This window comes from Vigna umbellata, chromosome 6, assembly GCF_029865625.1.
Source record: "Vigna umbellata cultivar VRB3 chromosome 6, Vumbellata_1.0, whole genome shotgun sequence".
In the NCBI taxonomy this organism is placed as follows: domain Eukaryota; kingdom Viridiplantae; phylum Streptophyta; class Magnoliopsida; order Fabales; family Fabaceae; genus Vigna; species Vigna umbellata.
This window is the reverse complement of record NC_142170.1, coordinates 5,856,318-5,928,406: the sequence shown is the minus strand read 5'-3', so window position 1 is coordinate 5,928,406 and position 72,089 is coordinate 5,856,318. Positions and strand designations below refer to the sequence as shown.

At 32.2% G+C, this 72,089-nt stretch overlaps 4 protein-coding genes across 4 annotated transcripts; all 4 read right to left on the bottom strand.

Annotated features, from left to right (window-relative positions):
* Positions 1-11,974: 11,974 nt before the first annotated feature.
* SPL (sporocyteless (SPL)) lies at positions 11,975-13,717 on the bottom strand. Its single transcript, XM_047310781.2, has 3 exons — positions 12,994-13,717; positions 12,556-12,762; positions 11,975-12,393 (listed from the first exon to the last, which is right to left on the bottom strand). Exons 1-3 carry the CDS (start codon positions 13,474-13,476, stop codon positions 12,160-12,162), a joined length of 924 nt encoding a protein of 307 aa, XP_047166737.2. The 5' UTR covers positions 13,477-13,717; the 3' UTR covers positions 11,975-12,159.
* Positions 13,718-18,622: 4,905 nt separating this feature from the next.
* LOC124835783 (Met-10+ like family protein) lies at positions 18,623-31,970 on the bottom strand. Its single transcript, XM_047310774.2, has 9 exons — positions 31,076-31,970; positions 29,683-29,781; positions 28,987-29,106; positions 28,713-28,879; positions 25,672-25,742; positions 20,795-20,937; positions 20,154-20,265; positions 19,209-19,321; positions 18,623-19,065 (listed from the first exon to the last, which is right to left on the bottom strand). The coding sequence occupies exons 1-9, from the start codon at positions 31,919-31,921 to the stop codon at positions 18,922-18,924; spliced, it is 1,815 nt and encodes a 604-aa protein (XP_047166730.1). The 5' UTR covers positions 31,922-31,970; the 3' UTR covers positions 18,623-18,921.
* Positions 31,971-51,180: 19,210 nt separating this feature from the next.
* On the bottom strand, positions 51,181-52,596 carry LOC124835786 (uncharacterized). The gene is made up of 2 exons (XM_047310782.2): positions 52,206-52,596; positions 51,181-51,926 (listed from the first exon to the last, which is right to left on the bottom strand). Exons 1-2 carry the CDS (start codon positions 52,464-52,466, stop codon positions 51,426-51,428), a joined length of 762 nt encoding a protein of 253 aa, XP_047166738.1. The 5' UTR covers positions 52,467-52,596; the 3' UTR covers positions 51,181-51,425.
* Positions 52,597-68,042: 15,446 nt separating this feature from the next.
* LOC124835787 (uncharacterized) lies at positions 68,043-69,605 on the bottom strand. The gene is made up of 3 exons (XM_047310783.2): positions 69,423-69,605; positions 69,226-69,341; positions 68,043-69,111 (listed from the first exon to the last, which is right to left on the bottom strand). The coding sequence occupies exons 1-3, from the start codon at positions 69,574-69,576 to the stop codon at positions 68,287-68,289; spliced, it is 1,095 nt and encodes a 364-aa protein (XP_047166739.2). The 5' UTR covers positions 69,577-69,605; the 3' UTR covers positions 68,043-68,286.
* Positions 69,606-72,089: the final 2,484 nt, after the last annotated feature.

Below are 72,089 nucleotides of genomic sequence, written 5' to 3'. Positions count from 1 at the left end.
TTGGAAATATAAAATATTTGTTCAAAATGAATATTTTGGAAGAATTTTTTGAATTCAAAATTACTTTTCAGAATACTTAATTCCAAATATTTTTTTCTGTCGTTGCCATTTCTTCTTCTTCATCGGTCAAGTTTCTCATTGTATACAAGCTTCTCCTCTTCCTCCAAATTTTTCTTCATCAACATTAGAATGGCCCGTCAGAAAGGAGGAAATGGTGGAGGGAGGTGCAGCTAGCTGAAGAAGGACAAAGGAAGAGAAAATGGGAATAAAAAGTAAATTTTTAATTTTTAATATATTTTATTCAAGAGTAAAATTGGGATATTACATTTTATGGGTGTGGAGGAAAAAAATGGGAGATGCAGGAAGAAAGGGTTCAGAATAAGTCCTTGAACTTTAGAGCAGCCCAAAGAGGGAAACTGATCGTGAGACTTGGGTCATAAAAGTTAAGGCCTGGGAGGCCCAAAAAGAATGACAAAATACAAGATATTTCTTTTAGCACTTCTGTATCTTCTTTCTTCGCCAATGTAACTGGAAAAAGTCCAAATTATTTATGGGGGTTGGAAACATTTTAATTGTACAATCTAGAATTAAAATATGTACCTCAGATTTTAATATTTAAATTGTTTTATTATGAATTATATAATTTAAAATACATTTTTCAATTATCCAATTTGAAAAAATCTATTATAGTTTCTTCAATCTACAATACATTTCTCAATTTAAAAATATAGTTTAAATTGCACAATGGAAATGCTTTCAAACCGTACAATCCTAAACATATTTCAAGATTGAGTCATTGAGAAATGCATTTCAAATCATAAATTTCATAATACGTTTAGAAATACAATTTAGAATATGTTTCTTGATTACTAATTCAAAAATACATTCTAAAATACATTTTAGAATTACGTAATATAGAAATATATTTCATATTTATTTATGAAATCTAAAACTGTATTCTACATTATAATCTAGAAGTATATTTAGGAATACATAATTAAAAAAACATAAATGTATTCTAAATTAAATAATGGAAGTGTATGGAATATTAATTTTAGAAATATAATTTGGATATATAAATTAAGTAATGAAAGTATACGGAATATTAATTTTAGAAATATATTTTAGATTATGTAATACAAAATAATTCAAAAGCATATCATGAAATACACACATTTTAAATAAATGGGATTGGAAAACGAAATTGATAACTAATAATGTAATTTTAGATTAATTTATGATACAATATTATTTAATGAAAATGTTGAGTCGCTTCATTTTTCCTAATTCATTTGATAAACATATTTATGTGCAGAGATTGAGTAACAATCACCATGTTGAGTTTGTTGAAAGCTAAATAAAATAAAATTAACAAAAGACAAAAAAAATTATCAACTTTTGTTTTCCACAAAAGTTGGTATAGGAGTGTAATTTAACAATTTTCAATAGCAAACCAATAAGCTTGTGTGGGTTCATTTTACTTTAATATACAACTACGAAAACCTTTCAATACACTTAAGAATGATAAAATATTTTATTAAATTTTTAAAAACATTTAAAATCTGGAAATATGAAAGAAATCGTTCAACCTTTTACGAAAATATATTTATATTTATTTTATTAAAGATGATTAATCTTTTATGTAAAAAATGTAAATTTAATTGATTGTCTAACATTAACCCAAGATGAGCTTATAACGTGATTCATCTAAGAGTGACGCTCCCTTCACCACCTCATCTTCTCCCTCTATCTCCCCAATTTTTTTTAAATTCTAAATTTATTTTTTTTATTTTTTACTTTTATCAATTTTACTTTTTATATTTTAAAACCCTAATCTCAATCCCCTCTCACTTTCACTCTCAGCAGCAAGTCCTCACTCCCTACTATCACTTTCTCTCTTTCTCTTAATTTTTACTCCCGTTAACACAAAATTTGACAGAAAAAGCAAATTCTACATAGTATAAATTTAAAACATTTACAACTTCTGATGAGTTTTGAAGTATCATGATTCCATAATATAATCTGCTAAAAATTTCTTCCCCACTTCCTTGTCTTTAAATAACCAAACTTGAAAATCTATGCTTAAAATTACATCCGTGCTTACAATGATGCAATGAAATAAAAGTATGTTTGTTGAGTACAAAATAAAAAGTGAATAAAAGAAAAAATAGTTAGTTCAATTTATCTTCTTCTTTTTCGATCAAATTTTGTGTTAACGAAAGTGAAAATTAAGAGAAAGAGAGAAAGTGACAGTTGGGGATGGATGCTTGTTGTTGAGAGTGAAAGGAAAAGTAAAAGTGAGAGGAGATTGAGATTAGGGTTTTAAAAATTAAAAAGTAAAATTAGTAAAAGTAAAAAGTAAAAAGAGTAAATTTAGAATTTAAAAAAAAATGGCGAGGTGTAGAGAAAAGATGGGGTGGTGGAGGGAACATCACTCTTCATTTAAAGTTAGTTTGAAAAAAAAACTCAACATAAAAATGGCTAGTAGCGTTTTTGTAATTTAAACACTAAAATTGATTTTGGTTATGTGTATAATAGTCGTCTTTGTTAAAATTGATATCGGTCTCCTTTAAATTTGACGAGAAAGAATGTTGGAATCTGTAAATTATCCTCATAGGATAAATTTAAATTTTACGATTTTATTAATAATTTTTGTTTAAATTTTATTCTATTAGTTTTGGATTTAGTAATATTTTATTTTATTTGATAGAGAGAAAATAGGGATATGTAGTTATGATTTTTTGTTTATCTAGGTACAATATTATTTTATGATAGATTAAACCGATTTTATTTTTAAGATAGTTGATATTTTATTTTTAGATTTTTTGTTTATTTTCGTAATATTGTAAGGATCACAGCTATTTAAAGCCCTTCAATTATCAATGAATAACAGACTTAAGTTTAGGAAAATATCAAAGTGTGTGTATAATGAGATTTTCTCAACAGTGGTATCAGAGTTTTATGCTCTACGTACCGAGAGAGAAAAAGAGAGAGAGGAGAGAGTCAAACATCGTGCTTGATTTTTTTTTGTGAGAGAGATGGTAAAGGTAATCAACGGAATGAGTGTGCCACAATTGTTAGAAAAGACCAATTACGACAATGGGTCTTTGCATATGAAGGTTCTTCTTGGATCCCAAGATCTATGGGACATAGTGTAAGACGGGTACAATAAACTCGTAGATGATGAGCATTAGACAGTGAACCAAATTGTTGCATTGAACAAGACACGAGTGAAAGACAGATCGACTTTGTACTTTCTGTATAATGCAGTGGACGAATTTGGATTCGAAAAAATAGCGAATGTCAAATCGGCAAAGGAAGCATGGGAGATATTGGAGGTTGCGTATAAAGGTGCAATCACGTTAGACAAGTCCGATTACAAGCTCTTAGAGGAGAGTTTGAACAGTTGAAGATGGAGCCCAAAGAGCGTATAATCGAGTACATAACTCGAGTGGAGAAGGTGACCAACCAACTCGGCAGGAATGGAGAACAAATGCCATCTAGTCGGGTTATGGGAAAAATTTTGAGATCTCTTACAAAAGATTTCGAAAGTATGGTGTGCGCCATTGAAGAATCGAAAGACTTTTCAATTCTCACAATGGATGAACTTGTTGGGTCATTAGAAGCCCACGAACAAAGGAGAAGGAGTTGGAATGATTAGGTTGAACCCGACGATCAGTATAGGTACAGTTTGACCCAAATAAAACTCGGATTACTAAAAGCCGGGGTCCTTGCAGTAGAGGGCGAGGAAGCAGAGGACGAGGTGGACACGACCGAGGTAATTTTGAGAATGATAATGAAGAGCAAATCGGTCAGTAGAATTGGCGTGACTGAGGACAAGGAAAAGGCCGAGGAGATCTGTCAGGAGTTGAGTGTTTTAAATGTGGCAAGTATGGCCACTATGCAAACGAGTGTAAATCAAGCAAGTGCTACAATTGTGGTAAGGCATGCCATATTGCAAAGTATTGCACGACCAAGACAAAGGGGGAGACTAACCTCCTTATTGAAGATGCGAAAGAAGAGTGTGGAATTCTGTTGATGGCTAAGAGCTTGGATGCAGTGGACATGGAGAGCCCGATCCTAACAATGGATGAAGTGATCTCAGTAAAGGATGCAACAATTGTGGAGAAGGAAAACCTGGAGAAAGAACTCAAACAAAAAGATGAAGAGATTCAGCAGATAAGGAGACTTCTAGATTAAGCTAATGAAATTATGAATAAAAAGAAGCTTGAGGAGCTAAAGAAGGCGACTCTTGAAAAAGAAGATAAAACATCTAATGTTCTTGAACCAGACAAAGAGGAAGATGAAGATGTTGAGAAGAACCCGATGAAGATGTCAGCCAAGATTGTTGAGAAATCACCTAAGGTCAGAAACGAGTTGGTCAATGTTATTGAGAAGTTGGGCATAACAAAGTCAGTCAAAGCATTAAAGAGGTCAACCAAGGTAAAAGACAGGAGGGCCATAAGGAAAAAGAAGAAGTCAAATCTGATGGAAAGAAGCAAGCTCGGTGTGGGATGATGCACATGGAAAGTCGAATGAAGGAATGAAGAATTGAAGTTTATGAGAGAGTTTGTTGGGATAAACTTAAATTTTAGGGCTTTATTAATGATTTTTTTTAAAATCTTATTTTATTAGTTTTGGGTCTAGTAATATTTAGTTTGATTTTATAAAGATAAAGTAGGGATAGGTAGTTATGATTTTCTGTGTACCTGGGTACAATATTATTTTATAATAGATTAAGCAGATTTTATTTTTAAGATAGTTGATATTTTATTTTCAGATTTTATTTTTATTTTTGTAATATTGTAAGTATCACGACTATTTAAAGCCCTTCAATTATCATTGAATAGCAGACTCAATTTTAAGAAAATATCAGAGCTTGTGTACGTGAGATTTTCTCAACACATACGCTAAAGGACATCAACCCCAAATATCCAACGTTAAGTGTCTTTAAAAAAAACATAGCACGAACTGATTTCCTGTTTCTTTTTGCTCTTTCTTCCTAGGTGAAACAATAGCAACAGTATCGTGTGCCACCCCCACCAAAGGTGACTTTTCGTTCGTTGATTGACTACCTTAGTTTGGATTTTTAAGCATTTTCATCGATTATTTTCATGCAGTGATTGTATTCTAAATGTTTTGGCGATGAGTCCTCCTTTTTCTATGCTGGCTACGATTCCTCCACTTTATAGCGAAAGCGACAAAGCTTGAATTTAGTTTATCCTCTAACTTCGTTCAAAGTATGGATATCTTGTTTGGTTTTCATGTATATGCGGGTTGTGACTTAATTGCATGTGATTTTGGTTATGTCTCTCATTGTTTTATTTATCTTGACCAAATTTTTTTAGAGATTTTGAGGTTTTCTTGAAAAATATTTTCTCATTATTTTTTTTTGTTTACTTGACATTTTTGTTTCATTTAAGTTTGTAGAATATTTTTTATTACATTGTTTATTTATTTTAAGATTTGTTAGGTGATTTATTAAATTGTATTCATATTAGATATTTGATTAATTTTAGAATCATTAGAATTATTAGATGTTGTATTAAAATAATGTTAGTTTTATTAAGATTTATTATAATTTTAATTAAACACTAAGTGAATTTTAGTTTCCATTTGAGATTTAGTATAAACGACTAAACTTTAATTATTTTTATTAAATCTTGAATTGTTTGATTGGATAGTTTCGAAAAATTATTCTTTTATAATTCGTTATAATGTGTAGATAGTTTATGCATAAATTTGATAAAATTTTGATTGAGAACATTTTTTTGTTGTTCTCGAGATGCATAATTGTGGTGGTGAGTGATCACTTTCATTTTTGTGTACTTCGAAAACCAATACAAAATTGTGTCAAAATTTTATCAAATCTATAATGTTAGATTTCTTCGTATACCTGTTAACAAATTATGTAAAACAAAATTGAATGGATAGGTTCTAACTTTGTGAGAGTTAAAAGTTTGAGATTGATAGAATTTATTACGAACATAGTATGGACCAAAGCTGAATGAATAAATGTTGCATAAGTGAAAAGTATGAAAATTGGGGTTTTTGAGTCCTTGCAATATGTTCAAGAACATGTAATCTTTGTGAATGAGACATATTTTTGTCTTTGTGTTTGTTGTTTTAATTAAATATGTCAGGACTTGGATATAAAGCATGATCAACTATTCATCTTTTGTATAGTTAGGAATTATATAGTTTGGATTTGGAGAAATATTAACATCACGAGGAACAAATTATGTGGACGAATGGATGAGTGATCATTTAGAGAACATGATATGTGATGTTGGTGAAGAAATTTTTTGAAGAGCTCTATATGATTCTCTTAAATTTTATTGAAAGGAAGAGATATACTCTGAATACGCTAAATTTATATGACTATCGAAAAATTTAAAATTGTTTAGTTTAAAAATAAGGAATGGAGAAACTAATAAAAGTTTCATAGAATTGTTAAAGTTGTTGAAGGAGATACTTCTAGAATTGTGGACTGAGGTCGGACTTTCATATATGAATTTACTAAACCTCAGACCATTCAATATTTTGAAAATACACTTGACCACAAACAAACTTATTTGTAATCATGGATGTCTAAGTCAAAACGAGAGATATACGTTGTGTCATACATTGATGGATAGGTGTTATTGAATTTAATATTTTATGAAGTATTGTAATTATTCGACTAACTATTTGTGATTCATGGTAAGGTCCATTAACAACTAATGCTCATCATTCCAAGACAATGCATAATTGTATGGTTTTGTTTCCTACATAGGAAGATGAAACTTGATTTGAAATCCATGTTACAAACGTAAGTGTTTCTTTTTTTCATATCATCTACTTAGTTATATTAATACTAACCTATGTTTCCAATTTAATTAGGATTGTGGATAATGAAATACTAGAAATGAGGGTTTGAATAGTGTTATAAACCTTTTTCGCAAATAGTGATTAAGTTACTTAGTAGTGATTAGACTATCTCTATAGTAATTTAACTCTTGGTTAAAGAAAGCGTTTGAATGAAAACCATTGTTTAAAAACAAATGTGATAAGGCATGCTTTAATTTTATACTAGTTCACTCAATTTGAGCTATGTCCAGTTCTCTCTCAACAACCTATTAAGAGATTCCACTAATAGAATTTTATCAACACTAGACAACTTGTCTAGAATGCTTAACTTCACCGAGTTAAACAATACAAGTGTTTAAATTCACTTATGAATCTAAACACAACAAGTGTTTTTAAGTTCTTAACAGGACAGAAGATTACTTTCGTAGAGCGGATGAATAAATAATACAATGAATTTATAAAAACTTGTAAAAAATCTATTCACAGACGAGTTTTAAAGAAAATAACTTAGAGAAAGATATAGACATCTTCAAAACATTTGTTACTCAGAGCTTTGACTTTCTTCTAGGTATGTAGCCTTTATGATAAAGTCAGAAGTTATGTTGCTTCCTTGTAAGCAATTGTGCTATGTACAGATGAGACAGACAAAAGGCATGTATGAAACATTCTTTGAATATCTTCATTTCTCTAAATGTTCTTTTGATTCTAAGCAGACTTTTGACTAAAGTTGATAATCTGCATAGAAAAAGAGAGCACAATACAACAGACACAAAGTACTTGAACATACATGCATTCAAACTATTAGACGATCTTAGGCATTTAATGTGTCAGATGACTTAAGTGTTTAAGCGTGATGCTTGGTATGATCGTTTGATGCTAGTATGTTTTGAGTAACTTGTAAAGACGTTTAGTTATGTAGCATTTAGCAAAACTTTTTGTTCATACGCTTTATCTTTTTGTTAGACGCTATGATGATTAGATGCTTTGTTAGGAGCTCTATAGTGTTTAACACTTTTTATGTATACGTTAGACACTCTTGTGATATCATACGTCTCATATTGTTTAGACATTTTTAAAGGTAGTGTTCAATGCATTTAAAGATATCATAGACGATTAAACATTATTTCGTTTAGATGTTATTTTAAACTTCAAAACAATGTTTGCTTAGACGATCTTGTCTTAACAGATAATACCATATCACAACAAATTCAAGTATTATATCAAAATATTGGAATTTATTCATCTTAAAGTCATTAATTTTTATATGTCAATTAATGACTTTGATATGTGATTATTTTATTTGTCATGTTTAATGTAATAAGCAACAAGATTCATGGGAATGTGACTATTACATCATGTCTTGGAGAAAAATCATCATTCGAGTTGTAATTAGATATGATTGGACAAAGGTAATTATATGTATATTTCACATATTAGAAATCACATCAAACTTTAAACATTAATATTCACACATAATGAAGTTGTATTATTTTTTCAACGTGTTTATTGGAACAATAAAATTAGGATCCAAAATAACATTAATATTTGTTTAATAGTTTTAGTATAACTTTAGTGTTAATAGTTATATTTTGGGTTAATAGTTTTAGTTTTGATATATAATATGTGCTGAAAATTTTGAATTCGGCTACAATATTATTTACTTTTCAAATTTAGGTAAATTGTATATATAAACATAACTTAAAAAAAACATGTATGTTAATATACTAACAAGACATCAAAGGATGTCCATTATGGTATAATTTGATGTTCTTTGACATTTGATAGTGCATTATCAGACACTAAATGCTACCTAATTTTAGTTTAAAATGATGCCAATTGGGCGTCTATGTTTTGTGGTATTTGTTGTTAAGAAACGTTAGATTTTAGTGTGACGAATGTTCTTGAACATCAATGTTATATTTTAACATCAATTTAACGTCACCGAATAAGATGTTGGACTTTCCTCCAACGTTAAAAACAGAAGATAAGAAATAAACGTGAAAACTATTTTTGTGGTAGCTAGTGTGAATAAATTCTTAGAAAATGAAGTTGATAAAATAAAAATTATAGGAAAATCATGAAAAATTAACAATAGATTAAAAATGATGTAAAAATGTTTAATCCTAAAACAAGAACTGTAAAATACATAAATAGAAAAAAAATCGAAACTTTAAATGGCACAAGAAATATAGAAGAAAAGTAGAAGCAGATTAATAAGAAAACACCATAATTTGTACAGAATATAAGAGACTGGTAAAAAAACAATAGAAGAATTGCGTGTACTTTCTCCATTTCTACTTTTCAGCTTTTATAGAATATAACTATTCGATGTTTATCACTCCAAGAAAAAGAAATAATCTTTTTGTTTATAAACTTCATTATAAATAATATTGAATAATTCCTTATTTCTTTCTTTCGACCTTGGTGATTTTCACGAGTATTGAAAATTTATAAATTACCTTTGAATTATGAACAAATATTTTAAATTGTATAAATTATAATACATTTTGGGTTGTATGCTCTAAAATTCGTAAATTTATTTTGGATTAAAATTTATTAGTGTTTTTTATTATGTGATTTAAAAGATATTTGTATATTCTTTATTAATTGGAATTCAAATTACAGTCTAAAATATTATTGTCCATCACATGAATAATTTAAATGTTTTTCACAATTTTTTACTTAACTCATGGTGAACATTTTGATATTTCAATTACGCTAACGTCCAAATTTGCTAGTTTATTTAGAAATACTAGTATTGTATTATTGGATAAAATATGTGCAATTCCAAACCACTTTATCACAAATTTGGGGAATTTCCAAAGTGGAATTTAGGTTTTGACAAACTGTAACATAAAACACGAAAAAGTAACATTAGGGTAAATTAGGGTAAGACATGTTCTTGCCAAATTTTGGCACCAAGTCAATTCTAATAATATGACGAATTTTCTTTGCATAAAATACTTTTCTTATCTATATATTTAAAAGTGTGTTATTGAATGTTTTCGTTATTTATTTTTTTTCACTTTTCACATAAGACAAAAAATAGTAGTTTTTCATTCTAAGAAAATAGATATAAGATCTTATTTTATTTTGTTTTATTTTCTAGTTTTTACTCAATTGAAAATTATTTAAAATAAAGTATGATTACAAATAATAATTCATGTTATCTTAATATTTATTTTCAGGATAACCTAAACTTTAAGACGCAATTGGACTAAAGATCCTGTCATCCAAATTTAGAGAGTTACAAGAAAACAAAATGATTGAGACAACCTTCTCAATTCATATATGCTCAAGATGTATATCATCATACATGTTAGAATGAAGTTGCAAAAAGAGTATAAATAGATAAGAAACAAATGTGTATATATGTAAGATAAGAAAGAAGAAATGAACAATATGAATAAAAAGTTAATGGTATTTATTTTAAATAGTAAATGCCTATAATTGATTAAAAAAAACCTAAAACAGATAACTGTTGAAGAGATAATATAATAAACTACATCTTATCGTTATAATATTCTTTCATACTAATTTCTTCCTCCCTTCAGTTCTGCTAAACAAAAATATTCATGAATCTTTGATATTTCTTCACCTTTTCATTCTTTCTTCCCTCTCCCCTTCTCTTCCACCTTATATGAACAAAATACATCAAAGTTCGATGAATTCTGAATCAAACCTTACTTCAGGTTTTCTCAATCATCATGCATGTTATGAAAAAGGGAGAAAAAGTACACACAACATATAATGAGCACTCGATTACATCCTTCAAGAAGATCATGATTGAGGGCTTGAGTACGTGCTTTATGTGTCAATTAAGAAAAAGCAAAACCCTTCTCTCTCTCAGTGGTTTAATAGTTTTTTATGATTCTGAAAGCTAGATCAAGCATGTCACTTTGACCAAAAAGAACATGTTACAAATCCCTACTCTCAGGTTTAGACCACAAACTCTTCACAGTAGGCATCAACTCTATGACATGTCTACAAAACTTTTCGCCCAAAGTTTTTGGAATGTCAAATATATTCTCATTTATCTAATGCCAGAGATTTTTTCAGAGTATTTCTGGGTGATAAGCTAATAACTAATCTCTTGAAGACACCCTTAAGTTGATCTCATTTTTTCTTTTCATGTATGGCAGAAATTAATTAAACCTTTGATGACATGCTTAAAGGATAGATTATCTATACATGTACACAATGCAACAACTGAATGGATAGGGGAGAGATCATGATTATGTGTGTTGTTGAGAGGAAGAGATGAACAGTGAGAAGCATTGCCAAATGTACAATAGCAAGCTAGAGAGAAAACAAAAGGAAAAAAGGTGAGCATAAGAAGGACAAGACGATAAAGGCACCCTATGAAAAAGAGGTGGAAAAAGCTTCCACATCCTTACTTCTACTGACACTCTCCTGCCTTATTGCCTGAACATATTTATACCCATCGCAGACTTGTCCTCAGCATGGCTTCAAAAACATAGCCATAGCCTGGTGAGGCATACAGTATATATATTACTCACTACTCAGTACTCACCAGCAGCAGCCACTCCTACTACTATGGAAAAAGAAACAAAAGGTGATTGTGCTCAGGTAGTAACAACTTGCATTGTTTTCACTTTTTTTCTTTGTATTTTCGTTTCATTTTTTGATTCATTTTCCTGCTTTTGTAGGTGCCAGATGAGAATGCCAGTGTAGGGTTGGCCCTTGGCATTTGCATCCATTCTGATGAACCCTTTTCACGTTTTTTGGAGCATTCTCTGAAGGCACTACTTAACTCCCATAAACGGCAAGACAGAGATGCCAGTCATGTGTTTCAGCACATAAAAGATGTAAATTAACTTTAAAACAGAAAGCCCTTGTAACATATAATAAAATAAAGAGATGCCTGCAAAAGTGTTGTATCATGTGGAACAGTTGCTAGGGTTTAGAGTCCAGAACAAAGAGAAAACTTTGCCTAACCCCGATAGAAAGTTGATCAATCCATGATGTTATTTCTGTTTGTTTTTTGTTTAGAGCATTTTGTCCTACATGAAAAACTATTATGAAGACTTCTCTTTTCTTACAACACAATAATATCATGTGAATATATATATATACCGAACATTAGTTATGAGTAGGGATCAAAATAGAGAAAAGAAATGGGAAAATATTAAATGACATAATCTTGTGTAGGATAGAGTCATAGAAGGGATTTTCCTAAGGAGGACATGCATGGAATTGCTCAGCTTGGTATTAGTTTAACAACAAAAGGAAATAAACATAAAAGCTGTACTTGAGCAAACACCAAAAAGGGGATCACTACATCTGCTTCTAGCGTGAGAGCTTCAGAGACAAATCAATATAATTAGAAGCAGAATCTCCATAGGCTGCAGCAGTGATAGAAGAAGCTTCACCACCACCTACACCAACTGAACCTATTGTGGGCAATTCCAGCTCCTTGGGAGTAGTGCCTCTGCCATCTTTTCCTGGGAAAAACTCATATTCCATGAAAACCCTGCCACTCGCTGAGTTTCCCCTCCTGTGAACCGCAACAACCTCTACATTCTAACATAACAAAAAACCAACCAATTTATAAGCCCATTTATTAAACAATCTTAATTTCAAAATGTACACAGTTTTCTAAAAAATTAGCTACACTAAAGAATAATGTTACATTAAACATGTAGCAACATCCATCATAAAATAAATCAATAGATGTGAATCTACCTCATCATTGGGAGTTGCACAAGCATAAGCACTAGCAGAATCATGCCTGGCCAGTTTGTCATAGAAATCACCGGTTTCCCCAACAAGGCTTGAGACAGAAGATTGGGGCATAAATCCTAGAAAATCATGGCCATTGGGCCATATCTCTAAAGTCCTCTCCCTCCTTGCATTTGATCCCTTTTCATTGTCTTCATTGAATCGTGTTTTCTGAGACAAATACAGCAATACACATACACACACAAAAATGCTCAACAAACAATGAACATAAAAATATTCAACACTAGGATTATCATCAACATTCAACAGAAATTAAACAAAAACATTCTTAATCACAAGCCGTTAATGAGAAGCATGATTGCTTGACATCCAAATTAATGACCTAACATATAATTTATTTATTCATACACATGCCATGGTGTTGAAGGGAGTGATGTATACCTTTAGGCAAAAATCAAAACATTCAGGTTGAGAATGGAGATTTGGAATTGAAGAGAGCTCTTTCGAGGTCTCGAGAGGGGTTCCAACCAAAAGTGGAGGACCAGATCCATAGGAACCATTACCAACAACCCTGTTAGGAACTATCCAGCTCCCACCAATAGTGCTGTTTCCACTGATCACATGTTGTTGAGGGCACTGAAACTGAAAGCCAAGGTTTGGTGATGGGTGGCGCTGAAAAAGTTGTTGTGGATGATGATGATGATGATCATGGAGGGTAGTTACTGGTGGTAGTACTCCAGAAGAGCCTTCACTCATCTTCTTCCAAGACTCTTGAATCCTCAACCTTTCTAACTGAGCCACACCCAAACCTCTCTGGGGTGGCTTCTTTGGACCCTTCCCATTTGTCCTCCTACTCCTGCTTCTGCTTCTTCCAGCTTCATCCTTTCCATCTTCTTCATGGAACATGTTGTGCTCAGAAGCCATGGTAACTGTTTGAAGAAAAAAGAAAACTCAATGCAACAGAAGAGAGAATGTGTTTGATAAATGCTATAGGCTTTAAGGAGGTGCGATATATATAGAGAGAGAGAGAAAAACAAAGAGAGAGAGAGAGTTCAGTGAAAACAAAGCAGAAACTGCCTGTGTGAAATGGTGAAAGGACAATGGTTATGCGCGTGTGTGTGTTTTGCTTTTGGGTCTTGTATTTGGTTTTGTTTTTGCTTTGTGTTTTTGCTAGTTCCACACTCCCAAATGTTTCTGCTTCTTCCAGATAACAATCTCCTTTTGCTTTTCTTTTTTCTGCTTTTGTCTTAATTAAGTAAGGATTTTGGGCACATCATCACGATGCTCATGTTATTATGAGTTTCTACGGGTCTAAGCGGTAATGCATTTAGAAAACGGTCTTTTGGCAATCATATGGAGTAAGATTTGATCATGAATTATGAGAATCTGCCTATGGAATAGGCTTGTAATGATGGTCTTTCTATTCTCATATTTGGAAACGAGAAAAAGTTGAACCCATGTGGTGCCTTCTAATGTGGGAAAATTTCTCTTCCTACACAGTTTCCACGCAAAGCCTATGCAATTCCCTGTGATTCCAAGATATAGTTAATGTGATCTTCTATTGTTGATTACTTACATGGAGAAATACTCCTACCCAAAAGAATGTTCTATTCATCCAAGTAATCGTTCTATTCAAAATATCCATGTCGTTAGTTATTTCAATATACACTTCAATCTATAATACTTCTTAAATGATCAAGGATCTCATGTACTTCTTACTTTGTTTAAAACCCTAATAAAGCAATACTAAACTTCTTATTAACTGTATCTTTAAGATTAAAGCCAGACTACAATATGACTATGAAGACATATTTGTAGATTAAATTATTATCCCCTTTTAGTTATTTGATTAGTTTGTTTCTTTCTTTTGATTATTTAATTAGTCAGTCCCAGCATTGTTCATGTGATTCAGACCAATAAAAGTAAGTTTTACCTCTTAGTTTTACCGATATTTTAAGTATGATTCTGTGATTATTTGTTCCATGCAATCTGGTATTTTCGTAGCCTCTGTTGCAATCTTTATCATGTAAAACAATCAATGACTGATCAGTGCTAGTTTAGTTGTTTAAGAGCATTATAAGTATCACTGCCATGAAATTTATATAACTTATCCTATGTTGCAACTTCCACTTATATCCATATACTTAACTACCTCAGAATTTTTTGTGTTGGTATTTTCTTTTGTTGGAATTTTACTATTCGATCAATATGGGTATTTTCCACCACCCACAACTTAGTTATGAAAGCCAAATCACGTGATATGTTGATTGAAATAGTGGGTCGCAATTAAAATGTTTCATTATTCACTGTCATTCTTTGAGGATAAAATCTTTCACCATCATTTCATCACCGCCTAATCCTAAACCAGTCAATATCTAATGTTCCTCATCAATTAATGCATTGCAACAAATTGGAGTATATTTTGCAACCCAAACTTAAGCAAATTAATGAAGTTACTGAATTCAAATCAAATATGAATATCAAATTAAAAAAATCTAAATCTTTCATCATTTCTCAAATAATAGGAAGGTTTATATACTCTCCTCTTTTATTTTCTTTAATATCTCCAAAATAGAGTGCACATTATTAATTAGTTCTAATTTATTCCTTATGATTATGCAAGGAGACTCTGCAACAATTGTTACTTAAAGGAAATTGAATTGGAGTACAGTACTATAGCTAACTAACTAAGTAGTATCTACAGTGTATGGCAATTAAATTTGACATGCACGCCAACAATGTTGTGGGGTATTCTACAAGATATTCGCAAAAGTGAAACACCAACACGCAAATCCTATGAGACCAAACCAGTATTGCAAATCTTAACTAAGAATTGGTTTGGAGGAGTGTGTGTGTGTGTTTGGGACATAAAACCCAAACCGCGTGACCAACCCAAGATTTTTTTATCTGATGTACATACATTAGAAGGTGGTCTAAGAGAGAAAAACTGTTTATTTATGCAGTAGGGCCCACTAGAAGGTGTGGTCCCATGCCACGTGGAGAGCTGGTGGGTACAGAATATAGGCGGCTGAGAGAAGAGGAGAGAGAATTGGCACGTGTGAGAGAGAGAGAGAGAGAGAGAGAGGGAAAGAGAGAGGGGGCATTGCTGGGATTGAGCAGACATAGGTGGATTCTTGGGTTCCTGGAAAGCAGATTGTGCCCTTCATTTGCATGGAAAAGAAAAATCATTGACATTTGTTTGTTTGGGATCACTCTCTCTTCTTGATGCTGTGGTGGGGCCTTCATTTGCATTTTCTAACTGGAGACCACTTCATACAAATATTGTTAATTAACCTTTAAATAATCTACTACTCTTTCTATTCCCAGTGTCTCTGGTATCACTATAATCACTAAGTTAGGTCAAATTATTATAAAAACAAAATAAACATAACCATGAACGGTTCGTTTTTTAACTACCATGCTATGGTATCTAAATTTTGGAAGGGTGTTTGATATTTAAGTATATGTGATTATAATATGGATGGAAAAGGTTAGACTGGACCAATTAGTGACTAGCTGAAAAATTAGATAAGTTGTTAGTCTGAATAACTAAAGAAATTTAGTAGTCAAAATTCAGTCAAAAGTCAGTGATATCTATCAAAACTTGGTCAAAGTTAGCATAAACCTGGTAGCAACAGAAGTGTTTTGAATTGATACTAGAAAAGTGTTTCTATAGTTTTCTTTTATTCAAAACATTATGAGATACATAAAGTTTTATATGTAATGTATTTATTATGCAGTTTTAATCTTGAAAGATGTATAATAATCATTTTATACAAATTTACCCTGCAGTTGTCCTCATTTCACGATTTTTTGCATAGGAAAAATTTATAATTCTTCACATACTTGAGTTAAAATTTTGGTTTAACTTTACTAACTTGGTTGATGGCGCTGCTTAAATTACTATTTTTTTTTTGTAAAATTGTTATAAAATCCCTGATAAGAAGCTACACTCTTTGTTGTTGAAAGAAATCTTTTACGGTTATACATCCGATAGAAATTACTGCAATAGTTTTATAGTGTCAGAAATATCGCATAACATTTTAACAATTCCGTCTATCAATGTTAACGACAATGATATGCATGTGTTAGAATTCTAAAAATGATAAACATTTATTTTAACGCATGTGCAAGAGTTGAAATTTAAAGTTTTTTCGTATAAGTTATGTAAACGAAACATCAATCAAATATTCATTATTAAAAAGTAAAGGAATAAAAACACCACTAATTTTATATTTATTTATCACTTGACAAATGATTCAATTAGTTCAACTATAATTGAATTAATGAGCATCTCCATTAATACTATACTAATATAAGATTGCCTAGAGTTTAAAAATAATTGCTTCATCAGTTTTAATGGAGATTTTCATAATTTAAAAATTTATGATCAAACCAATATGGGCATGTGTGGTGGTTAATCTGTCCAGAGTGGGTGGACAAATAAAGCTTGTGTTTGTGAATAAGGATGAAAAGAGGAGCGGGTGGCCATGAAGTGGTCTTATGACTGTGGTCTAGACATATAACCATACTTTATTTCATAAATATAGAGGAATCCAGCATCTGAAATGAGGCTTCCCGTTGTTGTTTTTTAGCTACAAAAAGGGGTGGTTTAACGAGGGAGAGGGAGAGAAGTGGAGGAGGTAAGCAACTAATACAGATTGTTTGTTTGTAGAGATTACCATAAAGGAATGGAGCAGTTAGAGTAACTGTTGGTTCTGGCTTTATGCAACTTGTGAAGGACCAATCCATTTTAGTACAAAATTGCAAGAGATCCCTCCCCTACAACTCCGATTCCCATTTCCCTCACATATCCATACCAATAAGACAATCACAAGGGAAGGACCACCCCACGGAGATCATTATTTAGATCTCAATCTGAACTGAGATTTGCTCTGCTTTCACCCTCCCATTTTACCATTCTGCCCTCACCTACCATCACAATGGACACTTTTCTCCTTCGCACAACCAACCGCATAGTGGGCAGGGAGTACAAACATAATGCATAGGGTTGGATATATATAGTACATGTATCACACAAGATTTTGATGAAAGGAACAGGATCGTAGAATAGCATTTGTGCTGCCTGGGCCGGCCGGCTAGTGTTATCCGGACCATCCAGGGATCACAGGATCAAAGAATTGAGTGAGTGCTTGAGAGAGCATTCATTGCAGAACAGAAAGGGCGTGTTTTTTGGATGCATGAAAATGTCACTGTCACCTGGTAGTTGTGCTGGACCTGCCTAAAGCAAAACAATTATAAAACAAAAGGCCCAGACATAAAAGCAATGTGTCTGGCAGATGCCCCAGACTCCCAGTAAATCAAACCCACACCCACAGATCCCTCAGCTGTCCTCCACCTGCGACCTATCACAGTTTTACAGATCATATACGTATATACGTACGTACATGTACATCAGGGTGGGGGATCGTCTAACAACAATAGAGTTAAGTCTAGCTCATTCATAGAGAGAACCTTCGGGTCGCAAAATTGAAACACACTCGTCCAAATATCATTTTGCTTTTCTCAATTTATGGTACAATATATTATACAAACAGTCTTGTTAGTTTATAATCATCTGAGCAAAAAGATAAAGCATTTCATAAATCATAAATAAAACTAAATGAGTACCAACCTGTACTTCAATTGAGGTCTGAGAGGAGACATGTCAAGCAGCATGGGGCCACACCCAAGATGAGAGAGAATAGAGATGCAGTGGACCCCGTTAGCTGTGCATGAACAAACTAAGCGTCAGCTGTACAAGAAGCTTCTGGGAGCAAATTCAAGAGCCACTATAAATGACATGAAAGGATCTTCCCATGCTGTGAAACTTCAAAATCAGATTTAGTTCAAGATATTTTGGTCTTGAAATTCAAATTTAATAACATGTTATTTTTGCTGAGATTGGTTGTTGAGACTCTGCGGTGTCTTCATTCTTCTAGAGGTACAAGGCACTGGGTCGCACTATTAGTAGGTCCATTCGATATTTCTAGAATAAACGTTCATCTCCCTTTGTGTTGTTCGTAAAAATTGAGGAACATTTACAAATAAAAGAATTTGCAAGTTTGAATGGTTATATGCCGAGATAGCATTAATAATATGAAATAATCATATATAGTATAACAATTTGTCCTATTTCAATAGGATAAAAGCAATTTAAACTAAACTCAGAACAAGCCGGTCGCAGCTCTAACAATTCAATATTAAGGACTTGTTATTTTTTTTATATCCACTAATTAGTAATGCTAGAGACCTAGAGGTTGGAAAAATAAACAAGTAAATACCTCATGTTACCAATATATACAATATCAATTTAGACGACTAGTGCAACGGAACAAAATTTACTTCGTGCAATGAATCAAATACTGCTTAGGTATCAACTGTGGTATTAGCAAATGCTACACTTTTAGGGAGAATAAATGATGCGCACAGCATCCATTTTCCAGGAGCAACAAGTCGTACCCGTCGCACGTCTACGTTGACTGCTACTTCTACCAGCGCAATTCTTATTCTCTGCACCGGAAGAGGTTTATTAAGATGTCTTTAGAATAAGGTTCAAGATATAACACTAGCCCAACAGCAAAGTAAAAAATAAAAGTGATTAGCGATGTCCAATCAAAGACCCTACATAAATATACACAATATCAGCAACCAACCTCGTGAAAATCAAATTCTGGATCTCGCGCTTTGGAGAATCCATACACATGGATCATAGGAAAAGTATATTCCCCATCCTTGGGTCTATTTTTGTATATTCCCCGAAATGCATCTGCAGAGGAAGCCAAATATATTCAGAAATTAAATATAGATATTATAGTTGTTTACTCCTACCGAAAGCAACTAAAAAAATTGTAGCAGACCGAGTACAGCAACTCCCAACTGGCCTAATCAGTGCACGTGTTCACTTCATAGGACAACTCTAGTGACTAATCTCATTCAGAGACAAACTAATTCTCCACTAACAGATAGACAAACAGCACATCAATGACCAAGCCATTAATTAAGCAATTATATGGTGAGATTTTCAAGACAAGAAAAGAGAGGGAGTATCTCGTTTGCATAAGCGTTAATGCTATTACTTTAACCCCCATTAGGTTTATAGAGTAAGATTATCTTATGACCAAAAAATTAAGACGAGAGTAGAATTATTGGCACGAGTGGTGATGCTTTTACTGTCTCCATCATAAGGAATATTTTGACCCAAGATCTGTAGTTAAATCGAGAACATCATATACAACTTCACGTTCTTTTGGGCAAGGCTTTAACTTATCTATACATACTGCTTTTTGCAGTTTCCAACTATTCCTCTCAATAAAGGAATATATTTATGTATGTATGCAGCAACAAAGAGTGAACAGACCATTGCAACCCTCACTCTACTCAGAACTACTTGAAACATAGTCCAGACAGTAAGGAAAAACAGTTTGCCCCGATTCACCCTACCCTCCAAAACTATCAACCATTGCTGGAGGAAAAATTAAGAGAAGTTCCACGTATTTATGAGTACCATTCAGAAGACAAGTGTGGGATGGATCAAAATTGGACAGTGCACAAAAAATATTGTACAATAAAGAAATAGTGGTCTTGTGAAGAGAGGCAACCTAGAAATTCTGCAGCTTCACTTGGCAAGTTCATAACCACTTGCGTGATGGACTGAGAAACATCACTGGCATAAAGAGACTTAATGAACCTTCTTCCATCCATGTTGAAGACCTAGAGAAACAAACAAATGACATTAGTGAGCAGAAAATTTCATCAAGAGAAGTAGTGCTGTCACATGCAGATTCAAATCCAACATCAGCCAGGGTTTTTCCATCAATTCATGAAAAACACTAAAATAATCAGCACGTCCTTTTTAACCATTAGTCACTCACATCCTATGAATCATGATCAATTCAAGAAAGGAGTGGTGCCCGAAGACACTGGTAACATACACGATGCAGTATTTCAAATCCTAATAGGACATTTTATATTTTAGTGTTTTCGTGTGTCTTTTGTGTCCATTCTTCTTAGCTTCACACTCTAAGATAATTCACAACAGTTTTATACTTAAAAAATCTACAGAAGTCCAAAAATGTTGAAGAAAAGACTAAGTTGCTGTGCTTTTAACATGAATGAACCAAGAAATAGCAAATCCAAATTTGGATTCCAATTCCAACATACTTATTTTCATTATTATCTCTTCATGTGCAAAAGTCCATAAAACATCTTAAAGAAAATACTCATTGAACATGGATCATACCTTAATCTTCTTCTCAAGTTTATTTAAAACACTATTTCTTTCCAGATACTCAACTGCATATGGATTTAAGTCATTAGCAAAAACACGCTTAACTATCCTCGCAGCAGATATGGCTAAGGGACCAACTCCCGAGAAAACATCACCTGTCAAATGATGATGCATGTGTAAGCAAGTCATGAATATTTTTTTCGTCATGATTAACATAAAGAACATTCCATATTAATGCAAGGGGGAAGGATGTGTTAATATTTCAAACCTCTGACAGCAATTTTTAGATGAAGTTAGTGCAGACTTGGTATTCATTACCTAAATTAAGAAAATTATTAGGGAATAATCATAAATCTTGAAAGCCTCCGGAATTATTTTTTTCCCTGGCCAGCCTTGTATATTTCAATGTCTAAGGGATTCCAAGTAGTTTCTCTAAAATATTATCCAACAGGTGATATGCACATGCATTAAAATCTTTGGAAAGCTACGAAAAGAATTACATCATTGATGACATACTTGCATCCAGATTCTGTATTTAGGAATTTGATGCTCTTACGTGTTAGAATAATTTATCTTGATTATCTAACTTGTTCAGATAGGTTAACAAGTCAGCTTTGCCTATTAACATCAATTACCTAGAGATAGCCTTTTCTTTGTACACTATTGGTATTTCAGATGTAATATTCTTCTATAAATAACCAGGAACAACAAAGAGATAATCAATCTTTGGAACCCTTTTCTATCATTTTTCTTTTCGTAATTTGCAGTTGTCCACCGCCATCAACCATCATCCTATGTTGCCGTCTCTCCATGGTCATTGTTAGAATAAGTATTAAAACTGGGTAGAAAATAGTTGTGTTGGGAACTACTACTATTGTAGCTAGTTCTGTACCTAGGTTTCTAGTTCAGTCTTTTGGTTTTTCATCTTCTCATTGTATCAAATTTCTACCAATATAAATGAGATCATAAGAGTGGTGTTTCAAGCCCTCAAAATATACTATCTCTTGTTAATCTCAAGATAGTATCAAAGCTAGTCAATCTTGCTCTACTGATCTCAGTCTTCTCCAACACAGTTTTTGCCACAGTTTGCCGTTCGCCCCCAACCACTGTCACAATTTTCTCCCAGGATCACTGGATCTAAACCATCTCCATGAGCAACTGTCACAACCTCTGTTGGTTTCCTCAAACTCTGACTAAAATGTCCACTGGACCTATTCTCTCCTCCTCTGGAACTCCTACCATTACCTCTAAAAAGTTCAATGAGAAAAATTATCTCTCGTGGTCTGCCTCAATTGAAATTTGGTTCCTACACCAAAGTTACCATGAACACCTTGAACAAGATGGAAGCAATGTACCTTTTGAGCAAGCTAAACAATGAAACGTATTGATTGTCAACTTTGTGCCTTACCGTGGCAATTTGTAGAACCCAAATTACTGGGTTCTGTTAGATCTTTTAAGACTCAACTCTTTTAGGAAAAAGACTCGGAATATTTTTATAAAAGATACTCAGCGCCTTTACAACTTTGCAAATAGGCTTACCACTATCAAACAAATTGCTCATGACATGGTTGGTGTCTTTCATGAGTGAAACTCAATTTGCCGATAGTAGATGGAACAATAGACCTAACAAACAACAAATTTATCTAAGATAGGCTCTAACCCATGACTCTGATACCATGTTAAGAAGTGAATTTTAAGCCTAACTCAACCCTACCAAACCAGCTTATAAGATGAAGTTTGCACCTAGTTATATACTACGAAATTACCATATCTCTAGTCAATGTGGGACTTCAAACAAACATGAATCTAAAGAGTTATAATATTTTGGATTTAGTCCGCATGTGTTCTGTTTTGTGTCCCCACCTATCAAAATTTAAAAAAAATGGTCCTTGAGGACAGTAAGCATAGTAGTATTTAGACATTAGAATGTGAGTGATGTCAACCAGGTAGACATGTTAGACCTTATTTTCCTAAAAGGTCAAAATCAATATGTAATTTTGTTTTTCTATTATCCATTCTCATATTTGGGGACCAAGTTAGGTCTCATCTTTTGGTTTTTAGATATTTTGTCACATTTATTGATAAATATTCTAGATGTACTTGGATTTATCTTATGAAAGATTGTTCTGAACTATTGAGTATCTTTACATCCTTTTTGAATGAAATCAAAAATCAACTTGGTCGGGTAATTAAAATTTTAAGCAATGACAATGCCAAAGAGTATTCCTCCTCTATTTTCTCTGCAGTTAAGTTCACATGACATTTTACATTAGTCTACTTGTCCTCACACACCTTAACAAAATGGTTATGCAAATAGGAAAAATAGACTTGGTTGAGACTACCCTATTGCTTGGTGCTAATATACAAAACCACCATTGAGGCAATGCTATCCTAACTGCTTGTTTTCTTATTAATAGGATATTGTCCTCTTCTCTTAGCAATAAGGTTCCTATTCCATTCTTTTTCCAAATTATCTTCTCTTTTATGTTTCTTTTTGTGTTTGGTTGTGTATGTTTTGTTCATGATTTGTCTCTAGAGTTAGATAAACTTTTTGTTTGTGCTATCAAATGTGTCTTCTTAGACTATTCTAGACTTCAAAAAGGGTATCAGTGTTATTCTCTTGAAACCAAAAAGTATAGTTGAGTCTATTGTTCCTAGTGCTTCTGTCAATCTCAATCTTGATCAAAATCCTTTTAAGCCATCCTCAAAATACTTACCACTTCAGTACCCAAATGACTAGACCAATTTTCCAAGATGAATCATCTACTTCAATTTCTTCTCAATCATCACTCAATACCACGACTCCTAGTGATGACGATTCAAGTTGGCTCATTGTTCTTCAAAAGATACTCGTTCTACTCAAAACCCACATCCTATTTATAACTTTCTTAGTTGTCACATGTCATATTCCTATTGTTCTTTCCTATACTCAATGTCTTCTATTACTTTTCCCAAAAATGTGAATGAAGCCCAGATGGCGACAAACCATGATTTTAGAAATGCAAACTCTTGACCAGAATAATACATGTGAGTTCCACCTAGAATAAAGGCAGTTGAATGTCAATGGGTTTATGCCATTAAAGTTGACCCTAATGGTGAAGCTAATAATCTCAAGCCATGATTAATTGCCAAAGGATACACTTAGACTTATGGCCTTGAGTATTCTGATGTTTTTTCTCCAGTGGCCAAAATGACCACTATATGACTTTTCTTTGCCATGATAGCTATTCGTCATTGGTCACTTTAATTGGATATTAAAAATGTCTTTCTTCATGGAGACAACAAGGAAATCAACATGGAGCAACCTCATGGGTTTATTGCTCAGGAGGGGTCTGGTTTGGTTTGCAAGTTGTGCCACTCTCTCTATGGCCTCAAGTAATCACCATGTGTTTGGTTGGGAAAATTGAACTTGATGATTCAAAATTTTAGGTTGAAGCATAGTGAAGCGATCATTTAACTTGTTATTGTCATACATATCTTAGGAAATGTGTTTACTTAATAGTATATATTGATGATATAGTTATTACATGAAATAATGTTGCTAGAATATCTCAACTAAATGAACACTTATGTGTAAACATTTTAAACCAAGGATCATGGAAACCTCAAAATATTTCTTGGGTATTGAAGTAAGCTCAATAAAAAAACATTGTAGTAATCCTTCAAAGGAAGTATGCTCTAGCATCTTAAAAGAGATAGATATGATTGGTTGTAAACTAGTAGATACTCTTATGGAATCAAATCAGAAGTTAATGATAGAAGGTGAATCATTCTTTGACCTATAAAAATATAGAAGACTAGTTGAAAAACTGATTTATCTTACAATTACTAGAATTGATCTATCTTTTGCAGTTGATGTTGTTAGTCAATTCATTAAGGCTCCATATATTGACCATTGGAATACTATCATTTGTATTCTAAGGTACCTCAAAAAATATCCAGGACAAGGTTTGCTATATAAAGATAAAGATAACATCTAAATCCCTAGGTACTACAATGCTGATTGGGCAAGATCCCCCTACTGATAGGCGTTCTACTATAGTCTATTGTGTTTTCCTTGAAAGAAATATTATTTCTTGGAAAAATAAGAAACCGAATGTAGTGTGGCAATCAACTGGTGAAGCTGAATATAGGGCAATGACGTCCCTTACTTCTGAATTTGTATGGGAGAAAAAAGTCTTTCAAGAACATAACTTTCGTGAAATCTAGACCATGAAGGTGTATTGTGATAACCAAGTTGCTCTCCACATTGCTTTCAATTCAGTTTTCCACTAGAGAACTAAGCATATAGAAATTGATTATCATTTTATTCAAAAAAATTGTTGTAAAAAAAATTGTATTGAGTTTGTAAGATCAACTTGCAAATGTGTTAACCAAGTCCTTAAAGGGGTCTCGGATCAAGTTTATCTGTTTCAAGTTTGGTAGATACAATTTGTATGCTCTAACTTGAAGGAGAGTGTTACAATAAGTACTAAATCTAGGTAGAAAGTAGTTGTATTGGAAATTACTACTGTTGTACCTAGATTTGTACCTAGGTTTCTAGTTCAACCTTTTGATCTTTCATCTTGTATCATTATAAATATGAGATCATAAGAGTTGTGTTTCAAGCCCTCAAACTAAGAAAACCAATCCTAGAGGATAACAAAATATGATCAGATTTAAATATATGATAATATATGTTCATATATTCTAATTTCTAACAGTTTTTTGTTTTTCAAACTCCCACTCAAAGCAAACAAACCAAAATGTTGTCAATTGTCATCACTCGTCTGCATTTGACATCAGATTGCTCTGATCAGCTATATTCCACTATGAAAGAGACAATAATGAAAAGAAATTGAAAGTGGTGATAACATAAGTATGCATCTTTTACAAGAGTAGACACATACAGACAACATCGTTCCGTGTGAAACCACTCAGAAGCCTTTGTCTTTCAGTTCCAAGCCTAGAACTCCAATATCTGCACAAAAAAAGAAAAGAAACAAAAGTGGTCATTCATACTCTTGAATTATTTTTTACCTAATTTCCTGGGTATGTTTTGAAATTTGGAATAAATAGATATTAATTTACCTTCTATTTTAGACTCCATATTCATTGAATGAAATTTCACAATAATAATCAGTATATGCAAAACAGTGCAACCAGTAACTGACTCATGCAATACCATAACACTGTAGGTCCAGTAAGGCTATCAATGACAGATGGCCGAAGGCCAAAGTTCTGCCACATAAACATGCAGCCTGTGCCAACACCGTAGCTGGCCTCACTTCACAAGTTGCCAATGGCAGAGGGGTCAAAAACACCATATTATAGTGTTCTTTTATTGAACAACATTGAGGTCCAGTGAGACAAAGCAACCTATCTAGTGTTTGACTCGAAATAAACACAGAATAATAATGGAAATAATCTTGTTTCTAGGCCACTTTGAGTACAAAAACAGGGTCTCCCTACCAAAGAGTTTCCACCTTTAAAACACAGAATAACAATCTAATGCCTTAGTTGCCTTTTACAAATCTGTAGCACAACCTGTATATCACTGTAGCAGTTGCATCATTGTTCTAGTCAAAGATATTGAGAAACTCTAAGCTAGAAGGATTCAATGTGTTGTTATAATGATATAATAGATATATATTTATCAACCTAGAATCAGCTAATATCCACCCTTTTTATTTAGGGGTAACGGGTCTTGTCATGCAAGATGAAACAAAGTAAGGTTTCTTACCCTAAATGGGTATTATCGTGTCCAGCACCAAGACCGAATATATCCAAGTACTCGTCCTATAACCAAGATTTGCTATCTTGAACAGACCAATCATAACATATAACTGCCAAATCAAAATTAATATAATAATAACCTAAAAGCTTCCTAAAACAGAATAGTATCTATCCAAATTATACTCTAGCCTATCAATGCCTCCTATTACAGAAGCAGTTTAAGTTTTTGTTTAATGTTTGGGACCTCAATTTGGTTTGTCTAGGGGGTTTTTTTAATTAAGGATTGGGTTGGAACGGGTCAAACAACCCTAACCCATATTTCCACCATTTCTGCCATGGTAGCTACTTCTGGTATGGACACCACATGAGACCTGGCACATCATCACCTTAGAACGGCAGCAGGTTAGAAATCTGTCATCACAATCCACCATAACTGCTTTGTAACAACAGTGACTTATATTTAACCTAAAATTTCCTAGTATGAAATTGTTAAGAAGTGGACTTTAAACCTAACTCAATCCCACAAAACCATCTGGTAAAGTGAGGTTTGCACCCACTTATATACTCTAAACTAGCTTTATCACTATTTGATGTAGGACTTCTAACACACCCCCTCACATCGAGATATATACATCTCGTGCGTGGAACTAGATATTAATGGGTGGTCTGATAACGGCCCAATAGCGAGTGAAACAATATGTCCAGCAAAAAACAAATTTTACTAGGATAGACTCTAAACCTGACTCTAGTACCATGTTAAGAAGTGGACTTTAAACCTAACCCAACCTCACAAAACTGGCTTGTAAGATGAGATTTGCACCATTCTAAATTAGCCTTATTACTAATCGACGTAGGACTTCCAACATAAATTAATATTAAAAACTTCCTAATAAAGAATTATACCTTCCTAAATAAGATTTTGGCTCATCGTCTACCTTCACTTGAAAGTTATAAATCTATCTAAACACATAATGCCTTAGTAATCTATAACAATGAATAACGGAGATTAGTTTTGTAACTGTTTTCTGTATATAGATTTTTTTTGCCACTTTTACCTATGGAACCTTATCTTCATCAACCAACTTCTTAATTTCCATGATCTACAAGAAACTATCAATAATGAACAGTCATGATGAAAAATTGGGAGTGTTTGTATTGTATGATCATAACAAAAAAAATTAAAATATTTTATAACTATTTTTAGTGCATATTTTATTACAATTTTACATCTTATGTCTATGTAATTATTTTTCATTGTAATAATAGTTACATCAAAAAATTTAATTGTATCCATTGTTTTTTAATTGTCTGCCTTTAGCAATAATTTAAAGGAAACAGATGCAGAACGCATGGAGAGTAAGCCAGATTGAGACAGCATATACTGGTATACACATGACACTGAAGGATCTAAAATGTACAGTTTGTAAGTGTTCTTTTATAAACAGAAAGATACATATGAATGAATCAATACCATAACTATATTAACAAACTAAACTACATGTAAACGAATAGAAAGAGAGAATCTAAAATGTAAATCTGTCTATATTCATGGGACCACCAACTACCAATGCCTGCCAAAGAAAATCCCTCATACAACTTTTCAACATAAAGTCAAATTCTACATTTCTTAATGGTGAAGCAGCCCCATGGCCCTAGATGAATACGGCATATCTAAGGAGAGGTAAAAGGTGTGATATACCTGGTCAATTTTAGGGAGAGATAAAGATTAATAGAGAAAGATTAAGTACAAACCTAGCAGCTGAGCATGAGGGGCGTGCATATTGTGGATTTGTTGTGGAGAGAGAGAGAAAGAGAGAGACTATAAGCCAAAGAAGACAAGAAGGCAAGCTGGAATTACGGTTGGAATGGGAACTGTCAGTGTTTTTTATTTATATACCATTGTACATACAATAAACCAAAATCTTTGATTCCGATGCTACAGTGATAGAAATATTTTCATACGTAAGTCCTTCCTTTTAGTTTCTCTTTCTAGCTGCTCTCTACCTATCACATGGTTCCTAGCCTACACGGAGATTTCAGATCAGGTAAGGATATAATTGTTTCACCAGTCTTACACAAACAGAATACAATCAGAGTACTTCAACAAGGTTATGCACGCCTACATAATACCAAACAATTTTCATGAAATGACAGTAATTCAGCAATTAGTAAATCAAGCCTTCTATGTTGGTCAGGGATGGAAATAAGAGCATACACTGTTGCTAAGTCAACCTGAAAGCGAAGTCCATTCTCAACTACTGTAGTCACAAGAGAGTGGTTCCCTGCTAAAACCTCGAGCTGCATAGTCCTGTACTCATTTTGAATGGAATCAATCTTGTTCACAACCGATTGTATCTTTGGCCTATTTTTATCCAGTACAACCTGAATTTGAAAGTATCCTTTCATAAATTAACTCAGATAAGAATTTGTAATACATTTTACATTTCACATTTAATGCAATAACAAAAAATTATTTCTAAAACAAAAACCTTTGCTATTAGCCTCTTGTATGGTAAATGTTCTTCCCTCAAATTTAAGTGTGCTATATGACCAACAGACTCAAAAGTTGAAGGAACAATCATACCCTCAGGCAACAAGGTCTCCAAAACCTGCAACAATAATATTGACCTGATCATTTTATTTTATCACAATTTGAAGTTGAATAAAGAACACCAAACAGGTAAAACTGGTCACAAAAAATGTTTCTTGGTTGCATACATGAATATGAATGTAAATTTAAAATATAATTGTTGATGTATCCTAAATCAATGGCCTTAAGCAAAGTTTCCGAATAGATAGATAAGTTATACTCGAACAATTAAGGAAGGTGATGTAGGATTTCAAAACAATAACTTTAAACTATCTTCACAATATACTCAAACAATTAAGGAAGGTGATGCAGGATTTCCAAACAATAAGTTTAAACTATCTTCACAAGATGACAAAATTTGTACTTGTGTTAAAAAATAGCCACATGGAATGAAACAGAAATGTCATACTACTTTTATTAGAAGTAAATGTCCAAGTCAAGCAAATCATATGGGTGAGAAGTTTGTTTTATAGTGATAGACCAACACACGTGTGACCCTTGCAAAGAGAAAGAATAACATGTACAAAGGAAAACTTAGATATACACACCAAAACATAGATTATGTGTGTAATACTGTGTCCTTGGTATAATATACCTCGGTCATCTGCCAGTAATCATAGAATAGTGTCAGCTTGCATCTAACTAGCTCAAGGGTCAACATTGTATTCTTTTCTGCATACTCCTTCAAAACAGCCTGTAGACAGGACGAAAAATATAAGTGATTAGATGAAATATAGATGCCAAAAGCACATATAGAACAAATTTTCAAAATTTTATTAATAAAAAAAACATGCACATAATTGTGATTTATCCCATTTTAAACTAAGATGGAACATGAAAAATGAGGAGATATCCAACATCAGGCCAATATAATAGTATCAGTATCTAATGAAAATTCTAAACTAAATATAGTTTGGTAACAGCTCACTAGTTCACCTTTGACCTACCACTATTGAAACTTGTAGAAGAGCCATTAAATAAGATTGTTACTGTGTACTTCGAGGACAAACAATATAAGCTTTCTGCAAATATTACCAAAATAACCCGAAACTTACACGAAGGCCAAGATGGCCTGAGTAAAGTCGCATAAACTAAAAAGAATGTCAAACAAAAGGTCATGATAGTTAAACCAATATGATTTCAGATTACAGCACACCATAGCTTCACAATGTATTGCATATTTGTGGGTTGAATACCTCCTTTATTACTATTGATAATCCAATTTGACCAACAGCAGGAAAAGAAACCTCCCAGTCCCATAGAAGGGTTTGCGACGATAAATTAAAAAAGAAATCCCTCCTTACTAAGTTAGATAAGGTTGTGCACTATCAAGTAAAATGATTGATCTTTGACCATACATACCTTCATTCAAATGAATTACAGATTAGAACCCACACAACTCTCACAAAAATTTGCTAAGGGAAGCTATATTATGGCTAAACACAGAACTAAATCTAGTCAACTTTGAAAACAGAAAATATGTGACTTCCCTAATTCAATGCTAGAGCATTTACAAGGAACTTCGCTGCACCAACAGCATCACCAATCACATTTATGATTTGAACATGCCTAGAACCTGTCTGGATAAACATTTTCATAATACTTTAAAGACAAGAAGATAAGAATGAAAAATTAAATGAGTTCCTTCATAAACTAAAACTAGTTTAGACATAAAATAATTTGTAAAAGTTCTCTCACGTCACCTTCTCTAAAAAAATGTTAATGGCTAAGGTTAAACTAATTTTAGAATCTTCTTTTATTTTGCATTCTCATTTTTCTTCTTCCAAGAGTGTTTACTGAAATGTTTATCCAAACGTTCCTTAATCATTATAACTATAATCATCTCGTTTCTTCGCCAATGTACACAAAACAAAAGTTGAAAAACAAATCACACCGATAACACAACAATTGGCACAAAAAAGGCGTATATGCAACAGTGAAAACTCACAGAATAGAAAGAGTGATTACTGAAACAACAGAGGCACCACCTTAATTGCCTCAGGCAACTCCTCCACACCGCGACCCGCGAAGCGTTCGTCCAGAAGCAGCAACCTCGTCGAGCCCCTCCACTTGCTACTGACAAATTCTTCTCCCAGCAACTTCCTCATAGCAACACTATCTTCTTCTTCCTCCTCAACAACCTCAACCACGGCAAAACCGTTCTGCCCAACGCGCCTACCGTCTTCCACTTCCATCCCCTCCTTCCTCTTTTTCCTCTTCTTATTCCTGTTCGGCCGCGAAATCTTCGCGAGGTTGCGGAACTTCACGAATCCGCGCGAGTTGAACGTCCTTGCGAGTTTGTCGCGGTACAGAACGGGACTCAGAACGTCGCCATCTCCGTCGGCCTTACCATGGATCCGGCGCTGCACCGAGATGAGAGTTCTTTCTTCTTCGTTATCGAATTCGCCGTCACCGCTAATTGGCTGAGGTAACAGAGGAGCGAGGCTAGGGTCGAGGTCATCGCCGGGGACGCGGGCGATGTTGCGGACGCGGGGCCAGTTGAGGAGGTGGCCGCGGAGTCGGCTTTCGAGGGCGGAGCATTCGGCGGAGGGGACACGGAGGGCGGCGAGGAGGAAGACGCGGGTGAAGACTTCTTCCCGGAGGATGGCATCGTTTTGATTTTGCGATGATTGGGATTGGGAGTGGGAGGGTATAGTACCTTTACGGAGGGAGGGTCCGTAGGAGAGAGGGGTTGTGGAGAAATGTGGGATGAAGAAAGTTGTTGTAAGAGTATGACCAAGGGAGGGCTTGAATGTGTTAGGGAACAAGAATTTTGAGGGAAGGGGAATGAGAAGGGGTTTTAGGAATACGTTGGTCATGGTCATGCCAACCATCCCCTCTGAACTCAAAAACGGGGAAGATTTAACATATGCATTGGGACTCCATACTCATATCATATACATTACACGTTAAGACTCTCACCCAAAAATTTATATTCACGTTAATACTTGTTTAATATTTAAATTATAAGTACTTTATTTAAAAATACAAATATAATTTAAGGATACAAACAATTCAAAAGTTATTCTTAACTTAAAGTTATTAAACATGAAACGTGAAAAATCAGTTTACATTTGATATAATGATTATATATGACACCTTCTTTAAATGTTCATGGTTGAAGAATCTGTTTACCTAAAATGTTACTAGAAAAAAACCTATTGCACAAGAATACTAAACAAGAAAAAAAATATATTCAAGTTTAGGTCTCTATGGCCGAATGACTAAGAACTAAACATTAAAAATCATTCAAATAACTTTACTATCATCTTCCTAAGGCCGACCATGAACTATTGTGCCTAAATAAAAAAACTTGCAGTTTCTTCCTTGATCCTCGTGTTTTTTTCTTGTTACATTTTCTTTCATATCATAGTAGATGTGAAATATGCAAATTTATGGGACAAAGAATTTTAAAATTTCCAAAAATTGAAATATACAATATTTCAATTATTTATAATTGAATTCTTCTAATTTTTAAATAGTATGTGTGGATGGAGTAATTGAAATATTTTAAATTTTAAACTTTTTAGTTTGGATAAAGTTAATTAATTTTTCTTTTTAAGATAAAATTTTCAGACTTATTAATTAGTTCAAGTTTGTAATTATTCATGAAATAATGTGTTTTTCTTATTAAAAAGTTGTAATAAGAAGTAAGAAAGTTGTTTAGGCAATTGTACAGGAACTTATACATCACTGGAGTGCTATTAGATGTTTCTAGCTAAGTCAGCCTTTAATTGCTCAGCTAAAAAGATTATTATTCGCTCAGCGCACCAAAACAATTCGCTGAGCGAATTATGGACAGTTAAAGGATATGTAGTTGATTAATTGCTCAGCGCATGATACCCGTGTGCTAAGCGAATTAATTAAATCAGAATTGGCTTTTAAGTTCGAGACAGACAGAAAGAGATAAAGGAGAGAAGTTACATAGGAAAGAAACGAAAACATCTCAGGAACTTTAGGAAACTACTTCAAGGCATCAAGACACCATATTTGCAAGGGATTGCTTCAAATGTGTACGTTCTAGATGACTAGGAGTAGTTAAATTTCTCTTTCATTGGAATTGGATGTAATGAACTCACTCTGATGTAATTTTCTTGTTCAATATATCGTTGTTCGTTTATATGCTCTTTCTTGAATTTATTATCATTGTATGGAAATATAATGTTATTTGAATGTCTCGGATTACTGAAAAGTAACTTTGAACATGGACAAAGATAGAGCACCCAAGTGATTTGGGATCTAGGGATAGACTCAATAACTTGGTCATTCTTAGCATCGGACTTAATGCAAATTGTATGTTAAATTGATTAAGGGATTAGCAGTTTGATATATTAATTTAGAACTAGTTTCTAAGGATTAGGACTAGTATACCTTGATGTGAATGTTTGAATGAAATAATGAAATATTGAACAGAGTTTTATATTCACATGATTCATGAAACCAAATTCCAACGAAGTTTCTTTTAAATATAATTCCTTGCACACCAACTGTTTGATAAAATACCAAAAAGAATTTCTTGTGTTATTTTGTGCATTTTGATGTCTAATTGAGTTATAAAAGAAAGAATTGTCATATGTTGCACAAGTCCCTTGGGAGAACGATACTCTAAACTTACTCTTTCTTACTTGGAACAATTTGGTATACTTGCCAAAAGGTTAACAAGTTTTTGGTGTCGTTGCCGGGGACTTGTGTTCCAACATAAGGCAATTTGGGCATATGTGACTCTTTTAGACTTTGTTGTGAATTTTCTTTTTGAATGTTGTTTTGTATGCAGTTCGCTTTAGTTTTTAAGACTTTTCATTGATTTAGTTTGAACATAATGTTTGTCTCAGGGTACTAGAGCTTGATGCAATTATTGAAAGTTCTCAGGGATGAGATTTCAGTAGCGGAACTAACTAAATAAAACCATATGTGCAAATCACCAAGGATGGGGTTGTGTGTTTGGATTCACTGTTTTGGAACTTAAAGCAAGTTTGATGGACTTCTTACACCAAAGGGGTGAGGGTTTGTCATACTTAGGTAGGCACAACAAGAGGGATCTGAGTGTTCTAACTTTAGAAAACAGGGAAAGTGGAATTCCTTGTCAATTGTATGTCTATTTTGTTTGTATTTCTTTTATGCAGTTTGCCTACAGATGTTTCTAGTTGTTGGAAGATTCTAGGGATGGGATTTCAGCAGCCGAAAGGGGAGTACCAAGTGATCTTGCAACAAGAGGGATCTAAGTGAGGTTATTTAGGAAATCCATTTCAATCATTCTTCATATTGGAACTGTTGTTTGATTGGTGTGCTCACGTTCTGCAAAGGTCAGTGGGAAAGAAAGGCTGAAGCAATGAGGATGGAAGTGTTCAAGCCAATTCTTTGTGCTCCCCCGATTTCAGTCTCTACACTACAATTTTCATTGGTTGGACCAAGCACTTTGTGCAACTCTGGTTTTTTCTATTTTCACTATTATTCTTTGAATTTTATTTTTATTTATTTTCAGTTTATGTCCCACAATTGTTAGCCACACACCCCTATGTTTTATTTTGTCGTGGTTTGATTGTATTTGTTACATTTTAATTGTTCACATGCACACACATCTTAATTGTTCACATGTATACATATTTTAATTGTTCACATGCACACTCATCTTAATTGTTCACATGCACATATCTTATTTGCTTATCACACACTTTTGATTGTTGATTTTGTCGTTGATGCACCGTTGTGAATCTCGTTAATTCTAAAATTTCTTGTTATTTTTGGTTATCATGTTAAATCTCGAACTTACTTGGTAATTAAGTTTTTCATAATAATTAAAAAATATAGATTATCATGTCAAGTTTCAGACTTGTTTGATAATCACCTTTTCAAAATAATTTTGGTTGTCATGTCAAGTCTCGGATTTGTTTGACAATTGAACTTTTCATAATAATTAAAAGTAATTTTTATCATGTCAAGTCTCGAATTTATTTGATAATTAAATTAAAAAATATAAAAATGTTTTCATTACAAATAAGTGTAAATATTTGTGTGATTTATCTTTTGCATCTTAATTTTTATAATCAATTCAAAAATCACAAAAAAAAAACCTTCAAAAAATCATCAAAAATAATTTTATCTTCCAACTGTGTGTCGAGCTTATTGATTTCATCATGATATTGTTTTTTCTTCCAAAATAACAAAAAAATCAAAAATCTCCAAAATATAAAAATATCAACTTTTTTTCAAATGGCAACGAGCCAGAACTACGTTATCCTTGATTCTTCATCAAAAATGGAGATACGTAGGAGCAAGGCAATGCCTTGTCAGGTTCATCTCCCCAAAAATCCAAAATTATCCTTAATCATTTTCCAAATAAAATTTCCAAAAAATTTCTCAATTTTTCAAAAATATTTTTCTTCCATTTGTATTGTCTTGTAGTGTTATTTTCGGGGAAAATAACTATTTTGAAAACCACATCAACTTTGCACGGTTAATTAAAGGTATTGCCTTCGGGCAGGCGCTGTAGGGTGCTAATGCCTTCCCTACGCGTAACCGACTCCCGAACCCAAGATTTCACAAACATTGCCTTATTTTATGATTTTTTCGTAGTTTTCCAGAATAAACTATGGTGGCGACTCCAAACTCTGATTTTTCAGAACTCTTTATTATTTTTTAAACGAGTTTCGCCAGCCTCCCTATCGTGATCCCGGTTGTGACACTCGCTAAGCCAACCTTTAATCGCTCAGCTAAAAAGATTATTATTCGCTCAGCGCACCAAAACAATTTGTTGAGCGAATTATGGACAATTAAAGGATATGCAGTTGATTATTCGCTCAGCGCATGATAGTTGTGCGCTGAGCGAATTAATTAAATCAGAATTTGCTTTTAAGTTCGAGATAGACAGAAAAAGATAAAGGAGAGAAGTTCTGGACAGAGGAAAGAAACGAAAACATCTCAGGAACTTCAGGAGTTACGTTATAGATGACTAGGAGTAGTTCAATTTCTCTTTCGTTGGAATTGGATGTAATGAACTCACTGTGATGTAATTTTCCTGTTCAATATATCGTTGTTCGTTCATATGCTCTTTCTTTAATTTATTATCATTGTATGGAAATATAATGTTATTTGAATGTCTCTGATTACTGAAAAGTAACTTCGAACATGGACAACGATAGAACACCCAAGTGATTTGGGATCTAGGGATAAACTCAATAACTTGGTCATTCTTAGTATCAGATTTAGTGCAAATTGTATGTTAAATTGATTAAGGGATTATCAGTTTGATATATTAATTTAGAACTAGTTTCTAAGGGATTAGGACTAATATACCTTGATGTGAATGTTTGAATGAAATATTGAACAAATTTTTATATTCATATGATTCATGAAACCAAATTCCAATGAAGTTTCTTTTAAATATAATTCTTTGCATACCAACTGTTTGATAAAATACCAAAAAAAGTTTCTTGTGTTGTTTTGTGCATTTTGATGTCTAATTGAGTTATAAAAGGAAGAATTGTCATATGTTAGACAAGTCCCTTGGGAGAACAATACTCTGAACTTACTCTTTATTACTTAGAACGATTTGGTATGCTTGCCAAAATGTTATCAGTCTCAACATTTAGATTTAGCTTATTCAACTCGATCTTCGATCCAATTCAACTCGTTTAAACTTTCGACCGTGATCGACTATGTTCATCTTACATCCTGACTAAATCGGCTAAATCTTTAGTGTCGAAGGTTAAGTTAAGTCAATCTAAGTCAAATGGTTAAATCAAGTCGATTATCGCGAAAGCTCGAGCTATGTCGATTCAGGTAAAAGTCTAGTTGAATCAACCATGACCAAAGGTTAAGACTAGTAGACCATAACTAGAGGTTGAGACTAGTCAGCGTTAATCGAAAGTTAAAAAGAGTCGTGTCGAAGGTCGAGACAATTTGGTACTAGTCGAAGGTCAAATCGAGTAGGCCTAAGCCAAATGTTGAGCATAGTAGGTCTAGGCCAAAAATAGAGTTAAGTCATTCTAGTTTAAGGTCCACCTCAACTGACCCGAATCCAAGGGTTGAGCTGAGTTGGCCAAACAAAAGGTTGAGACAAATAGTTCTTGGTTATAGATAGAGACAAGTCGATCCTGATTATAAATAGAGACGAGTCAACTTTGGATGAAGGTCAAGTCAAGTCGACCAGAGTTCATAGTCGAGACAACTCAACCCTAGCTGAAGGTTGATATGAGTCGACTTTTTGGACCTGTGGTTTTTCTTTTTCGTGACCAATGAGGAATTCCATGACTTATGGAATTTCAATTTCTTTCTTTTTTTAATGAATTTCAAATTCTATTATTTTATTTATTTGAAATACTTTTTTAAAATTCCTCAATTTAAATTTCCTTTTAATTTCCTCATCCAAACAAGTCATTTTACTTCAACGAATTTCAAATTCTCCAAATAAATGGATTGCTCTCTTAAATTTTCTCATACAAACACAACATTAATAAAAATTTAAATAAATGTTATCTTTTCCTTTTTGCATTGTTCTTATTCTTAACTTCAAGCACATCACTCTTTAACCATATCCTCTTACTTGTGTCCAACTTGCTTTTTTTAATCGAGCATTTAGTAGAGTTGCATTCATTTTGTTGTTGTGTTTGGTGATGTAGGCATTATTAAACATTTGAGTTTCAAAGGGTGTTTATTAGTTTTCATCATATATTATATTTATCGTTAAAATTTGAATTGCGCCTTCAAGAAAGTATATTTGAATTTGAAAATATATTCCAAAATGTATATTTCAGAATGTATTGATTTTTGTACTTTCTGAAATACACAATCCAAAATTTTAAAAAAAAAAATCAATACATTATGGATTATCATTTAGTAACATTTTAAAACAAATTAAAAAGACAGATTTTCTCTTGAATAATAGATAACTTAGATGATGAATCGCATGACAACTTATTAGAAAAACTTAATCTCGTTAACACAACATGAATTTCATTAAGTGGTATAATCCTCAAATCATATATTGCTTTCACAACCACATGGTAAACCACTAGTACATTTTAGGGTGCAACCACAACGTTTACTATCAAAACCCACATATAACCTAATCAAACTCTTCAATAATGTGCATCAAAGCATATTTAGATACAAAGTCCACTAGTATTTTATACAAACTCAAATTGAAAGTGTGTTCCCCAACATGTAGACTTTGTCGAAAAGATGTCTTGATTTTATTATGTTCCAGTCTTATGACATTGTTTACAGCATACAAGTCTTTCATACTATTTTGCAAGCTTTAAATTTCAGTGGACACATTCAACCTTGCATATGATGAAACAAACAATTAGCTAAAACATACAACGTTTTCATGTATGTTAAGAATAACTAATTATCACATACAAACATAGTTATTTGATATTGTATTCCCAAATCCATGACCTCATTTGTTTAGGCCTGGAAAAAAACTTCTTATATGGAATGATCCATACGTCATTCACATATTCAAAAAATAATGGTCACGACATAAAAAAAAGTTCAAAATGTTTCAAACATCCAATAGATGAATCACAACCTATCATAGTTTCCCATGCATCCATGAAAACTTCCATGCCTCCATATAATTCATTAACATTCTACATTTTGCTTTAATATTCTTATTATTGTGAAACTCACATAGAAGGTTTGATGCTTCAGAAAAGACAATATTGATTGCTTTTTCCAAAGTAAGGTCTTTGGCACTAACAATGACTTGAGGGGACACATTTTATTTAAGAAACAACCCTTTAAGTTTTTTCAGAGCTCAAATGAAACTGATTTCTCTTACACTTACTAACAACACAAAACCAGTAGAGAAAGTCAATCTTGTTAGTGTCACACCTACTATCTAAAGCAAATGCAACCTATAATTATTGTTTATTTAAGTGTTGTCCATCAATAATACAATTCTAAATGCACTCAACAATTTAGTTGAATGAGTGTGTGTAAAAAAATGTCACTTACAACTTGTCATGAGTCATTACACCTATTCCATTGAATATACTTGTAACACTCTAGTAATATCATTAGTTGTTGAGTTTCAGTTATAAACCCTCTTAGTGATCTCTTGTATGCATATATTGCATTGTACAATTGTTTTGACATTGACCTCGTTGTTCTCTTTCAAAATAAGGAATATGTCTTCACTAGATTGTTTGTCATGTCAACAACCATGACATGCTCATTCGATTTTAATCTACCAACATAGAGTGATAAACTAATATCTTAGCCAATTCATGATCATGATTACCACATATTACCTTCAATATCAAATCTTCTACATTGTGAGCATGTTTACTTTGCAATCACATTTTCTTATACTAGTTATAAAATTGCCTCCAAATCATGCATATATTTCTCATACTTACCACATTTTTCACAACTTAACAAAATAAAAGTCTTCCTTCATGTTATGCATTAACTTTGTGAAACCTCAATGTCACAATAAAAAAATCAAGTTCAAATGCCACCTAACATATCCGTTGAAGTGAGTCATTGCATGTACCAAATACTTACAAATATATCATAACATAATCATATCATGTGTCAAATTTATTACACAAAATCAACAAAATTCTATATACCTCGTCCATTGTAAAAGGCCTAACACAATATCTCCAACAAATACTTCTACATTTGACACATACTTCATTATTTTGAACTCTTTCACATTCGATAACTCATTTACTTTATTGAAAATTTTGATCCAATATTGAAGTTTCATTTATAAATTCAATAATATATCACCTTACAAAAAAAAAGAAATAAAATGTTTGAAACTTTTTAAAAAACAAAATTTGTAATTCGAAATACATGTAGTTGATACTTGTAAATATTGCTCTCTAATGGTCATTTTCTATATGCAAAGTAACATAGGTGACCCATGGCAAAAAAGAAAGAAGGGAAAATGAAAAATAATTGATAAAGTTAAAATTATTTTTAAAAATTATAAAAGAAAAACAAATAATAGTTTAAAAATTAATATTTCAAATATTTTTCTACTTCATTTCTCTAAATTATGACAAATTCTCTTTATTTTTTATACTAATAAATATTATAATACATGCTTGACCTACACATTTTAAACTAATAATATACACATATATTATTCTTAGTCTTTAGTTTTTTAAAAAAATTCTCTTTGACCTACACATTTTTTTTCTCTTCTAATTATTTGACTTATCATGAAATCCATTCCTATCTTTAATATGTTTTTCTTCAAATCATAACCTTTGTATAATTATATTCAAATTATGTATGTTATAAAAAAAATTATGTTTCACATTTGAATATTTTTACTCCTTTTTAATATTTTTATTTATTGTTTACTTTTTTTATATGAGAGTGTTTAACTCTCAATTTAAATGTTTAATAACATAAATTCATTTCCTACTACGTAATATAAAAAAATTATCTTTTTTATTCTCTAATTATTAATTTTTGTTTCATTCTTGTGTTTTTCTAAAACAATTTTAATTATCTCTCGACAATTCGATTAATTTGATATCTGAGAAGTTTTTTTTAGATTTTTAATGTTTTTCTATGTTATCATACACATAATTATACATTTTCTCTATATGATTTCATTCGATTCTCTATCAAATTATTTCTAAAACACATATTTGATCATTTTTATTTTTTTTTAATAATTTTGTTTGCTATTTATTTTTATCATGTATAATTTTTATATTTTTATACAATTATTCTTATTTTTAACTCATTATCATAAGTATAATTTTATCAATACAATTGTATAATAAAATTTCATTTACTATAATATAATAATTTAATATTACTTTATGAATCTTGTTTATCAAATTATTACCATCCAACATTTATGGAAGTTTAAAAGACGAAATATATATGTTAAATTTTAATTATTATTAGTTTAATATTTATTTTTTTGTGTTATTTCATTCCAGTGGTGTATTATAATATTTTTTAAAGTATAAAAAGATATTTCATTATAATTTAAAGAAAGGAAATAAAGAGACATTTAAAATAGTTTTTAATTTGAATATTTGATTTTTGCATAATTTTTCAAAGATATTTTTATATATTATTAACTTTGTTACATTAAAGTTTGCAAATTTAATGAATGTTTTGGCTTTTATATAATTTTATTTGGTATTCTAATTTAAAGTATATACAATTATAACTTTTTTAAATATTTGATATTAAAGAAACGAGAATTTCTTTTGATATTAAATATTTAATAATATTATATTTTATTTGTCATAATTTTTATTATTTTATAAAAATTAATTAATTAATATTAAAACAGTAAAAAAAATACAAACACAAATATGAATATAGTTTTTTTGCTTTGAGAATAATTATGAGATAGTGAAATTCATTTCCTTTTGTTGCGATTCCTACATTTTAGTTTTTAAATTATATAGTTTGCAAGTATTTTGAATTTTTAAATCTCATAATTATTTTTTATTTCAAAAATTCTAAAAGACATTTTTAGCCTTTAAATTATACAATTTAAAAATCATGTTTAATTTTCAGGCCTATCATGTTTCAAACTTGAAATTAGATATTAGTGAATGACTCGATTTACCCAAAAAGCACAACAATAACAAAATCTTGACTTAATCCAAATAAGAAATTAATAACATTTTCAACATAAAATCTTAAGAAAATAAATTTATAAATTTTTTACTTTATATATTATTTAATTTTCTCATTATTATCCGGTGTCATATTTAAACTCTTAAATTCCAAGATGCAAAAAGAAAGTTTTTTTCTCCTCACTTAGCTGAAAACAAACCCATAACATTCTTGCATTTCTAACTTATAAAGTGAGAAGGAAAAAATAAAAGAGAATTATAGAATGTTAATATTTTTGTTCCCATTTTTTTAGCACAGCCAGAAATCCATGATAATATCATTTGAATATAAGTATACGTATGTGCTTTTCTGTCAGATAATTGATTATGAATGTAAGAGTAATTGATGATGTGATCTTTTGTCAAGCTAATCAATCATACATAAGTGATTATAACTATGTTTTTTTATCGTGTTTTGTAGACCATAACCCATAGTATTGTGTTTGAGATAGGATAATCCTATTGTGATGGTGTTGATGTTGCGATGGTTACTTCATTGTGTTATTTTATTATATTATATAATAGAATTAATTATATAACATAATAAAATATTTAAAAGTAATAATAATAAACATAATAGAAAACATTTAATGATAAAATAATAATAATAATATAATACATAAATAAAATAATAATAAAAATAAGGCTTAAATGCTTACTTAGTTCCCATGTTAGGAGGTAATTTTCTGTTTAGTTATTTTAAAATGTAGACATTTGGTACCTATGTTATAAAAAATGTATCACTTTAGTCCTATCCATTTAATGGCGTTAAAATTGATAACGTTTTTGTGACCGTGGATGTGAACTGTGCAATAAATGGCGTCGTGGCAATGTGTTGGCTTAAGTTACTTGACGTAGCAGCCAGAATTAGGGATTTGAAATTGGGTTACATTTTCTTAAATTGGGGAAATAGAGTAATTAGAGTTTTTTTATTGTAGAATAAAAAACATTACGAATAGTAAGTTATAAATTAGGGATTTTTCGTTCGTTCTTTTAGTTGATAGTGTGGAAGGATTTTTGAGCAAAGGTTGATACTGAGCCAAGGATTGACGTTTTGAAAGGGGATTGTTGAGCGAAAAGGCATGATGAAGTATCTTGCGATGTGTCAGCTATTACGGTGGGTGAGCGATAGCGGTGGTATTTGTTCGAAGCGAAAAGGTGAAAGGTGCGCTTTTTATCAGTTCTTTTATGTAGTTGCGATCCCCCATGAAAGTATGTTGTCTTCTTGTCTCCTTAGTGTGTCCTGTTGTGGTCCCCTTTGTTGTGTTTGTAGTGATTCTGTTCTTTACTGTCTTTCGTTTTCTTATGTATACTGTTTGTATGTTTTTGGTCCCCCATTAGTGCGTACTGTTTTGTCTTTCGTATTGTTCAATCTGTGGTTGTTGTTTATTTTGTGGTTCTTGCATATTTATTTAAGCATTAAGACAAAATGGAATGTTGTAGGTGAAACAATGATTGCGTGTGATTAAGTTTGTATGCCTACACGTTTAATAGTTGCTAGAAACGTGGCATCTTTACAATGTAGATGCATGTGAAGGTCATTAAATAATGATAATAGATGCATGTGAAGGTCATTAACCAATTTCATATAGCCCGACACTTACTTTTATATATGCATATAATAGTTGACAATTAAAGAAAATGTTTGACCCTGATGTTGAGGTGGTGTTTCACCATGGGGGTAAGTCTGTGAATGATAGGTCATTTAGATATCATGGAGGTTATACCAGTACCTTGATTGTTGACATAGATAGATGGAGTTATTTTGAAATCTTGGCCATACTGAAAGAGATGGGATATACAAATGTTAAGGAGGTGTTGTATTCCCTGGGTGGTTTTGTATTAGAAGCTAGGTTGGAATTGTTAAGTGATGACATATGTGCAATGCATGTGGTGAGCATTGCGATATTGAATGGTCAAGCTCATTTGTTTGTGGTTCACATGGTGTCCGAACCTGATTATATTCATATGTTCCAATATCATGGTGAAGGTGAAGATCACGATGATGAGGTTGGTGAGGAGGGTGAAGGTAAAGTTTGTGAAGATGGTGAAGATAAAGTTGGTGAAGAGGGTGAAGAAGAAATTGGTGAAGATGGAGGAGGTGAAGTTGCTAATGTTGGTGAACATAAAAGTGATGAGGTTGATGAGGTGGGTAAGGATGGTGAAGGTAAAGTGGCTGAACATGGTGAAGATCAAGTTGGTGAAGATTGTGAAGAAGAACTTGTTGGGGATGGAGATAAAGTTGCTGAAGTTGGTGAACATGATGAACATGAGGTCGATGACGTTGGTGAGGATGGTGAAGGTAAACTGGCTAAACATGGTGAACATAAAGTTGGTGAAGATGGTCAAGAAGAAGTTGCTGAGGATGGAGATAAAGTTCCCGAAGTCGATGATGTTGGTTAGGATGGTGAAGATGATGATGGTTTTTGTTATGAAGGGGATGGTGAGGATGATATCATTGGTGGTGGTGTAGGGGATGGTGAGGATGATGTTGGTGGTGGTGTACGGGATGGACAAGATGATGTGGGTGTTGGTGTAGGGGATAAATAGGATGAGTTTGATGTTAGTAGTTGGATAGGTTCTGATGAAGACGCTTTTGTCAATGAAGATGATTTTGTGGATGTTAGAGTGCATGGAGATGAACAACCCCAAGAAGAGCACTGCGAAGGTAGTTTGTTTGTTGAAGTGGGTACAGGAAGTGGATGTACTACTCCAAATAAGCATGTACAGGCCAGGGGATTATCTGATAGTGAGTGGGAATCTGATAGTTGTGGCAGTATTTATTTAAGTGATGACTCAGATCATGAAACAACCCCATATGGAGATTTTGGATCTTCTCAGAGCCAATTAGTATGAAAGAATATAAATGGCAACTGGGGACATACTTCCCTAAAAAAAAAATATTTCACTAATACACCACACCCCACTCAAGCAAGTTAGATTACTCAAGAACTCCAGACTGATCAAATTACAACACCACTTTAGATTGTTCTACTTTCAAACATTAAGTACATATTTGTTGTATTTTGGATATGTACTTTGACTTTAAATAGTGTCGCTTTCTGTCATGTATTTTGCACTTAACAACGTTTACATTTTGGATCATATCTGAAGTGTTTTGGATTATATGTGATGTTCTGTGATGTTGGACCTTCAATTAACGTTTTGGGTTCTGTCATATTCTATTGTCATAGCAATATTAATTTGGCTTCTCTGATTTCAAACTTGTTTATATTTTTTGTATTATCGTAGCCATATTTATTTTGCATCACTAATTTGAAACTTGATTATATTTAATGTATTGTGATAGACATATTAATTTGGTTTCTCTGATTTCAAACTTCATTTCATTGGCTTCTCTGAAAATTACACTTGAAGTAACAAACATTGTAATATAACCAACTTCTTCATTAAGTACAATGTCATTACAAGCACAATCTCATTACAACCAGATTCTCATTCATTTGGTAACAAAGAAACATTACAATTTAACTAACTTCTTCATCACAAAATGTGACTGATACACCACTTCAACAAAATTAAAACATAAGACATACAAAGATGATATTAATCAATCCCATCAAACATAACATCCAGATTAAGACCTTCTCCCTTTTCTGACAAACCAAAAGTGATTTTTCCAAATTAATAATCTTTCTTCTTTTCCATCCAATTGTAGTATCCCTTTCATCTAAATTATCTTCACTGCCCCATTTGAAGAAATTACATCCTCACACTTCTTCATTTCGACTCCGTTGTACAAAACATCCAACCAAAAACATCTCATGAAAAACCAAATAAATGTATACCAAAATAAAAACACAATGAAGGAAAGAAACCTTGTAATTAGGGCAGCCCCAAAAAGGCTTGCCCTTGTTCTTAGCAGTTTTTGCGGCTCTCAATACGGTAAGCTCTCCATAATAGCATATTTGGCTGCCAACCATTCCTCTTAATGAAGCACCACGAAAGTTCTCCCATGAGCAAGATGAACAGTGATTCATTGACATTGCGTCGTTGTGACACAATAATGCTTCATCCACACCAACAAAACAACCCCAATCCCCAAAAACGAACCACAAATAGATAAGACAACAACAATACTTCCTCAAGTTAGGGCACCCACCTCACACGAAGGAAACAACGAAGGACACCCCACCTCAACTCACCTCAGAAGACAACAACAATAGTTCCTCAAGTTAGGGCACCCACCTCACACGAACCAAACAGTGAAGGGCACCCCACCTCAGCTCACCTCATTCACCTAAGGTCCTTCGAGATCAATGTCTTAGGGCAAACACGTAAGCCTTTAATTTATTGTAATGAAATGATATTTTCATAGTTGTCTTTGGTATAAAATTACCTTTTACTACGTCAGATAAGTTATTTGCCACATTATTTAACATTTAACGTTGTTCCTTACAACTTAATGGATAAGACTGAATTGATACAAATTTCAAAACATAGGTACCAAATGTCTACATTTTTAAAACCGAGTACTAAACAAAAAATTACCTCCTAACATGGGACTAAGTAAGCATTTAAGCCTAAAAATAACAATATTAGAAAATATTTAAACTAATACTAATATTAATAATAATAAAATTATCATTTAATATTTAGTTAATTAATTTATTGAAAATTTGGTTAATGTATTAAATATATAATTTTAAAACCTTTTAATTTATACTTTCAATCAAATTATTTGCGAAATTTTCTTTTATTTCTTTTAACCCACTACTATTTTATTTTTTAATAATCTTACTTTTTTACTTTTTCTTTCTTTCATTTTCTTTCTTTTACACTTCCTTACATTAACTCCATATTCCAATTAATTTTATCATGAGTCCTAGTTAAATTTTTTTATGTAATAAGAAGTATCAGTCCTAATAATTAAAAAAGTATTAGTCCTCCAGTTATATTATATAAAAGTGGTATCACTTTTATAATTTTTTATTGTATACGGCTTTGTATAATTTTATCCTAATATATATGATATATGATTAAAAAAAGATATTGCAATAATTTTATTACACAATAAAAAGCATTCACACTCGCATGTAACGGAGGATTTTTTGTATTTTAACGTTTTTAGTGTTTATAGACAGTTCAAAGACCCATATCAAAGAAGTTCACCAAAAATGATAATTTGATATTTTGGAACTGTATACATTTCTTGATTTGACTATTTGAATGATAAAAGGATAATAAAAAGTTTATTTATAATTAAATGTTATAAAAAAGTTATTAAAACAGTAATAGTAAGAGTTGTGAGGTTGTAAGAGAAAGAATGGCTAAGATATAACAACTTGACATTCGCGTATGTAGGATAACAAATAAATTTGTTAACCAATTGACATTCACAAATATAGGATTAATAAATAAACTTTATATTTTATGTTTTGTTTGAATTCGTTTTGATGAGATTTATTATATTAAATAGGTATAAATATGAATAATATCCTCATCTTATCTTATCGCAATACTTATTTTCACAATTTTTTAAGTAATTAAAAAAGACTTTATACATGTATATATATATATATAATAATAATAATAATAATAATAATAATAATAATAATAATAATAATAATAATAATAATAATAATAATAATAATAATAATCTCTCTTTTTTTCTTTTATAGTAATTATTTGACATGTTCTCTAAAATTGACTTAAATTTTATTACAATCTTGATTACACATTGGTTTTTCTTTGTTCAAATAATATATAATCAATTTTAGTGAATCAAGTCTCATATTTAATTATTTCTAACCATCTTTAATATATTTTTATTGTTATTTTTTATGAAAAATAATGTCTGACTATCAATTTCAAGTGTGTTAAGCTCTCATTTATTAAGTAATATAAAAAGTTTACCTCTTTATTATTTTGGGTTAAATATGTTTTTAGTCCCTAAACTATTGGTCGTTTCTGGTTTTCGTCCCTGTTTCAAAGTAAGGTACAATTTGGTCCTCATTATTTTCGAAACGTTCGTTTTAGTCCTTGAAAACTAAACACTGTTTAAAAATTTGGTCCTCATTTAGCAACAAATGAGGACTAAAACCAAAATTCCAAGGACTAAAACGAACGTTTCGAAAAGAATGAGGACCAAATTGTACCTTACGGGACGAAAACCAGAAACGGCCAATAGTTTAGGGACTAAAAACATATTTAACCCTATTATTTTTAATCCTTAACTTTTGTTTATTAGAAGAAATTTGTTCGCTAAAATAATTTTTATTATATCTTAATGTATTGATTAGTTTAACATATGGAAAATATCATATCTTCAAGGTAGCTTCTATCTAACATTTCATTTTTAGCACTTTACAAGTGATAAAATAAAGAGTTATAAAATTGATAAAACAAAATAAATTTGTCTTAAATTATAGATAAAATATTAATAGTATTGTCTAAAAAAACCATAATAATAACTATATCTAAAATAACCAAGGAAAACTACTAAACAATAAGAAGAATATTTCGCAACATCACTGTCTTCCACCAGAGATACTTTAATACCTACACTCCTCGTCCACTCATACCAATAAGGTGATTATCGCAAAAGAAACAAATAAACACACAAGAAACACTAAAATAAACAATAGATTAAGTTAGTGTTCAAAAGGATTCCTTACATCATACAACTTACATCGATGCACACCTTAGTGAAACACATTCAAGAGGATTCCTTCTTTAGAAATGCCTTACCATTTATCCATTCATACTAGTTTTTCACTTTAAAAAAACCAGATACAACATTTACCACACATGTTCACAACAATATCACCACTCAATAAAACACCATAACACTCTTAAACATACATAAAACCCATGTAAATCTATCTCAAACAAGCCAAAGCAAAAGACAAATCCAACATACAAATTGGTGCTTGGAGGTCACGCTCAATGTCAAACCTTTCGCAAAAAGTGTCACTTAGTGTCATTCTTCTGGCAAAAAAGTGTGCTTAGCAACACTTTCTTGTGCTTAGTGTATTAGAGCTAAAATGCTCCATACCCACAATGGTGTCTTGCTATAGCTCAAGGCCACAATATTCGCAAATTTTAGGGCTCAGTGGTACAAAACTTACGCTCAACGACCTGAAACTAAAATACTCCTTGGCCTACATAATGAACTGGCAACACCAGTCTACCACCACTTAGTGTTGTATCAAACATCAACAAATGAAATTTTGTGATTTGAGGCAAATGAAACTTATTCAAAGGGTTAAATTAGTATTCCATTCTTAGCACTTTGGTTAAAAAACAATTTTTAATATTAGGGCACATTCTAATTGGCTCAATTGTTCATATTCTATATTCCTCAATCAACATAAAAGCAACTAAGACATTCAACATGACAAACATTCAAAATAGACCAAATTCAATAGATCAAAATTTCATCATACAACTTAATCACACAATTACAGATTTCAATATATCTATAACTTAAAAGCAAAGCAATTAGCTCTCTTTACCTAACCAACAACTCCCTTCTACTATTATATTGTCACATATCACTAGAGACTCGTATAGATGACTAAAAAGATGCAAGCAAGTGAAAAACAAAAGGCTCACATGCAACATATAATAGAAAAACCAAGAAAAAAACTGAAAATTAACTTACACAAACGGAGAAATTGATCAATCCAAATTGATCGGTCCAAATTGAAGATCTCAATGTAAAGATCAATCATACGGTCATAGTTCTTCAATCAAATTAGCAGACAACAAGAAATCTTAGAGTGAAGTTAGAGAACACTAGAAAAGTGATTTTTGGAGAGATGATGCATTTTAAAACAACATACTCGTTCATAATAAAACTTTTATATTAAAATCTTTTAATATTAAAATAATCGAGTTTATTTATTATTATAGTGTATAATATTGTTTTGATGATTTTTTATATAATTATTTTATTTTCTAACCCATCCTCATGAGTATAATTTTATCATTACAATTGTATAAAGACGTTTTGCATTTACTATAATCTAATAATTTAATAGTCATTGTCATGAATCTTGTTTATCATCATTCAAAATATATAGTTTGAAATTTAAAAAATAAAATATTTGTGTCTAAACTTGAAATATTATTAGTTTTTTTTTTCGAGACAATTTCATTCAAGTGGACTATTATAATCTTTATTAGTGTATAAAAAATATATTTCATTATAATTTAAAGTAAGAAAGTAGATAGACATTTAAAATATTTTTAAACTTGAATATTCGTTTTCTTTTTATAATTTTTATGAATAGTTTTTAATTTTTAAACCTTATTTCATTAACATTTGCTTCATTAAATTTGGAGTTGTCATTAACTTTTATATAAGTTTAATTGTGTAGTATTTTATATAATTTTTTAAACTTTTTTATAATTGTTATCTAATATTTTGATTTGAAATTTATATAATTTTAATTTTTTTATAAATATTTAATATTAAAAGAATAAAAATATGTCCTTTTAATATTAAATACTGAATATTATTATGTTTTATAAAAATTAATTAATTGATATTTAAACCCTAAAAAAATAGATTCGGACACGATACATGTACATTTATAATCCAATAGAGATATAGAAAGGTGACAAAAATTAAATATCATTAGATATGAAGATGAAGATGAATTTTAACTTCATAGATGTCCTCTTAAGACTTTGAATACTATTGTAGCTAGCTGTCAAAATGGTCACAATCTGTGGGTCAACTCGGTCCACCATGGGTTCGGACCGGATTGAGTTTGAAAAGATTGTATTTTTTTTATGCGGGTCAGATTTTTATCCAGTTCATTTAAACCCGGCTCATGCGGGTTGAACTCGTGGTGGGCCGGATTGGCTCACCAACCTACCTACCTAATTTTATTTTATTAAAATTTAATTTTAATTTTATAAAAAAATATTTATTATTAGTTTTTGCTTGAAAAAATTATTTAAGTTCCTTATTTTCAAAATTAATCAAACACCCATGTTGGGAGTGAAATTTTTTATTTAAAAAAAATTATAATTAAGTGAGTTAGTGAGCTAACCCGTTTACCCACCAACTCGTGGTAGGTCAGGCTAGGTTCGAATTTTTCTGACCTCGCTAATAAATGAGCCGGTTGGCTCATTAAATAACCAATCTGTGGTGGACCGGACCGGGTTTTGACAACTCTAATTGTAGTTATGAAGCAATAATCAGACTCTAGTTTAATTATTATGAGGTGTTTTTGGGTTCATGTAATTAATTATTTGCTTCTTATATCCAGAAGGAAAATGTTTTTTTAACAAATTTTTTCTGACAACTTTTTTACAATCGCTTAAGTGATAATTTATAATTTATGATTGATTTGTTTCAAATATACGAACCAATAAAATAATGACAAATAATCTATTGTGAAAAAGTTGTTATCATCATGATCCTATCCACAAACATGGAAATTATTAACTTCACATTTTATTTACCAAAAAAATTCAAATATGGCACTCTACAAAATTCTTGCATGGTAAAAGAGCTGAAATCCTGAAATAAATTGTAAAGAATCTACCAAATTTTTTTAAAAATTTAACATAGATATTGAACTAAGAAACCATATCTTGCACAATCAATTGATTAAATTCTAAACCAAGATCATGAACAAGGTTTTCCCATTCCCACGAATAAACATTACCTTACCCTTACCCCTATCTGACTTCGAAGAGATTCACCCTTAAGAAGGTAAGAGAGAGATAACTATGGCTCTTCTCAATCCTAATCACCTATTCCATATATAACAACCTTCTTCTTAGTATTATTACTTTTAGCTATCTCATTCCCCTCACACCAACCCCCCTCGTTGCATCTCATTCTTCCACAGAGAGGCACAAGATACAACCACAATGAAGTGAATAGTATAGCAATAAATTTTCCCCACACGATCAAAATCAACAGACTAATTGAAAATACACAACAAAGAGCCATGTTTGAATCATAGAGTAGTTTCTTACGTTGCTTCTGCCTCGCCACACCATTTGGTGATGGCAACGCTTGCTGAGTGGAAAAGCTCGAAACGTGACCGGTGCTCGGTGAAGAAACAGAGGGGGGTAGATGATAGGCGCGTGAAGATGAAGAGCAAATAGAGGATGCAACGTTTCCGTAACCGCTTTTAGGTTTGGGAAATGAGATCGTTTCAGTGTTTTCTTTATTCATTGATCTTGATGACAAGGATAATCTGTTCTTATTTGCTTTCCTTCTTTTAACAACCAAACTCATCTACAATAACCATAAAAATGGATCTGTTACCACAATTTAGATTCAGACAGTCACCATTGTTAGAAAATTTTCGTAACCATTTGCACTTTTTCAAAAGAGATATTTAATGTATGTTTTAAATTAATTATTTACTTATAATTTTTATGCCTAGTAAAATTTTAATTTATCATTTAAGAAATAAATTGAAATTATAAGATTTATAATTATCGGAGAAAGGTTCGTTGTGTGAAGAGGATAACAGAAAGGAATATGAGAAATGAAAAGAAGAAGAAAGTATACCAAAGAGGTTTCGTTCAAAGCAGATCTGATGGCCTTCCACTTTCTCCGGCGAATTCCACACATATCTCCGACTCCGAACATGGAGGAAAGCATGGCGGGCAAAACGGCGCCGTGCTTATCAGCTACGGCGAGATAGGAGAGAACGGGATCCCTGGCGCTGCGTTTGAGCACAGGGGCTGATGAAGGCAACACATCCATGACACACGTGGCTGGTTTGAGACACGTGAACAACGACCTCTTGGCTTTGTTCTTCGATTCCATGACCCTCGCAAGGAGAAAGATGAAGAATGATCAGGAATACGAAACCGGAGCCATGAGACGAGAGTGAACGAACGTGGGCGATGAGATTACATAATATTACAACATACAGAAGAGAACAGGGGAAATCTCGCGTAACGTCGAAGGATTGAGGAAAGAGAAAGCTATATATATATATATATATATATATATATATATATATATATAACGGTTGAGATTCAATGGCTCCTACTATGTCTGTTTTTTTAATAATTTTTTTTTATATACTGGACATAGAACACATGGATAAAGGGAAAGTGTTTCTTCAAAGCTACCTATGAATATGGATAAAAAGAAAAAAGTAGCTAATTTTTTTAATAATACTCTCGTAAACAAACACAAAGAATGTATATAAATATTTTATAAATATTTATAATATAATATTAATAGGTGATAATATTATTCATTTGATTATGATTAAAGTATAATATTATTAAATTACAAACTCATGTAGATCAATTAATTCTTAGAGACCAAATAATCATTTTTGTTCAGGATGTAATTGAGGTTTCCTAATACATAATAATATTGGACTCATGAGTCATGTGTTTATAAGATTGTGATATCTTATTAAAAAGTAAAAATTGTTATGATAGCAAACAATTCCTTTTACTAACTTTATTATTAGATAAAAAATATATTAAATTATATTATTTATTTAAAAATTACAAATACATTTAGTTACACAAATTTAATATAAATAAAAAAAACAAGTATTCAATATAATTAAATATTAAAAATTAAAGTTAAATATCATTAATTTTAATTTGACTTTTAAAGTAAAAAAAAAACTGTAATTTTCTCTCTCTTTTAAATTTTTTTTAACTGCATTCTACCTTCAATACCTTTTATTTATGTATGTTAGTGAACATTACCTGTCATTCATGTTGTTGAACTGGTTGTTCTTTTCGGGTTTTCAATTTCCCCCTCTCTTTAATGAATTGAATGTTGGATTTTCAATTTTCTCTCTCTCTTTTAATGAATGGAATGTCGCATACTGATTTATATTTTTGGAATTCCAATTTGGTTGAGACATTGTTTGATTCTTTTAGGTTTTAGAATTTTGAATAATTATTTCCATATTGGATTAGTGTTTGGTACATGAGTGAAAGCAGAGTGTGATATTAGTTGTATTATTTGACTTATATTTCAGTATCATTTAATGTAAAAACGTACTATTTTCAAATTGTCCCTAAATTACACTGTATAACAGTTGTAATTTTGGTTTTGTGTGCCACACTATTTATGAATATTCTTCTCATGTTTTCCATGTGAAAAATAAAATTAAAAAAAAGGAAAAAATATTTTAAAAAAAATAAAGACAATTAAGTAAAAAGTACTTGAAGGTTGGAACCCAAAAGATAAAAAAAAATACAAAAATAAGATAAAAAAATAAATTCAACTGAATAAATAAATAATGTAACATCTTTTTGGAGTGTTACGGGAAATATTTTTTATTTCATTTATTAATAAAAACGTTGATTTCTATTTATGCACTAATTTCATAAATTTTTAAAATATTATTATGCACTAATGTAATTAAAGATAGGGTTTGAACCCGTGTTCCTAAGGTGAAGATATATGTAACTACCAGAATTACCACAATTTCTTTTGTTTAACTTACTACTTTTCTTTTATATAAACTCATTAATCACGTTTTTATATATAAAGAAATTTATTACTACTAATAATAAAAATTATTACTATTTATTAAGGTAAATATTTCTATGGACCTTATAAATAAAAAAATAATAAAATTGAAATTTTTATGAATAAATATTACCCTTAATTCGTCAGCAAAAGAATTATATTGTTAGAGTAAAGTAGAAAAAATAAATGTGTATACCAAAGTGATATATTTACTTATGTATAGTTATATATAATAATATATATTATAAATTTTAACTTAAAAATAATATAAATATAATTATAACATTGTTATTGCAAAGAATTATATTGTTAAAGTAAAGTAGAAAAATAAATGTGCATACCAAAGTAATGTATTTACTTATATAGTGATATATAATAATATATATTATAAACTTTAACTTAAAAATAGTATAAATATAATTATAACATTGTTATTTTAAAGTGTCAAATGAGTTTATTTTATTCTTTTGTGACGTCAAAGTATAACCATTCTTATAATTACAATTATAATATTTATAGTTATTTTGTAGGTAATTCTTTTATTATAGATAACTATTTTAGTTTATATTTTTTAATTATATAAATGGTTAAATTTTAAAAAATATCAAATAAAAAATGATTATATATATATATATATATATATTAGTAATTTATGTTTTTAAAATATAAAAAAATATTATTAAAATATTAACATATTGAATTATGAGGGTGAATTTCTCTACTTTTTCTAGACTAATCAACCTTGCCTCCTCATTCATTTGCAACTTTCACTTTTGTTTTTTGTTCAGCTCTTACTTTTTCCCCCTTTTTTTTATCATCTGAAAAACACTTTTTTTTTATATAATTGTAATTTAATCCATCCATTCAATAACGTATAAAGATGTATGTACTGTTCAGAAAAAAATATTTTTAAAAATAAAAAATATTAAATAAAAACAACTGAATTATCTAACTCATAAACAAATAAGTATAAAAAAAAAATAAAAAGATAATAATATAACTCCTTAGAAAAAAACTGTTTTTGTTATAATATTTAACATCAACCTTATCTAAAATAACATTTTATATTATAATTCATATTTTATAAAAAATGTTTTTATTGTTTTGTTTATCGGAGTTGTATGGTTGGGTTTGATTAAGAGATTGAATTTGTCTAAGATTCTATTTTGTTGTGGTGTAATTGCTTGAAGTTGAATTATATGTATGTTATCTGAATTGGAAGAATATTGTTATGAATGTTGGTTACTGTTACTTGTTTTGATTTGCTGAGTTATAGATTTGATGGTATATATGGGTAGAAGTTGTTGTTAGATATTGATGGAATGAAAAGTAAGAATTATGGTTGGTTCTAGTATAAAAGCAGGAGTTTTGACAAGTGAGATTCTAAAGTAATCAATGTAAGGGTAAACTTGGTGTCTGGAGTCTATCTTGAGGTAATTTGAAACTTGTTTAGCATCTTAGTGCACTAAAAATATTAACTTGTAAAATCTAATATCTTGAGTTTTGATGTGTGGTTCGATCTGGTGTATCTCATTTTTGGCCAAATAAGCAAAAATGGTATTCAATTTGGATATAAACATTCTGTGAATATCTCCTTTGTTTCTAGCGTCTACTTTTGAAATTTGATTTATAGCTCTATGGATGTGTGTAAAATAACTTATATGCAAATAGTAGAGTAAATTGTGCATGTAACATATATGTGTTTTCTTATCACTTTTGTTGTTTTTGAATGTTATTTAACTTTTGAGCATTTAATGTTATTTAATGCTTGCTTAGAACAACAAAGTGCTTTTTGATTTTCTACCGTTAGGTAGCTTTTTGAATTTAAGCTCTTTTCCAAAGATACTAAGTATTGTATAGAGACTTCATTGTTGGACGCAATATTGTTTTAAGCTTATAGTATCATTTAGTCAAGGAAACACTTCTTTTAGTTTTGTCTCTTTCTAGATAGTTAATGTTTAGCTTGTTAAAGCTTTCTTTTTATATTTTAATAATTAAAGTCTTTTAAAGTGTTTTTTCAAAGACATTGTGTCGATTGTTTTGTTTCCGAGAATTATGCTGAATACCTCTTTCAAGTATGATGAGCATCAAGCGTTTCACTTCAACTCTTTTAGATGCTTTAGGCATAGCGTTTAGTCATGCGTCTTGGTGTTCTAGCCTAGATGTTTTTCTGTTACTTAAGATCCTTATTGTTTTCCTAAGCTTTTCTATGTTGTGGATTCTAGTTCTAAGTCTTTGTGTAAGTTTTCTATGTTTGAGGATTTTGGTTCTAGGTTTTTCACCCTAAGTTGTTTTCAGATTATTATCCCGTTTTAATGTTATTTGATTAAACTTCAAAACATGAGAGCATTTGGACGTGTAGACGATTTTTGTCTGAACAGTGTGATAAGTGTCAATTTCACCTATATTTGTTACCTAATATAATGTGTTTTTGAGTAGTTTACGTGCTTATTCTCATGAAAAGTGTATAAATGTTGATATTTGTAAATTCTTTGAATGTTTAAATGAGTATTGATGTTTTTATATGTTTATTTCGCAATACAATAAGGATTGGAAAATATCAAGGATACCCTGCGTGCATCAGTTATAACACCCAATTAATTTAATGTCTAATATAAACAACTAAACTTTATTTTGATTTGATCAAAGTACAGTTCCAAACTTGCAAACTTTAAACAATATAGCCTTCACCACTTAACATAAGTTTGAATTTAGACTTACAAGCCATACATAACATATTTTTGTAATACAAATTTATTCTTTTTACAAAAACAAAAACCCCAAAAGTTTTTTCAGCATGTCTCTCATCATCTCTAAGCTTTTTCAACTGCATCTACAACATTATCTGCTCACGTAGAACATGAGTTATAGATCATAACACAAACAAATAAGAGTAAGCTGACCATAACATACAATCATTAAACTTACTTATAATATATATTTCAATAATGTATTATTACAATTTATAAACACAATTATCCCGATGTCATTAATTGATTTTTCCTTAACTTCTTCAAAATCATCCTTCTCATTTTCATACACCTTACAAGTATACTATGCTTACTCACAAAGCCTTATGGTCAGACCGCTGTCTGCCTACTTCCTTAAGCCTTACCCGTATACTATGTTTTACTTTCCGAAGCCTTATGGTCAGACCACTCTCTGCCTGCTTCTATAAGACTTACGAGTAATATGTTTATGTCAAAGCCTTATGGTCATACCACTCTCTACCTGCTTTCATAAACCTCATGTGTTACTCTGCTCATATCAAGGTCTCATGGTATAAACCAAATATACTACTCTTGGTAGTAAACATCGTTTCATAATTAATTATTTCTTATATTCACCCCAACATTTCCTAAAATCAACAAATCATATATTCTCATCCACCTAACTCAATCATGTTCGTTCTCTAATCATAAATTGATAATAACTCATTTTCGTGTTAATATCCAAAATAAAATAAACCTATTGTTAGATATCATACTCTTCTTATTATCTCATCGTTCCCATAACGAGTACAAACTCAACATAATTTCACCAATCAAAGGTTATAGATCAGCCAAATTTTATTTTATTTTTTTATGACGTTACACAAAAAAAATTTGTTGTTAGTACAAGTTCCACATTTAGGATCTAAACTGATAAATCGAATCATAATTTACTAGAATCTTGGATAAAAATTTCAGTTTGATCTAACCATTAATAAAGTGAAAATTTGAAATTTTGCATCCATAATTTCGGAACATAAAATTGAGATCCTTAATAAACACCACTTAGTTTTAAAAAATGGAATAGTCAAAATACATCAACATGTCTTAGGAACTACATATCTAAATTTTAGGTTAATCTAACGGTTAACTAGGTAGAGATTGAGATTTATACAACTCGAAAACATTATTTAATTGGGTTGTTGACTCTATCAAAATTGCAGAATTAATTCCTCCAAGTACAGACATCCAGTTACAAATTCGAGTGGTCAAAATATAGTAATATATTTCTGGAATCATTTATCAAAATTTCCAACTTAATCTATCGGCAAAAGAAGGGGGAATTTAGATTTTTTCGATATAAGTTAGAGATAGAAATAAAGTGATGGTCATTCTACCCAAAATTATAATATTATTTCCTCTAAGTACAATTCTCAAATTAAAGATCCTGATGGTCAAAGTTAATTTCTATGTCTTATAAACTATGTATTAAATTTCCAGATTGATCTAACGGTAGACTAAGTAGCAATTAGAGTTTTACTAAGATAGCTTCGAAAAATAAAAAAAAAACATGATCAAAATTTTAAATTTCCCAATTTGATTGAGTATTTACTCCCACAATTTTATAGTTTACTTATTTAACATAATAAAATGCATTCATCACAGATTCCATAATAAATGAATATATTACAAAAAAAATTAACAATAATAAAATATCACAATGTAAACGTTCTAGGGAACTAAGAAGTTGAATCTGGCATAGCCGGTAGACAACTTCTTATCCTTCCAGAAAAATGCAAGAGAAAAAGAAACATAATAAAAGTCCTCGGGAAACAAGAAGTTGAATCTGGCATAGCCGGTTAGACAACTTCTTATCCTTCCAGAAAAATGCAAGAGAAAAAGAAACACAATAAAAGTCATGGGGAAACAAGAAGTCGAATCTGGCATAGCGGGTTAGACAACTTCTTATCCTTCTAGAAAAATGCAAGAGAAAAAGAAACACAATAAAAGTCATGGGGAAACAAGAAGTCAAACCTGGCATAGCCGGTTAGACAACTTCTTATCTTTCCAAAAAAATGCAAGAGAAAACGAAACACAATAAAAGTCCTAGGGAAGCAAGAAGTTGAATCTGGCATAGCCGGTTAGACAACTTCTTATCCTTCCAGAAAAATGCAACAGAAGGAGAATATCATTTTAAATCCATAAAGAGACTCAAAATTTTAAACATATTCAAGATCTCAGATCATACAAAAAAAAACAGACTCAAGGTTAGCTCCTCTTACCTGATTCTCACTCCTTCTTAGATGAAGAGCACCTCTTCATAAGCTCTTGCTACCTTCTTTACAACTCATATTCTAGTCCTAATATCTCCTTATTTTCGACAAAAGTCTTGCTCAATTTCACTCTCCTTCTCCCAAAACTTCATTTCTCACCCCTATTTATAATTGAAGTTAGGGTTACTATAGAGTACTACATTTTACTGTAGCAGTACTATAGTTGTACTACATTTCATTGTAGAAATATTGTAGCTTGTACTACAATTTTCATGTAGTAGAAACACATGATTCACGAGGTATTCTTACGGTACCACTGTACATATTTCACTATAGCACTATACGTATTTTACTGTAGCATTTTTACATAAAAATTTTCTATATTTCAAAAATAATCTAGCATCTTAATTACAACTATTTTCAAGGGTCTTAAATCAGTCACCCAGCCAGGAGGAGCAGCTCGCCCAGCTAGCAGGAGCAACTCGCCCAACGAGCCACTCGCCCAACGAGTGGGAGTTTCTCGCCCAGCGAGTGGTGATTTTTTGCTACTCGCCCAACGACTCGAGCAGGTCGCCCAGCCAGGAGGAGCAACTCGCCCAAGTGAGCCACTCGCCCAGCTAGTAAGAGCAACTCGCCCAGCGAGTGGGAGCTACTCGCCCAACGAGCCACTTGCCCAACGAGTGGGAGCTTCTCGCCCAGTGAGTGGTGACTTTTTGCCACTTGCCTAGTGGCTCGTGCAACTCGCCCAGCGGCTCATGCAGCTCGCCCAGTGACTGGTCACTTAATCAAACCTCATTAAAATGACGCAAAACTAAACCAGAAGGGGCAGTTCTGGACAGTGGAGACGCTGCAGAGGCTCCCAGCTCGAGTTTGGAGGATTCAAGGGCGCTAGAACACCATTTCTCACCATCCAATCCATCCATTTTCTTCCATCTTGCTTCCGTGATGTCTGAGTAGCTAAAACTTCATTTTACTAGGGTTGAAAGTAATGTATCAAAACTCTATGTAAACATTACTGTTTTATGTTAATCTTTGATGAATCTTTTGTTCTATCCTTGCTATTCATGATTAATGATGGAAATCTAAGCCATTAGAGTGATTTGAATCATTGAGAAATGCTAGGATCACGCACCTAGGTAGAACAACCAACAAAACTTAATTCTAGACATAGATTGAGAACTTTTGGGCATCAATAACATCGGTCTTAATGCAAATCTGAATTCTAAGGGATTAGAGTTTCTGTAAAAAGATTTAGAGCTTGTCATCTGAGAAATTAGAGACTTGTCTGCGTATGATGTTGATGCATGATTCTTGAGGAATTGTATCTGATAGTAAAGAGCATTGAGTTTTGAACATGAAATTCAACCCCAATGAACCTAAACTCGACTCTTTTTACCACTTTGTATATTTGAATTTTAAGCTGTATCGTGTAGAAACATACATTTGATAATCATATTTGGCGCTAAATTAGTAAACTTTCACAATTAGCAAGTCAAAACAAATCTCTTGGGAAACGATATCCGGACTTACTGGTTTATTACTTGAATGATTCGGTACGCTAGCCGAGGTCTCAATAAGTTTTTGGCGCTGTTGCGAGTGATTTGTATTTTTTTGCCGATTATGTATTATTTGATTTAGTTGATTTTAGTTATCTTTTGTTCACTTGGTTATTGGGATTGTATTTGAAATTTTGTGCATAATTATTGTCATCTGTAGAAATTGTGTTTTTCTAGTTTGTGTTGTATGAGAAGCAGAGAACAGGCTGAAAATCTACTTTTTGATCTGGAAATTGAAAGAACTGGTAGAAGGAACAACAGTAGAAGGAGGAGACAAAACAGAGAACCCAAAGAAGCATCTATTATTTCTGAAGAAATTCTGGACTCATCATCTGATCAAGAAAAGGAGACAATGGAAGGTACTCACAATGGAGAAGGTTCTGGGCAAGGAAGACGTACTCTTGCAGATTACAACACTTTCTCAGGGCCTATACACTTCAACAGTATTGCAAGACCGATGCTTAATGTTGTTAATATGGAGATGAAGCCAACTCTCATCCATCTGGTGCAGAGTAATCAATTCCATGGATTATCTCACGAAAATCCATACACACACTTAGCCAATTTCATGGAGATCTGCAACATAATGAGAATTAATCAAGTTCCAGATGAAGCAATCTAACTCAATTTATTTCCATTTGCATTGGTTGGTAATGCAAAGATGTGGCTGAATTCTTTTCCAAAGAATAGTTTGATAGTCTGGGATGATGTGGTTGCCAAGTTTCTGAATAAGTTCTTACCTTAGTCAAAAGTCAATAAAGGGAAGTGGGAAATTTCTTCTTTTCAGCAGGTTATTGAAGAAACCTTAGGCCAAGCATGGGATAGATTCAAAGGTCTACTAAGAAAAACCCCTACTCATGGATTTGATGAACCAACAATGCTAAATCTGTTTCTTGGAGGGCTGAAGTCTCAAACTAAATTGATGTTAGATGCCTCAGCTGGAGGTAATATAATATGGAAGACGCCTGAGGAAACACATGAACTAATTGAGAATATGGCTGCAAATGACAATGAAGTTCGGATTGAAAGAGCTCAGTTTCAACAGAAAGGTGTTCTTCAACTTCAGTCTCAAGATGCCTTGTTATAAAGGTAGACAAATTGATATTCCCTATAGATTTTGTTATCATGGAAATGGAGGAAGACAAAGAAGTACCTCTCATTCTGGGACGACCTTTCATGAAAACAACAAAGGTCGTTATTAATATGGATGATGAAATGCTGAAATTGAAAGACAAAGATTAGGAGGTAATTTTTAATGCATTTGAAGATATGCAGCAGTCTAATGATGAAATGACAATTCCTGAAGCTGCAAATGAAATCCTGTTTGTAAGTGATAAACCAGGTGGAGCTACCCATTTGTTTGACAATAAATCAAATTGTGTTTTGGAAAAGGCTGATAAAGATGATAATCTAGATCACTACCAGTTGTTGATGCAAAGCAAGGAGCCCAGATCAGGAGAGCCAATTATAGTCAAGAATAGGTTGTGGGTTTTCAAAAGGAAAACAAAAGACGAAAGATTTGAAATTAAAGCTCCTTATTCCAGGATAACCAAAAAGGTATCTAGAAAACAATGGAAGAGTTGTTGGTGGAACAAAGGGAAGAAGCTCATCAAAATCAAAAATCAACCATGAGCTTAACAAGTGTCAAGCTAAAGACGTTAAACAAGCGTTTACTAGGAGGCAACTCAGCTTTCTAACCCTTTCTTTTATGTGACGTTGTTGTTTAGTTGTGTTTCATTGATTAAATTTGTGTTAATATGTTTTAGTTCAATTTTTAGTATGTGATTTTGATTGGTACTTAATGTGGTGTGATCAGTTTTATTAGTGTATTTATAGAGTTTGGTTGTGTTTTTAATGTGTTTTGGAGATGTTATTTATGTGTTTCTGTATTGGTAAGGAGCATACACATCGACCTGAGGACATGCCTTCATATATGTGGGGGAGGGATTCTTAGGTACATGATGAGCAGTAGCCGGAGGCATCTTTACTTTGGAGATTATGGAGTCGCAACCATGACCTCTCAAGAGTTTTAGTTTGTTTTTAATTTCAGTTATTTAATTTATTTAAGTTTTCTATGTCTTATTTTAAGTTGTTTTATTTGATTGAGTTGTTGTTCTTTAATTTCGTTTTTTTTGTTATCTTTGAAAAAAAAAGTTGTATTAGTTTGTTGAAATAAGGAGGTTTGAATTCTTTCCATGATAACTGACATGATTGTCAGATTGTTATTGCAAATCTGAGTTTTAGAACTTGTGTTATGATTATATATGAGTAGTTCTTGAATCTGATTGATTTTGACCCAGAAGTTGAATAACTGAGTGCAGTGAGAAAACTTTGAGAGCAAGTAAGAAGTTGTTATTGCTATGAATTTGGTTTTTGAATAATTCTTATTAATGCATATACACTTTGGTTTAGAAATGAGAAAGGCAGTTTTTTTTGTTGTGAAATTGAACTACTTGGCCAGATGACTACCCATGTGTGAATGTTAATCCTTTGTTACCCTATTTGAGCCTTGTATATATTTTTTTGAACCCTAAGCCTATTACAGAACAATCTACCTTATCCAACACTCTAGAAGAAGAGAATAATTAACATATTTGTCAGGATGTAGGTAGAAAATAAGTTTGGGGGAAATTATAATCAGTTGAGTGTCATAAAAAAATAATATTATTGTATCATGTAAATATGAAAAGTGTTCCGGTTAGAGGAAAATTGAGAACATATGTTATGTGATGAATGAAGAGGTTGTTGATAAATAAAGTTCAATGTTGTTATGTTCTTGTTCTCCTCTTCTTTAGTGTTGTTTTGTTTCCTTGTTATGTTTCTTCTAGCCAAGCCAAGTTATAACTTGAGAAAGACCTTTTGATTTAAACCAGAATGTATGAATTGTGTATGAGATGACTTGCAAAAGTTGATGAAGTAGTTGATGACAATCTAAGTGTGAATTGGAGTTGTAAACACTTGTAGGTTGAGAAAAACACTAATTGAGCATTGATGTATTATTCTTTTTCTGGTTGTCTTATCATTATGGGTTTAAGAACTTGTTTAATAGAGAAATCATATCATTTGGTCTGAATATTTGAGATGCATGTACAATGCTCACTTCTGTGCCAAAGATTATGTGATAGAATGACAATTGTTCCTATGGGTTTTGTTATGTTGTTATTGTTTCTTTTCATGAGGACATTAAAATATATAAGTTTGGGAGAGTTGGTAAGTGTCAATTTCACCTATATTTGTTACCTAATATAATGTGTTTTTGAGTAGTTTAACTGCTTATTCTCATGACAAGTGTATAAATGTTGATATTTGTATATTCTTTGAATGTTTAAATGAGTATTGATGTTTTTATGTGTTATTTGGCATAGAATAAGGATTGGAAACTATCAAGGATACCCTGCATGCATTAGTCACCCAGCTAGGAGGAGCCACTCGCCCAAGCGAGCCACTCGCCCAGCTAGCAAGAGCAACTCGCCCAAGCGAGCCACTAGCCCAGCGAGTGGGAGCTGCTCGCCCAACAAGCCACTCGCCCAGCGAGTGGGAGCTTCTCGCCCAGTGAGTGGTGACTTTTTGCCACTCGCCCAACGGCTCGTGCAGCTCGCCCAACGCCTCGTGTAGCTCGCCCAGCGGCTCATACAACTCACCCAACGACTGGTCACTTAATCAAACCTCATTAAAATGACGCGAAACTGAACCAGAGGGGATAGTTCTGGACAGTGGAGACGCTGTAGAGGCTCCCAACTCGAGTTTGGAGGATTCAAGGGCACTAGAACACCACTTCTCACCATCCAATCCATCCATTTTCTTCCATCTTGCTTCCGTGATGTCTAGGAGTAGCTAAAACTCCATTTCACTAGGGTTGAAAGTAATGTATCAAAACTCTGTGTACACTTTGTTGTTTTATGTTAATCTTTGATGAATCTTTTGTTCTATCCTTGCTATTCATGCTTAATGATGGAAATCTGAGCCATTAGAGTGATTTGAATAATTGGGAAATGCTAAGATCACGCACCTAGGTAGAACAACCAACAAAACTTAATTATAGACATAGATTGAGAACTTTCGGGCATCAATAACATCGGTCTTAATGCAAATTTGAATTCTAAGGGATTAGAGTTTCTGTAAAAAGATTTAGAGCTTGTCATATGAGGAATTAGAGACTTGTCTGCTTATGATGTTGATGCATGATTCTTGAGGAATTGTATCTGATAATAAAGAGCACTGAGTTTTGAACATGAAATTCAACCCCAATGAACCTAAACTCGACTCTTTTTACCACTTTGTATATTTGAATTTTAAGCTGTATCGTGTAGAAAAATACATTTGATAATCATATTTGGCGCTAAATTAGTAAACTTTCACAATTAGTAAGTCAAAACAAATCTCTTGGGAAACGATATCCGGACTTACCGGTTTATTACTTGAACGATTCAATGCGCTTGTCGAGGTCTAACCTTTATTCTTTATCATTTTATTTCTTGCTCATAATCTTTAACCTATGTATTATTCTTTAGTCTAGATGAGTTATTAATTGTATGATTATCTAGTATTACCCAATTCTCTTGGGAAATGATACTTAGATATACCATTTTATATTGCTTGAACAATTTGGTGCGCTTGCCAATTAGTTAACAAGTTTTTGATGCCGTTGCGGGGGAATTATGGTTAAAACTAGACTATTGTGCAATTTCTAACCTATTTAGACTTTATTCTTTGGACATAACTTACTCCTTTTCTTGTAAATAAATATTCAAACTGATTTATGTTGACTTGTGACTTTAGTTTAGTTGTCTCTAAGTGTATGCAGGGTAACATCTGCACAAAGAGGGATCTATCCTCAAAACCAATCATTGTAGACCTAGAGAGAAGGAATTAATGACACAAGGATACAATAAGATTAAGCACAACAAGCTGCCCTTAATTCTCCCTCATTTGATGCTCTTATTGTTTGTTGAAAATGTTAGTGAAGAGGTAGAAGCAAAAGAGGATATCTAGTTAACCATCATTCTTTGATGGGAAGCAACAACTAATGCCTTGCAAGCCAATGATGACAAAAAACAAGTTGTGGGTGTCTAAAGACATCAAAGCTAGTGGAAGGGTTGAAATTGAGACTCCTTATGCTAGGAGAGATGATTTGGTGACTAGTGATGGTTAAAGGTGTGTTGGTGGAAAAAAAAAGGTACACACCAACAATAAAAATCATGCTTCATCGCTTCATCTGCCAGACTCATGACGTTAAACAAATGCTTCCTAAAAAACAATCTAGCGTTATAAACCTTTCTTCTTATTTTTTTAGTTGTCTTAATGTGTTTGTTTTTTTTTGTGCAATTTGTGACATGTTGAGTATATGCTTGTTTCTAATGTTTTGCATTCAAGTGTTGGATGAAGCTTTGGTGTTGTAAATGTGGTTTTCATGTGTGATTTGAGTTAGTTTTAGCATAGTTTGTGTTTGAGTGCAAGTGTTTAAGTGTTGAGTGCCAAAGCTCAAAGATTGAGAGGCTAAACCATTAACACTCTAGCCTCTATATGTCTCTCACTCAGTCCTACCTAGTATAACCTAGCATTAGCTTAAAAAACTAGTCATTAAAATTCGACCGCTCAACGGTGAACTTTTGGCGCTAAGCACCACACTAGTTAACCCTACAATGTTAATTTGGTTGATACACCACTAATATATGCTTGATATTAGTGAATTTCAATACTTAATTAACTCTTATCTTGTTTTGATTATGTATAAAATCTATGTATAAAATATGTATTTTTGAAGAAAATAAGAAGATTTTCAACCATTTTAAAAGAATTTGCTTTACCACGGTTGTAGCACTACTTGAGGGCTTGAACCAAGAGAAAGCTCATTCAAGAAGGTTTCCTTAAGCTATAAGCCAAAGATTGAGCCATTAAATAATGTTTTATTATTAAGCAACCTAAAATAACTCTAGACCAAAAATTCATAGCTTAAGCAATGGAATAAATTTACCGAAAAAGTAAACATCAACTTTATATTTTGTTGACTATTATTTTAGTAATTCTAAAGTTATTATAGTTCAACAATATTAATTTCACAACATTATCAAATTTGTATCGCATCCTAAATTCAACAAATTGATTTAAATCAAACAAACAAATTTATAAGGGTCAAATATATAAAATATATTAAAATTTAAAAAAGATTTTGGGGGGTAAGACCCCCTCAATTCCCGTTAAGCTATACCATTCAACTTCATATAAAAAATGAAAAAAAAAATATATAGACAAAGTTTCCTTCATGAACATGACTTCCTTTGTCATATTTAATAACGAAAACCATCTCTCAATTGTACACTTCTTTATTTATTTTGAACTGAAACTCTGAAACTATTAATTAGGTACACTACATCTCAAATTCTTCCTACTCAAAACTTATATTTTTTTTTCAAATTTATCTATTGTCATAATTTTTGTACAAAATGCTGTATAATAAAAACACCTAATAATACATACACACTAATAATACATACACACTCATATGCACACACAATAAAAAATTATTATTTTTATCATAAGAAAAATATAAATACACATAGATGTGTTTCAACAATAAAAGTGTTGGATTTAAATATTGAGATCTTTCTCCATATATATTATACCAAATATATATAGAGAACTATTTAGCGTGCTTTCTATTCAGATACCAAATAGGGCCAAATAGTTACTTATAAGATGAAAACAAATAGCAATTTCAGGGATACATTAGCCAAAATTTTAAAAGTGTTTTATATTAATAGATAAAGAAACCTGTTAATCCATAATATTTGTTTATTTATAATATTTGTTTATATTATAACAAAGAAATATAATTGTTTATATTTCTTTGTTATAATTAATTATTATAATAATAATTAATTTTCAATAAGTATCAATAAAACATTTATTCGAGAATTTAAACACAAATATTAACTTTATATAATAACTCTGAATTTAGAGATATTATTAAATTTTATAATTATATCATTTATTCATCGTAAGTTACTACTATTTAAAGGAAAACTAATAATTCTAAAAGTTTAATTATCAAGAAAGAATTCTACTAATGCCACTATCATGTGATGAATATATCTCATTGAAATACCCGTAAATCCTTTTAAAGAAAAATAAAAAGTTTTGGGTACCATTAAGAAAATGTTAAGTCATATCTTAAAATTTAAAAATCAAATGGATAACGATTGAATATTTTTTAGATTATGGTCTTTAAGTGTTCCAAAAATATACATGTATACCAGAAAAAAAAATATTGAATACTTTGAAATTACTGGAAGTATTTAAGGAATATTGGTGTAATAGAAGGGTTATACGCTTTTTAAGGACCAGAAAACAATGATCATATTATCTTTTGAAAATCAATTATGGAGAATTAAACGTAATCCTGGGAACCACTTGCTGTGTAATGCCGCCCTATAATCAGAATCAGCATACAGAACAATCAAAATATTGCACAATCCGCAAACAGTTATCTAATCTAGACCAGGTACGACTACGTCAAGATATACTTACTTGACAGCAGTTGTGTTGAGTGTCTTACCTTCACTTTATTTGGCTGTAGAATTTATTTTTTGCTCTTCTACATGATTTTGCACTGACAACGGTGGGAAAGTGGAGGTGGAACGATGTCGCTCCCTCTTATTGTTCTAGGACATCGAGTAGTTGTTATTCGGGATTCATCTACATATAAGCTAGCCTCTATATTGTCAACTCTCTCACCTTGCCGCACAATAACAGGCCACTGCACCTGAAAGTTCATTGCCCTCAATGGTGCACCCTCTACACCTGTCTCTGATCTCAATATTGTTTCACACATTTCATCTACAGCCTTGCCCTTGCCCTTTATCTGTCTTTTTCGCAACTCATTCTCGCTTGCTTCTTCTACAGCCTTGCCCTTGCCCTTGTCCTCTCTTGCTCTGCTGCTCTCAGCTCCTACTATTTCTTCACAGGGCCCCTTGGACTCGTCATCTCTTGTTCCGCTCTCAGCTTCTACCATTTCTTCAGATTTCCCTTCGCCCTTCTCCTGTCTTGCTCCGGTCCCAGATGCTACTCTCGCTGCACTTTCCATCACCTCTCGTAGTTTCTCAGCCTCGCTCTTACCTTCTTCAACTTCTTTAGATGCCTCCCCCGCTTCCTCGTTCCTATTCCGATTTCGGCGGTTTAACAGTGCTACATCTTCTTCTTCTTCTTCATCATTTTCCAACACCGTGTTCAAAACCTGGATCCGCGAGCTCCTTCTTTGTTTTCGTACTCGTAATTCAGCTGCTTTTCCTAATCCTTCTTCTGATTCCGTTGTCGATGAGGAGGGAACAGGAAAGATAACTTCTCCAGAACTTTTACTTATGTTGATTTTCCTATGACGACAAAGCTGAACCATCTCTTGATAACAGGCCATAAGATCATCCTAGAAGAACATGATAGTATAAAAATATAATTAGGCATAATTTACTAATCAAGACAACAGGCCAAAAGCTCCCACAAGAAGAACAGGATAGTATGAAGCTTCCGTTGCATGTACCGAAAGGCGAATTGATCCCTCAATTAAGGTAAATTTTGAGGAATATCCAAGGTAAGTAGCAGCCAGTAAAGCGGACATTGCAATTTCAGAAGGTTTGAATTGAGCGAAGTAGACCTCTGTAGACATATGGGGAAAAATTGTTCACTCAGCACCAGTATTAGCAAATACATAGATTCAAAAAATTATTGTTATGTTACCTCCTTGAGACTGGACTATGATCTCATTAATGCATTGACGTTTAAAACCACCGATTCTTTTGAAGGGGGGATAATAGTAGTCCAGGAAGTGAAAGGGAGTTATAGATCGCATTCGCCAGTCAAGTCCGCTGAGAATGCGAAATTCTATTCTCATTACGACTTCGGTTTTGTAAACAGCTTCTTTTCTCGTCTGCTCAACAAATCAGTGCATTTTGTGGTGTAATTTTAGTTAAATACTGAGCTTAGAATTCAACGTTATTTTAATTTCAGTGGAAGGTGTGGTTCACCAGAAATTGCTTTTGCGGGAAATTCTTTGTCCTCATCTTGGCGGAAAGTGTGTAGCAACATATTGCTACCAAACGAACTTTATCAAGTAAAGAAGACCCTTGTAATTCCTTGAGAAAAAACAAGGATTATAACACAAGAAATCAAAGAAAATACAATTACAAATTTCAAAACTTGTACAAGCCTTAAAGAAAGAAATATATTACTGTAAGCGAATTCGTTGAAATAAAGCGATCGAAGTAATTCACAGCAACATATGGAATGTACGAATCCATAGGTTCAGTGGTAGCGAACTGTGGAAAAACATGGAAAAGAAATTAGCGCAGAGAGTAAAATTTCAATCCACAGTGACAGAGATCTATAAACAAGATTAAAAAACAGTGCAAATCAGGTCCAATTCTCTTCGTGTTTTAACGCGAAAATTAAACAAGCATTCTGTTTTCCTCGTGTTTTTTAAGTAGCCAAACAGGGAGGAAAATGAGTTTCATATCACGGCCAATAAAACAGAGAGAAAAAAGAATCTGACAATAATTAAGCAAATTTGGAAACAGACATGCTTGGACGAAAGAACCGGTTTCGCTTCCGAAAATTATCCAAGGAGAACTAAAGAGTAGCGGATAGTTAAATTTTACTTCACAGCAGTTACACAGATCCATAAATAAGATTAAACAATCTACGCAAAGATAATACATTTTGTTTTCCTTCTGTTCCACGGACGAAATTAAACGAGCATTCAAATTCTTTAGTATTTTTTAAGTATCCAATCAGAGACAAAAACCGGCTTATAAACGCAGCCTAGAGAAAAAGGAGAGCAAAACGAAACTATCAATGACGTATCAGACTCTTGCACAAAAGAACAAAACCGCAGCCAGACAGATTGAACAAGAAAGCCAAAGACGCAGCGTTGAAAATGAAAGCTGAAAGAAATGGATTAACTGCCGAAAGTGAAATCTCTGAGAAACAAACAGAAAATTCATTCATGCAAGAATTTAAGATTCTCATAACGGCGAAGCAAAAAGAAAGGAAAAGCATCTCGAATTTTCACTTACCTTAGCTATCATCGAAACCGCGTGCATCCGATGCCGAGCGTTGGATGATAATGAGTAAAACGACCTAGGAGCCATGAATTCGTGCTCGATTTTGAAGTAATCACTTATGGTTTCCAGATCTCTTTTAGAAAGCATGGAGAACTCGGTATCGAAATCCATCGTTAGAAGAAGCTTCTGAAGATTCAGGGAAGTGAAGAGTTGCGTGTTTCTCAAGAAAGTGGAAAGAAAACGAAGGAGAAAGATCGAGCGGAGTTTGCAGAATCTGAAGCCTTCGCCCTCTCTTTTATCGGTTCTTTGTTTCTAACGGAAACTGGCTCGGAAGCGCGCCAGTTTTGAACTTTGCAATACGACGTCGTAATTGGAGTAACTTTGCAAAATGAGTTCATAACGGTTATTTGTGGATTTTTCATTTCATTTGATATTAATTTAGTTTTAATTTGTCAAGTGCAATGGAAGTTAAACTGCTTTGTTTACTGAACAGCACGTGGTGACAGCATGCATTATCACTGTTATTTGAAGGTCTTATCTTAATTAGATGGCAATAGTGTATTTTAGTTACATATCGATCCATTCACCGACAGAACCAACACTGTGCAGTGAGTGGAACGAATTGTGATGGTTTTCAATAGCAAAGAGGCTGGAAACTGCATTGAAAATGTAATTCAAATGAGGGAGATTTCCGTAACTAGTTAAGGACAAAGATAATATAGTAGTGGCACGTGTAAACGTGTTTACAACTTCATCAAAGCTTTACTTTTTAACACCAAAAGTTGTATATACAGCTTGAGAAGAAGCAAGATAAAGATATGGCCTACAATTCTAATTAACACTACTAAAAAACGACTTTTAAAGGCTTCCAATACGCTTCGGTTTTAGAAAAATCGAAGCATATTCAAACGCGGTGGCGTTTAATTAATGGAAACTTATATGTTTCGGTTAATGGGGAACTGGTGTCTGAAAGTGCTACTACCTCGGTTGTCTAAGCTACCCGAGGCATAAAACTGTCATGAAGGTGATACCGCCTCGGCTCGACGCAAAATCGGTGTCTAAACACGCTATTACTACACCGTAAAATATAATGGTTTTCAGTTCCTCTTCTTCTCTCTCACTCAGATCTCCTTCTCAGTTCCTCTTCTTCTCTCTTCTCCGTCGCTCTGCCGCTCCGTCGCTCCGTTGCTCCGTTGTCGCCACTTCGTTGCTTTGCTTTCACGGTACCCTTCTCACTCTTCCTCTTTTTCTCAAACTCTCAGATCTCCTTCTCACAGTTCCTCTTCTTCTCTCTTCTCTCTCGCTCAAATCTCAAAGCCACCACTCCGCCGCTCCGCCTCTTCGT

What these genes read in the sequence shown, in the direction of transcription:
- SPL (XM_047310781.2), bottom strand. Translation starts at nt 13,476, where the DNA reads ATGGCTTCTGAGCACAACATGTTCCATGAAGAAGATGGAAAGGATGAA. An exon ending in GTTTTGATTTTTGCCTAAAG is followed by an intron (nt 12,763 to 12,993) that starts GTATACATCACT and finishes TATTTGTCTCAG; the next exon opens with AAAACACGATTCAATGAAGA. An exon ending in GTGCAACTCCCAATGATGAG is followed by an intron (nt 12,394 to 12,555) that starts GTAGATTCACAT and finishes TTGTTATGTTAG; the next exon opens with AATGTAGAGGTTGTTGCGGT.
- LOC124835783 (XM_047310774.2), bottom strand. Translation starts at nt 31,921, where the DNA reads ATGGTTGGCATGACCATGACCAACGTATTCCTAAAACCCCTTCTCATT. An exon ending in CACACGGAACGATGTTGTCT is followed by an intron (nt 20,938 to 25,671) that starts GTATGTGTCTAC and finishes ATCATTTGACAG; the next exon opens with GTGATGTTTTCTCGGGAGTT. An exon ending in CAGAATTTGATTTTCACGAG is followed by an intron (nt 19,066 to 19,208) that starts GTTGGTTGCTGA and finishes CTTCCGGTGCAG; the next exon opens with AGAATAAGAATTGCGCTGGT.
- LOC124835786 (XM_047310782.2), bottom strand. Translation starts at nt 52,466, where the DNA reads ATGGAATCGAAGAACAAAGCCAAGAGGTCGTTGTTCACGTGTCTCAAA. An exon ending in CTTTGAACGAAACCTCTTTG is followed by an intron (nt 51,927 to 52,205) that starts GTATACTTTCTT and finishes TGGTTATTGTAG; the next exon opens with ATGAGTTTGGTTGTTAAAAG.
- LOC124835787 (XM_047310783.2), bottom strand. Translation starts at nt 69,576, where the DNA reads ATGAGAATAGAATTTCGCATTCTCAGCGGACTTGACTGGCGAATGCGA. An exon ending in CATAGTCCAGTCTCAAGGAG is followed by an intron (nt 69,342 to 69,422) that starts GTAACATAACAA and finishes ATATGTCTACAG; the next exon opens with AGGTCTACTTCGCTCAATTC. An exon ending in AGGGATCAATTCGCCTTTCG is followed by an intron (nt 69,112 to 69,225) that starts GTACATGCAACG and finishes ATGTTCTTCTAG; the next exon opens with GATGATCTTATGGCCTGTTA.